The 72,089-nt window shown below is 40.0% G+C and overlaps 1 pseudogene; it reads right to left on the bottom strand.

The window, feature by feature from the left end:
• Nucleotides 1-43,202: 43,202 nt before the first annotated feature.
• Nucleotides 43,203-59,469, bottom strand: LOC101920101 (taste receptor type 2 member 40-like; annotated as a pseudogene).
• Nucleotides 59,470-72,089: the final 12,620 nt, after the last annotated feature.

The following is a 72,089-nucleotide window of genomic DNA, read 5'->3' as shown; positions in this document are numbered from 1 at the left end:
TGCCTATATTTTTCCAGGCAAGTATTGCCCCTAAAGTTTTCCCTAAGGCATAACCACATTACCGTTTTGGATACAATGCAAGTTGTAACAAGCCATAATGTTCATCAGCATATGTCAGACAAAGATTCCTGCTTCCACATCCAAACTGCATGCATGGGTTCCTGAAGGTACCATTCAATCTGTCCTGGTCCGAGTCCAGCTACTGCCAACTACCTTCAAAGTGGTGGAAATTGTAGTATAGAAGCAGACTTAAGAGTATTTGTGTTGTCCACTGCTGCAGTTTGGCTGGAAAGACTGTAAAGTATAAACTTGTTCAGCCAAATGCATGAAGCAGCATCAAGCTGCCCGTTTAACCAGTTAAATGCAGAAAGAAGGCTTTCATATGACTTCATAGCCACTAACTTTCATTAATTTAAGGAATGAAAGCTAGCAATTTACACTACCAGACATTAGGACAGGGACGATGAATAATCTGACTGCAGTTCTAAGGGGGATATCTCCATTCAGAAAAGGAAAAAAATATTCACACCAGAATCTGGCAGGACATTAAAGTTAATCACCACTATTCTTCATATAGTCTTTAATGATTGCAAACAGTCAGGACCTCCAATTTACATCTCATTTACAAGATGGCATCTTTTAGCAGCATGGGACTGCCTAACACACTCCCAACTACTAAATGATTAAAGACTTATTCTTGCAGTACCTAGATTTTTCTCAATCTAACCTTACTTACATCTGCTGCCATTACAACACGAAGACACTTAGCCTGTACTAACTGAAAAACAAGGATGTGTTTACACTTCATGAGGTTTTTCCTTCAAGAGGCTAAAATTGAACCTTATGAGGGAGAACAGCATCCTCTGCTTTCTTTCTGGTAAAATATGACAAAACCCACTGTGCTGGTCTCTGCCTACGAAGCAGTCTCCAAAGAAGCAGACGAACAGACCAGATGTACACAGCTTGTCTGATACCTTGCTGCTTCAATAATTTTCATTACAGTAATTGTTGCTTAATGCTGGTATAATTTGTTGCTCAAAGGAAACAATTTTTGTTTCCTTTAATGCCGTTACAACGATGCCTGCTCTTTTCCTGAAAGACCCAGGACCTCTCCTACCCGCTGAGCAGCTTGGAGGTGAAGCTGACTTTACAACCCTGAAAGAAAGCAGAAGGCCAGGGACGTCTGAGCATGGGGTCACTGGAAAGCCGTAAAAGCATGGATAGCTGCAAGCCTGCCCAGCTCGTGCTGTGCATCAGCAGACACCAGCAACTGGCAACCATCAGAATGGCAGTCGCATATTTACATGGCATGTGACTCCTTTACACTGACAGCTCAATTTGATTAATGGTAGCAAGTGGTTGAAATGCTATTTGCATAAAATACACTTTGCACTAAAAGTAATTTTATGTACAAGAAGAGATGCACGTGCCTTGGGAATATTGATTGTAAGGCTGTTAGTCCTAGAAAAAAAATACACAAATAAAAGTAACAATATACATGTGTAGTGCATGTGTGTGTGTATATACCCCCTGCCTCAGTTTAAGGTCTTTTCAGATATTCAAAGGCCATCTTGTCACTACTGACACCTTCCATTTCATCTCATACCATGAGGCTTTTTAAGAAGATTCTAGTCTGAGTGGTTGTGTGATGTGAGTCTGGTTTGGACAACTCGCCTGCCAGGCCCAAGGCTTTGTCACTCCACAACATCCCCTAGAGTTTGTCTGTCACAGCACAGAACCAGGGCTTGTTGCAGACAAAGGCTTGGGAAACTAACCCCAAAATGAAAGAAGCCCTTAATATGCTCAAGGGACTTTTTTTTTCTAACAGCCTTCGCAGGCTGATATATCCATTATATCCTCTACCCAGCTGGAATGGAAGATCCTCTTTTGGGCAACAGATTCTCCCCTCAAAACTAAACCCATATCTTATACATATTTACTAAATATAAAAATACACTAAATTTATTAATATACATGTCTACTGAATATACTAAATCTGCACCTGATACCTATTTATAGCCTAGTACAACGGCTTTTCCCTCTCTTGTTGCTGTGCTCCTGTCATGCAGCATTGCAGGAAAGGTAAAGATAGATAAGCATGAGAGGAAACATATTTAGTTAGCAAGGGCATCATCTATTGGAAAGCTTCTTCGCTGCATGCTAGCGCAACAGCTCTCCCTCAACACTTATTTGCACCAACTAGACACTGGTCTATAAGGCAAAGGGAAATAGGAGTTTATCAGATGAAAAAATTGGGCACAGGACAAGATAAAAGCAAAAAAGGCAGGTGCTGAGAAGGAAGCGCTGTCTGACACGACTTCTGGGGACGGCACTGAGAAGCATGATGTGATTCCTGTTAATGGGCAGGTTTTGACTCTTTTTTTTTTTAAGTTCAGAAAGTTATTAAATGCTTTAGTGGCAGAAAGGTCCACCAGCAACTATTAAAGATGATGGGCAGGATACAGTTTCTAAAGTCTTGTTGTTCACTGCCAAAGATACAGTATGGGGACAAGACAGACCTTTGATCATTTTAGTGTACGACTGTGTAGTGATTTGTACGTTCTCGTGAGGAAAGGAAACTCACCCCAAAGTTGGGGATAAATGCATCGACACTTCATTTGATCTTCACTGAGAAATTGACCCTCAAAGCACCGATTTGACTGAGGTGCTTTGTAAAGCAGTCTTCTTGAACAATGTAAAAACCCCACAACTCCTCAAATGCAGTCAGAGCCTTTATGCCCTATCAGAATGTAGAACAAATGAAATCTAATAAAATACATAACACTGAATTAAACTATTGTTGCCACATGAATGAACACAGTCATATACACAAGCTCAAATGCTGTGGTTTGGGTCATTTGAGATCTCTCATATGAAATATTTTCTCTGCTGTTAAACAGATGTATGTTTACTTTAGTGCTTTCCTGTGCGCCAGATTAACTACATAAGAATGATAAATATGAATGTTATTTTAAAAGATTAATCTCTTCAACCTATAAAAGCCGTGAACTTCAAAGTTAATACAGGCTTGACAATCTGTCACTTACAGGCTTGCCCTTTCCCCCATTCCCAAAAGAAGAGCACTGTCTCATATTTAGATTTAGATTTAGCTGGCTTTCCTAAAGAGTTGGGAGAATATTTCCATTATATAAATAGCATTTTCCTATACAAATACTGGTCATTCCTTGGTTCAGTGCCCAGAAAAGATATCCCCTGTAGCTCTGTGATCTGCTTAACAGGTGCTTTTTTAAGCATACTGCCCTCTTTCATCACGCAGTAACCTTCAGTAAATCAGGATAATTTACAGTATAAGTTCTGCTCTCAGAAACCTGCTGCTGTAACAGAAAATTCCAACGCGATGTGGTGAAATTCTGTTAACTGCAGTGCAACAATGTGAATCGCCAAATTTGAAATGAATGAGCCTTGTAATGCCTCAGGCATAACATTTTAGTGGCTGAAGAATTTGACATTACATGCATTTTGAGTATCTATAATCCTGTAGTTATCCTGCCAGCAGAGAACCGCTGCTCAGTAACAGTATCTACACAGAGGAAATTATTAAATACACTACACATATACAGCAAGAAAAGTAAGCTTCACAACTGGAACTCTTACATACCTGTAACGTGTAATTGATTTAATCAGTTTTAAGGTGACGCATTTATTCTGTATTTTCCTGCTAGGATCCTCAACAGCTTTCATATTTAAGCAGCTCAGCTTTTCAAGAAATGAGAAGGGACTCCATGAGGTTGGGTTTGCTTTCAGACATGCAGATTCCTGGGAGGAACAGGTACACTGAAGAAATTGGAGTTGGAGCTGGCATAAATGAAAGCAGCATAAGGCAATTAAATGCCATGAAGAATGGAAATTATTTTCTGCACAGGACAGCTGGAAAATTTCCGTCAGTTCTGTAACCTAAACAAAGCTCAGCTCTTGCTTGCTCTCCCATGAAATAACTTCAGTCCACAATTTCTCTGGGAAATACCATTCCATTGACATGGAGTTTAAATTTAAGGAAAAAACCCAAGAATTGTACCACCTTAAAAGATGCCCAAGGCACAGTTAGATTTATTAACTTTTTTGGCCTTCAGAACAGGTATGGATTAACACAAATGCCTTTATCCACACACACAGTGTTTGGATTTAGAGTCCAATATCCAAATCTCAGCCAGATTCAAGGAACTGTCCAAAATACCTAAGGCTTCCCTGTAGCTGTACCAAGCTACAGTCATAGTAGAGATTCAGTCACAGTCAAAGGAGGATTCAGCCCATCTATTCTCTCTGCTAATTGCAGAGGGAGTCTCAAGTGACTGCATGCCATAGGAGGTATCCCAGGTTTTGTAGCTGGTGGTGTTTTCACCTTCAGAAAAAGCTCTTGGCTGTTAGAATTGAAGTTAAGCAGATATGGATTTCAAAGCTCCAAAACAGATCAGAAATGCACTATACAGTGGACATCTAATGATGGCAACACCTAGGATTGATGAGAAGCTTCCCTTACATCGAGTTTAGATTAATAGGTAAAAGGGAAGAAAGAGCAACTGCCCTCCAAGTTTTCATAATCTGCTTTTCCATTCTTCACAAATGTTCTGTATTACGTGAGCTTAAAAAAGCTAAAGCAAAGCATATGGCAAGCAGAAGTCTGTTTAGATTTGGTTTAGCTCTCAGCAGTATACTAAACCCACACCTCTTTTGCCTAACAGTACATAAATAAATAAGCACACCTCAACACAACCTTTTATTTCCCCAAATAAAAGTAATTCTGCATATTCTTCTTCCTAAAACAGAGCTGGGCCGAATGGACTATGCCAGAAATGAAAATGAGGGCATGCTGGACTTAGGGGTGTCCCTGCTGGTGTAAGAGGGATTTACTCCTTAATTCATTGCACTTTGTCACTGGTAGTTGCAAGATACCCTATGTTTAAAATTCTGAAAACTAAGTGGAAGATGACAAATATCAGATACAGTGCAATTAATGCACAAGACAAGAATTCCAGCACCAGAATTTAAAAAAAAAAAAAAAAAAAAAGTCTTGTGGCAGCTTCAGGGAAGAAGCCACAGCTACATGATAGGAATTGTCCCTCCTCACCTCCTCCATGAACGGGGACTCAACACAGCCACTGGCAGTGAGCAGATTACATGAGGCATGATAAGAAAGGGCTACTAAAATAACATTCAAACAAACAAACAAATAAAATAATCTTACCAAAGAAACCACAACAGAAACATTTCTCTTCAATAAAAGTGCAGGAACATAAAGAAGAAATATCAGTACGAAGAAAGACCATTGGGCTAATCCAAGGACGTTGTATTTTTACGGTGGGGTCTCCTGATGTTAGTTATGAAGGAAGGTGATGGCTACTCTTCCACTTACGTACTCTTGGTGGGTTTTGCCTGGTGATTCCCCTGCACAGGTGGCTCTGAGAGCTGTATAAACTGTTTCTGTGCTGAGCAGTACACCAGGAAGCCAGCTTTGATTAAAATCCTCCTTCGGTACTCCATTGCATCTCACCTACAGTTATTTTGCCCCCACATACTGCTAACAGTGTAATAACTAAGGACTAGTTTATAACTGCTATTTCATAGAACCAGTATTTGGGGGTGGGGGGGGTGGGGGGGGGTGGGGGGAAACAAAGCAAAAAAAAACATTAAAAAACAACCCAAAAGCAATTGCACATTTAACCAGTGTTAACAAATGTTCAAATGTCATATGTTTGAACTGAGTGACCTATTTTTCAGCTGCTCACAAATTCAGTTGTGTTTCAGATGCCTGAAGAGATTTCTCAAAGCTGTTTTGTAGCCAGGTCCCAGCACTAACCATGCAATTTCAATTATTAAATTAGAATAAGTGCTTAGGAAACAAGTGAATAAATGATGGAAGGCCCAGACCATCTGAGTCTCTGGAAGCTCTTGCTGTACACGGCGGGTGTTTGATCAGGACCCAGAACAATTAACATTGCCACTCCCAAATCAGCCGAGAAACTTCACAGAAGCAGATGCACAGCAGGTAATATTTGTGTCAGCCACCTCTATTCACCTGCTGGCTCTTCTTGTCTCTGCTATTTTCTATGGTTTTCATTTCTAGCATTTTTCATTTCTATGATTTTCATTGTCATATCAACGGAAGCTAAACATCTTGGTGTATTTTCACCTCAAATTCCCGCTTTCTTCCAAACCCCCTGAACACAAGGAACATCATAGGTAGCCTACTAGCCATCCCCGTGCCAGCAGTAAGAGATGGATGACCTTTACACTCCTGAACAGGGCAGGTCTCTGAACCAGGTGCCTGGTGCCACTGTCCTCAGTGTGGATAATTCCCGTTCCTCTGATGATTTCCCTGAAAGTGCTCTTTGATCTTGACTAAGCTCACAGGCACTGACCTTAAATGCTGCATCTGCTTGTTGGCAAACCTCAAACTCCATCGTTTCTAGATGTTACACTTACGGACGGTGACTTCTAGAAACACTGGTCCCCGCACAGCTCACTGCAATACGGTGGCAATGCTTCCCTCTTCCTCCCCACCCCACACTTGTGGGGCAGTTCAGTCAATGCAAAGTCACACCAAAGGATAGCAGTGAGTGAATTTGAGGAGCTTGCACAGGTCCGAGTGCGGGCTCCAAAAGCACCTGCCGACTTTGCTTGCTGAAACAACGTCACGGCTTGAGCTGCAGCACTGCTTTACGGTAAACATTTTTTCACTCACGTCTACTAAATCCTTACAACTACGAGAGGCAAGCTATTAACGCTCTGCCAGCCTTCACCTTAAGCCAAGACACAGACGATTTGAGGACTAATCCATTTTAACATTGGTCATTTGAAAATGCATAAATATGTATAGGTATTTCAATATTAACTTCTGCAACTAATTTGGAAAAAAAAAATGGTACAAAATTACATCGTGTTCTTTTAGGTTAGGATCAGATTTCATGAGTGTTACACAGCTAGTGACTTACCTAACAAGATAGCTAGATGGTGCTAAAACATACTTGTTGCAGTATAGTTTTCTGCTGGTTACATGTTTTGAAATAGGGTATTTTATCTCCATGATTGCCTGTAAGTACACAATTTATGCACACTTTCATCCAGGAACTTCCTGAAAAAATTCCTAGTGGATCTGGAAAACGCTTTTATTCCGCTACTAAAAACGAGATATTTGAGATGGAGAAATAAAGGGATCAATCAGAATATTTCTTGAGTCACAGATGATTATGATAGTCACAGGACTGTCTGGCCTTTCTGAAGTTTGCCCACCACTGAAATACAACTGCCTCTAGAGCAAAATCCATCAGTTTACCCATGAACCATGCCAAACAGAAATGTAGAGCTGAAGAAAATGGAAATTCAGGAATTAAATTGATTGCACACTATAAAAAATCTGGGCACCTGAAATATATAGTAACCAAGTTATTAGTATTTTAAAAATAATAACTAAATATTTATATTGCAACCAAGTTATTATTATTTTGTGAATAATAACGAAATATTAAAAAATAAAAATTAATAACAATAAATAAAAAATACAACCTCTCACCTTTTTTATCTCATATTTGTTTAAGGGAAAAGTGGAGAATCAGTAAAGAAACCCAGATTAATTACAGATAATATTCTCTTTCCTATACTAAACTTTCCTTGTTGAAATTTTATCAACTAAGTGAACAAGTTTAATTTTGTCCCCATTAAAGGCTTTCTCTGGGAAGGCTGCTTACAATGTAAATGAAATAATTAACCTGAAAGTAAGAAATTTTTAAAACAAACATATACGCTGCATTCATGCTTGTCAAGAATATTCTTTGCTAAACCCATAGTAATTTGCTCCTCGTGGCCACTAAACTCAGTCAGACTCATTCCTTACATCACCTCCTGCTGCAGAGCTGCTCTGTGTTAATGAATTAGGCTCTTCGGTATTTTCAAAGGTCTTTCATTACAAACAGGAACATAAAAATCTGGTATTTAGGCAAACTCAGTTCACTGTGAGAGCAACTCAAGCAAGCGACCAAATCTTCCAAAGCTCATCTAGGGTGGAAGCACGAGACGCAGCTCAGGCGACCTGCTCTGAGCAGGGATCTCCTCCACCCCCGAGTCCCCCCTGCAGCTGAATTCATGGCAGATTGTGCCTGGATGTGCATGTCCCACACTGCTGCTGCCTGCAGCCCGACCCGTTTCCAGAAACTGTTGGAGGTGTCAGGCGTGAGAGCAGCTGGTTGCTCCTTAGGAACCCACAGAGCCTGGGGGTGCGGAGTCCCACCCCACCGTCCCGGCTGCATGCCGTCCTCCATGGTCTGCAGGCAGCCAGTCATTTTGAGCAAGGCCTTTCTCACCTGGTTGTACTATTAATGTTTTCAGTAACAGGCAGGCTTTTATTTGTCTGATCGGTGAGGAAATCCCCCAGACCTGCACTACTACCTTGCCTGACCCCTAATTCTCGAAAGAAGTATCTGTTTTCAGAAGGAATATGCTTCTGCTGAGTTTATTTCTGTACCAATCTACCAAGGTGGAGCTGGAGCAGATGGCTCCCAGAAGACCAGCTAAGGAATTTACGTATTTCTCTTATTCACATAGGCATTTTTATAGCTATCTACCCAATTTTGGGGGCAGAACACCTCTCACAGATAGTATTCTTTCCCTGTAATTTGTGTTTTCAGACTTCTACTTGCCTAAAGCGCAGGGATTGTGCACTTCATCACAACAACACTCTTGAATCCACTCTTCTGCTTTCCTTTGTGGTTGTGAGGATCTGCCAGGCTTCTTGTACATCTCATTCAGTACAAGCACTACAGTGACCAGTGACCTGGACCACTTGCTCAGTGTCAGCGCGGAGGCAGAGAGGAAGAAAAGCACACAGGTCAAAAAACTGCTGAGGAGGGATTTGCTATTGCTCTCTCTCTCTGTTAATAAGATGTGAAATTCCCTTTCTATTTATCTTCTTCACACACACGGGTACCTGTGAAGATGAAAGAGCTTACAACCAACAGAGAAGGGGACACAGCAATTTCTAAACCACCTGGTGAAGTATTTTTCTTTTGACAGTGGATAACAGTAGATGCTTCAGGGGAAGATACTAGTGTAGTACGAAATTATTAAACCTGTCCCATTAGGAAGAGCCTGTGTTATGTTTCAGATTTTCTTGTTTTATCTTCCCCTCCCATCCCCCTAGTTTTTAAGTATTTGTTTCACATTCCCATAAAAATGTCTAAATCTTCATAGGAACCTGTTAAACTCTTCAGGTCTCTGGATATTTTCCTACAGCCAGGTACAGACAGCTGTTTCCCAGGTTCACTCGTGTTTCTTGCCAGAGATGTATGAACCAACTCCAACCCAGAGACCTTTCAAACATGCTTAATGACCTTGCTCTCTCAGCAGGGCTCATTAGTGTTGGTATAGCTCCGTTGCTGGACAAGAATGGCCTTGTGCCTGGCCAAGCTGGGTGACAGACAGAGTGTCTCAATTGGACCCAAACAGCAAAATTTCCTTTGATTTCCCCTATGGAGCAGAAATTTCTTTCATGGATGATAATAAATGCTACCTTCAGGGCAGAAAGCAAGGCTGGCTAACAAAACATAGGGAATTTTTCAACGAGAGTATCCACTCAGTCACCTGAATTTTGAACAGAAGGGACTGGAAATACAGATGGTGATTTCTCCTTTCAGTTCCTGTAGAGATTTGGGCACCAGGCTGCAAATTTCAGAAAGCAATTTCCACAGGTGATGAAATGCTCTCCTTGTCAAAACAAGACTTTATTTTTTTTTTTTTTCCACAGATGATTAGCTGGCAATTTGGCTAGCAGATGCTGAGTGATAGGATCTCACAAATCAGCAAATCCTGCCATTCCCCCCATCCACACCTGTTTTACTATCACCATGATGACTGCTGAACCTGAATGTGATTAAATTTAAATACCTCCCTCAGGTGCTTATAAAAAAAAAAAAAAAAAAAAAAAGAGAGCAAAACAACACAATTTCGGAGAAGTAATGTAATGTTCTGGCTCAGAAAGGGGCAAATTGAGCTGTAGGAAAACAGCATCTTGGCTTTTTAAAAGTTCATTTGCTCCTGCTGTTTATACCCTACCTGAAGCCACAACACCCTAGGTTTCTGACATCTCGGTTGATGATTTTTTAAAAGATTATGATATTGGATGGATTATAAATCTCAATTTTTGTGTTTTCATATAAGCTTGCCCCTGGCAAGAAAGGAAGGACACAAGCCCTTTGCCCTTTAGAAAATAAGCAGCAAATAGGACTCCTGTTTTCCCAACATTTACATAGCTATCAAGTTGTTTTCCTATTAAAGGCTTATTTTGGAAGGAATCAAATTCAGATTTTTTTCCCCTACAGATACTGACATTTTATTCCAAATTCTGAATTGCAGCTGAGCTTAAAAAATGCCTGTTTTCAACAGCATACAAATTTTAACTTATCAGCATGGCTTTCCCTACAGCTATTTCAGAAAAGCATATGGACTTGGAAGCCACATCTTAGCTCCCAAATCCTAGCAACATACTGAGCAAAAGTATATTAGTTCCTTCACATGTTCCTAATACAGTATCATTTGTTACTAAAGTAACTTCAAGCTACTTTATATTTATTATCAACAATGAACATGTGGTTACCATATTTCACTCTGGATTAATTTTATTTACCTGGAAAGTTTATGTTTATGAAAAGAAGAGGATTAGGAAAAATTACAAAATTTTGAGTTAAAGAGCTCAAAAATACACTCTTTTTTTTTTTCCCCCTCCTCCTAAGCAAATATAACAAGTCTGTTAGCCTCTGCTCTCCTGATTTCATTACAGAGATATCAGTGGAGTTACAGTGGTATTAGATTGGAGTAACCAAGTGGTGAATTAGGTCCTGTACATTTCATTATCGCAGCATCAAGCACATGCAATGTTCATATGGATCTCTGATAACATGATCACTGAAAGAGAAAATATATTCATCCCAGTAGTTCAAAAATATCTAACTAGAGGAAGCAGTGCCATACTTATTTCCTATCAGTGGCATCTATATACACTTCATATTTGAGAAATAAAAAATACAGTTTGTAAAACTGCCATCACAGTGACATCACTCTTCTGCATGATTTATATCACGGTATTTTCATATGACACTGGGCTGCATTAGGTTAGGGCACACCATGAAAACATGCTTCAAATGGAATAATTTGCTCAGCTTTTAGGTCAGCTCAGTTTTGGACTCATGTGCAAATGGACTCATGTTGGACTTATGTGCAAATTCATTTGCACCTTCAAATTTGTCCATACCTGCAGATGAACTCTTCCCTGGCTTTATCAGGAATCACATATAAACTTGAGTGACAAACACTGGTGAAACCCCCTGTTTGGCAAATCTCAGGCCACATACGCAGGGCTTATCCTTCCTCTCTGCTAACTGCTTTTTCAGTCCTGTGTTGCAGTGTGTCTCCTGTCATTTTGTAAGCATGCCAGAGCTTACATGGTTCTGGTCATCTCCTGCCTTTACATTCTTCATCACTAGTTTCTCCTCTTGTGTTCGAAGGCTTTTTCTCCTACCCTCTCCTGTATTTTGCAATTTTGATTATATTTTTTATTTTCATAATTTTAATTAGTATTTTTATGCCAAGGTCTCACTAATTTACTCCCGTATTGCTGGCTGGAGGCATATATGTGAGCTCCATAAGGCAAGTGGCTGCCTTTTCTCTATCTGAAATTCCTGCAAGCTGCATGGCATCTCTTTTGTGACTCCAGGCACAAGAGAACGTCAAGATAAACAACAGTGTCTAAGAAGAAAAGTTTGATTCTTTATGCAAGAGTTATTCAGCTGGAGAATGGCAGGTAAGTAAAAACTTTTCATGGTTAAAGAATGATTAAAACTGTTCTAGTAGTATTGTGTTTATAAATCTCTACCTAAATATTTGTAAAATGCCCAGTAAACAAATTGTCTGATAGAAATGAATAAGCAAATAACAGAGCTGCTTGGAAATTCTCCATCAGTGAAAAATGCAGCTTCTGTACAATAACCATTTTCTGTGGAAAAATGCCTGTGAAACTGGCATTTTCCATTAGGAATGAATCTAAAGTTCTGTTTATTAAACCGACTGAAGTATTTTTGAATCAGTAAATAAATGGATTAAGTAGATATTTACTGTATCATAGCCTACCAATCTGATGTTCAAGATGATGTAATCAGTAAATAAAATGTTTTTTTCTTTCTTTCTTTTTTTTTTTCATCTAACACCTAAAATAGGTGAAGAGTGAAGTATATATAATATCATTGAATGAATTACTGGGCTGAGCTGTCTGATCAAGGCACAACAACTGGGTCTGTATTTTCCTGTTGCTTCTTTTTCTTCTTTCTACATTGAAAAAAAGCCTTGTAACCTACAAAGAACATCACACCTGGAAACCCTTACCTAGGCTTTTCTGCAATCCCTAACAACTATGTGTTGCCCATTCTTTTTCACAATGTCACATTGAGGCATAAAAAGAAATTAAGGAAACTCTTTATGGAGTAGTTAGGGAGATTTGCAAATCCATTGTGGACAGACTCAGGCTCTTCCTCTCATTGTCCCAAGCCAGGTGGGTGGCAGCCAGATCTAGAAACCACACCTGCAAGAGTGTGACACTGTGCTTGAGGTAATTAACATTCTCAGCAAGATAAATTAGCTCAAACACAGTTCTCTACTAAGACATCTGTACAACATCTAGGTGGCTGAACCAGAGTCATCTGCAGGGATAAACTGGCCCTTGGGTAAGCATGGCTTAAAACATAACTAATTTTGGATTCCCCCATCTTAAACCATTGATCTCTGGTAAGAGAAGCCTGAAAACAAAGACAGCTTTCACCATGGAGACAGTGGTATCCATACGCACCACAAATTTAACACACAGACATCTGGGGAAATCTTTCCAAACATTATTTCTCCCTGGCACAAAGCACCCACAGTGCCCACGCCACCACCAAGCCCAGCTGCCCAGCACACTGCAGTGGGAGGCACACACAAGAACTCGGTATCTACTGCGCCCGTCCTTGGACCTCACACCAGGTGAAAAAGTATCACAGCTGTCAGTGGCTGGCAGATATACAAAGCCTTCTTCATCCCTGCTCTAACGCTTCTTAAAGATTCTTTGTATTTATAAACTCCCAGTTCAAGGTTATTGTTAGTTGCCATGCAATTAACACGATAGCTACTGGTTATCTTGAAACACAGGCAGAAAGAGATCACATCTGCCTGCTGTTAAGTCTGTAGGCACCACCTCAAAGTTGCTGCACACAAACATACCTAAGAAGCTTAAAAGAGTGAGGAAAGGAAGCTGTCCTAGGTGTCCTACAGTCAATGCCATCCATGTATTCTCCCATCAGCACACAACTCCAGCACCCCGTGGAGCACACATAACTGCTTTTACTCTTTTCTTCCCAGCCCACCCCTCTTCCTGCACTCCTTTACCAAACAGACTTCCCCCTACAGCAGACAGTAATGAGCAGTATTTAATGACCTGCGTGGTAATCATCAGGAGAGGAGATGATAGTGGCCTCTCATGTCCAGAGGCCACAGCTGAAAAATATTCGATTAAGAAAACACAGAGATGTGGGAGGGGAAAGTGTCTTCCTCTACCCCATAACACGTTTGGTCATCTTTGAACAATAGAAGACTAAAGCATTGCTGACAGCTCAGCAGCCTGCTCTTTTCTTAGCATTCTGTTTTAGTAAACCAGTTATTTACAGTGTTTGTTCAGACAGAACAGGTTTTTTTTTTTTCCCTTGATAATAAATACACAAAATAACACTCTGTCATCAATCTGGCTAAGTCTGCTCATCCTGCTTTCAGCTGTACAATGACCTTTTCATGCTGACTGAGTAATGTGTCCCTTACATGGTTTGTAACAGATATAGATTGCTTACCTTCTCTTTCTGCTTGATGACATACTGATTAATAGCACCACGAGAACTAGCTTCTTGTGGTCAATTAATCATCTGTCATAATTGTTCAGCAGCTAAATAATTATTAATTTTGGGTGCCTGTGATATTGAAGGTTGACAATGTTAGAAAGGAGAACATGTTCCCTTTGCTTCGCTGGAGACATGGGTCTAAAAACCTCATAGAAATAGATACGTGTCAAGGCATTTTATCCTCCTGTAATTTGGATTCTAATAACTCCTTTCAGGGAATATATCACACTATTCATTAGATGTCAGTTGCTGGGGGACATAGATAATGGGAATGCCTTTCTTGGGAACACTGATGGTTTGAAGGCTGTCCCAAAGCAGCTCGAGCTCTGCTGCCCTACTTCAATGGTAGGATTCATGAGTAAAATTATTTATCTTCACTCAGTATTCAATGACCTATGTGCAAAGAATTAATCAGATTTATTATCTCCTGCTAGTTATCAGTGAACACAGATCAGTATTTGAAAACAACCGACTCATCAGAGATAACAAAGGTGAATTAGGTCTTGACATAGCCCCCTACTCCAACACCAAGCTCCTCTTGGCCTAGATGGAGTCTCATTTGGGAGTGTGGGAGAACTCAGTGACTGCCTTTACCCTATAGATCTATAATTTGACCTGTCACTGGATAGAATGTTAGGGAGTTCATAACAAAGGAGAATTCTGGTTCAGCATCGTTGTACACCTAAGTGCTCAGAAGAGCCAAACACAGTATGAATTACTGGAGAGGTATGCCATAGGAAAACTGACTTTTACCACATTTTGCTGACTCTTAGAATCCAGACCTATCTAAAAGTGTAATAGTGCTATGTAAATATAATGATATCTGAAACAGTGACACTACACCTTCAAGTTTAAAACCCCCTACAATTATTTGCATATTTTTTTGTTCTCAATGACATCCTCTCAATGCCAATGAGAGGTTTTACATTTCAAGAATTTCCTTGCAAGAATTTGCAAAAGCCAAGACTACTTTTCTGTTCTTCCTACTCATTAAAAAAAACCCAACCTCAAACAAACCCAGACATAAACCCTGAAATTTACTTACTAGGAAAAGGCATTACACCACTAGTTCTTCACTTCGTGTTTGAATATATATCCTCAGTGCAAGGTTTGCAAGCAGAGGCAAGTAGGGTTTCCAAAGAAGTAAGCATCGTGGTGATGTAGATTCTGAAGATGACATTCTTAGTCCTGACTCCTAATGCTCTCCCCAAGGACTGCTAATACTTTGAATGTTATGTACAGCAATATCAGATTTTGGAGGTGTTGTACTGCCGTTTTCCTCTACTCTGCATTCCCAACAAGGTAAGATTCATGACACACAACCTAGAGCTTCAGAACAGAGTTGCTAGCTAACCCATTCAGAAGGGAAAAAATGTTCAGCTGGTAGTTTTATGATATGAAAGAAGTGTTTCATAAAATGAAGGTATATGTGATCTGTGATCAAGAGATCAGTATTTCTGATTCACAAGACCTCTACTTTTGTCAGAGTTCTCCTATTGCTGGAGAAAAATATCTGTGATGAAACATGAATATTTGGGGTTTGGTTTGGGCATTGACATTGGACTAAACAGTCTTGAGAGTATATCAGGGAAACGATATTTTCTTTCTTTCCCCCCCCAGTAAAAGGAAGTGCTAAATACATCTGTAAAACATAAGCAAAACCACATAAGAGGAGAGGTAAAGCAAATATTGTAATATTCATGAATGTTGTCCCTAAACTTTAGAAGGACAGTGAAACATTCTTGGGCACATATAGCAACATTCCATTGCTTCCCAAATTCTCAAGATTAATTTTCAGCTGCTGCAATTTCAAATAAGGATTTAGTCATCCTAAGGATAACCGTTTCTTTATATCTTCCTGCATTTGCTGAATTTTTCATATGAAAACTCAGAGGCCTGCAGTGGTGTTTAAAATGAAACCATGATTGCACAGTTTCATGAGCAATACTGAAAAAGAATCAAATTATGGAGCTTTTTGAATGACCAGTCCATTTAGGTAGGCATCTGGTTACACAAAACAGGGTCTCAGAAGGTGCAGTGATTTCCATTCTCTTGAATGAGAACCTTTGGCTCGCAAGATCTTGGAAATGCGGTGTTAATGAATGCTACCGCAGAACAAATCCGCTCTTTTCTGAAAAGCTAACAGAATATTATTAGTCGATATAGCATGACCTCTATATGATTTCTTTAGCAAATGATGTGAGTTAGAAAATAGCTGCTTTATGAGAAATGAGTAATGCTTTTGTTAAACTACCCTCTTAAATGATAGTGGTTAATTTTGTATTTAATAATAACACTTGAATATAAAAGCAACGTGGAAGCCAAATATTTATGTTAGGTTGTGTTGCCTCTTGAATAAATGACTGTTCTTAAAGATCAGCTTGAGGATTACACATGTGGAGATGCCAAGCTTTACCCAAAATAATTCGGCATGATTAATGGTCTTTGACCGAAGAAGTCAATGATATGCTTTCATAAAATGTTAACTCTCAGGAACCATGGATCTAGCTATCTGAGATTCATTTTTTTTCTGTATATTTATCTCTAATAGCTGACATCTCTATTACTGCAAAATACTACAGAATGGATTCCCTTGCAAAATATGAAACTGGAGTCAAAATCCTATCTTAAATTCCTCTGCATTTTGGACAGTCTCCAGTTTCATTCAGGTTTAGACCAATCTCTGGATTTTATTACATCAGCTTCTTCCTTTTCCCTCTGAATTCCTTTCTTCTTTTTCTCCCAATTATTTTGACCTATGAATTTATAGGCAGATGTCAGTGTTATGCTGAAACTACGTAAAGGAATTAGTAAATTAGGCCGCATTTGCTAAGACTACATAAGCTGACACAACAAAGTTTTCCTACTGGTCTGCAGAATTTACAGAAGGGAAAAAAAAAAACAAAACCAAAACCCACAACCACCAAAACCTTCTACAGAAACTCTATAAAACCCTAAATAAATGGATTGTAAGTCATGCTGTCCCTCTTTATCTTCAGAATTTTCTTCACTTCATTAAAAAGTAAATGAATGCCTCAGGATTTGAGGGGGTTGGGACCTGGCAGAACATTGTATCTCCTAGACTGGTAATGTGTTTATAAGCAAGATTTGCAGTTTCCCATTTCTGATCTTACCTTTGACCTGTGTAGCTTGGAAGAATTCCTGGGAAGGGAAGGAAGATACTTAGAACAGTTACATGATTCATCTCATCTACTCTTATAGATGCAGAAGCATCTTAAATATCACTTAGAAGAAAGAGTGAAGAGCTGAATTGTACCCTGGAAATGCTCCATTTTGACCACTTTACTTGAGACTTGCATATATGTATTGGGTGATTTGACTCCACTTCATTACAATGTCATTCTCTCCCAACATTTGGGATAATAGTTAACTGCTCAGAAGCATGGAGAAGTGTGCTTAAGTACAGGGAGCATCTTTACATGTTCGACCCAAGTAGCTCCAGTGCATGTCCTTTTTTTCTCTATTATAATTTAATGGATAATGCCAGATAAATTAAATTTCACCTCTTTACACTGTTTATATATGTGTGTATATATATATATATATATGTTATTAATAGAGTTGATACTGACTGTAAATTATATTGATTTTCTCAAGGGAAAATTGAAAATTTTCCTGGGAAACATTTGCTTTTTTCCAGGAAAATGAAGGTATTATTCACTACAAGTTTCACATCACTCTTTCTTACCAAACTGGTGTTCAGTGACATACTGGTGACATAGTGCTGTGTGGTATCCTGAGGTGCTGAAGTATGGGAATAACAAGGTCCACCTAATCTCAAACTCAGTAATTCGATACAAAATTGTTTTATTGTATTTGCCATAATGGACCATCAATCACTTAAACATTCCCATCAGTCGTTCCCATCAGTCACTTAAACATTCCCATAGCCTAGTCTTCATAGACTGTTGGGGTTCCATTTCAAGGTAGAATTATGCTAGATCACTTGTGCCGTAGAGATAAAATATTTTTAAACCTTCTCCAATGCTTGATGCAGTAGATTATTTATTTATTTATTTATTGTTCAGTTAGGATCTTTTCAGGCTTACTTGTTTGGGCAATTTACCCATCTATATGAATGCTGATACTTTAGCATTACCTTAGTATCTGATGGTCACAATTAGTATTCTTACTATGTATTTTTATAGCTAATCCTAAAACCTGTTCGTGCGAACTGTCGCAACAGAGAAATATCAAAGGTTTCTCATTTCTCAAGGTCAGAACTCAAACTACATTGTGTCTGCAGGGTAAGATTTACAGTTCGGGGTAATATGTTTTAGTAGGGTAATAGATATACCTGGAAGAGACAGACTAGAACTTGGACACACAAATCATTCCTCAGAGAACTGTGACTGTCACAACGCTATGTTCCAGTTTCAAAAAATTCACAATTGTTCAGCAAAATGTATTATGCAGATATGTACATTAAGTTTTCAGTATAGTCAGGGCAGTATTCCCAGAGTTAATTCTCTCAGGAAAACTTGTTCCCATTGTTATTTACAGAGCTCGAGCTTTCTGCAGATCTTTTTGCCAATAAAAACATTTTCACCGGAAAGCTAGCATAATGACAATAAACAAGGTTGGAAAGTACATTAAAAAAACAGCTCAAACTTCTGTTTACCCAGAATTAATAAATGCCCAGGTGGTTTGGATCCCCTTTGCATTGCTAAATCAGTGCAGCAAATGACAGAGGACAAGAGGGAAAAAATGAAAGACACTTCTACAGAAGTAAAAGAGGACACAAGACTTCATTATCTCCCAACAAGAATAAGTAGACATGACAAGATAGCAATATTCTGTGTTGTTACAGCTTTGCAATGCTGTCAAGACTAATTCCACATTTTACTCTTTATGGAGTAATATTTTAAGCCTCTGTGGAAGTAGAAAGTAAGTGGTCCTACTTAAGAACTTCATCAATAAAGAGATAAGTCAAGACACAAAAACAGTCTTGGACATCTCTTTGGAACTTAGGTAGGTTGTAGCCCCTTATGTTTAAATCTACAGTCCCAAGCGCTTTGAAGAGGTGTTGCCCAACCCTGGAGATCCCCACATTTCACAGCCCCATAGTCACCCGCTCTTTAAGCATACGCAAAAATACCATGCTTTTTACGGGACTGACTCCTTTTGCATCAGTTTTGTGATCAATTATAAAAAATGTAGTGGATTACAAAAAAAAAAAAACAAACCCACACAAAATATGTTATTACCAAAGCTCAGAAAAGGCACGAGTGTGAAATAGTATTTAATAGTTTAAACTAACAGGGGTTTTTTTGGTTGTTGGGGTTTTTTTTAAACCTTACATTCATAGATCTTAATTCATGAAGAATACAAGTGTTCTGATTTTGCTCAAACAATTTAAACATAAAACAGGTCTTCCTGGATGAGAACATAATAACTATCTGTTAAAATCTCCATTCTAATTATCTCATTTGTGCTAGTGTTATTGTCAACAACAATATTCAATATTCTGTACTACTGCTGTCATGAGCTACTTCTGACAATCTGAACTATCTGAAGGAAAAACTACAAAATAAAAACCTTTCAAACTTGGCTGTAAAGAATGTTGTATAATAACAGGTGGACTGTACTATCACTTTTGATTAGTTTACCTTGATCATTGCCTCCTCAAGTCAGTCAACTAGAAGTCAATATTAACATTTCAGAAATAATAAATGAACTGATGACAAAATATGGAAGTAAAGCAGACTCCAGCTGAGTTGTACACAAAAGGCTGACAAGCTGACAAGCTTTCAGAATCTGTCAGATGTAGACTTGTAACAAATAAGGAGCATTTCTAAATAGCTTTATAAGGCTTTAGTTCATCTTAAAAGGAATGGATGGCATCACAACTGCTCTGAGAATTCACCATGAATCCATGCACCAAACAGGTGCATATGAAGCTTTATCATAGATGACCGTTCTGGTGCAGTTGATTAAATTACTCAGACTACATAGGCTTTGGGTTTGAATGAGGGCTAGTTGGCTGCAAACCAATCTAGATAAGCATTAAGTATAGATAGAGCTATAGGATGCAGTTGCTGGCTGGGGAGGAGGCAGTAGGAGAGCAGCTGATCACCATATTCTCACTCAACTGAAAGCCTGTGACAATCATTTAGGAAATAAAGGGCTAACCCCAAGGTCATGGACATCAATGGAAACTTTTCGTTGTCTTTTTTAGGGATTTAGGCCAACTCCAAACTCACAGTCTTATCCATTAATATTTTATTTTATCTAAAACCAGTTTTGACAAGAGTAAAAAAGTTGTACAAAAGCCAGTGACTTTTACTTCACAAAATATTGTGTGATATCACAAGTCCAGAGATATAACCTTACAGAAAAAGTGATCACCCCTTGGTGTCCTATCCTATTGAGTGTGGTTATTTTAAGATTTCTAGGGTACTGAAAATAAAATGTGTTTTCCATCGTCCTTATTAATTGTGTACTTATTGGGTTGATATGGTTCATTCATTTGGTTGCTGTCACAAAGATAATTGAGCTGAAGGAATGGCTCTTTGTTAAGGATGATCATCTTGGGATTGATATTACTAAATATATTCTTGTGTCCATGACACAATTAGTTCTCTTGTGGGTCTTTACTAATGAAAAGATAAAAATGGAAATCCACTGTCGGTTCAGTAGAATACATCAGCTAGGAGGAACGGGATGATCACAGAGCCCTCTCAGTGGTGCCCAGTGACAGGACTAGAGGCAATGGACACGAAGTATGGGAAATTCAATATAAGGATAAAATTTATAACTTTTTTTCTATCAGGGCTTTTCAGGCTGAATATTCTCAGCTCTCTCAGCCTAACTTCATATGGAAGATGCTCTCAATCCCTGAATCACCTCTCCTCCCTTTGGTGGACTCATTCCAGTAAGTTAGTATCTTTTTTGTACAGAGGAGCCCAGAAAGGGACACAGCAATTGAGTTGTGTCTCACCAGGGCTGAGCAGAGGGGAAGGATCACCTCCTTTGACATGCTGGCAATGCTCTTCCTGGTGCAGACCAAGAAGCTGATGACTCTTTTTGCTGCAAGGGCACATTGCTAGCTAATAGTCAACTTGGTGTCCACCAGGACCCCCAATTCCTTTACTGCCAAACTGCTTTCCAGATTGTCAGCCTCCAGTCTGTGGGGGTGGCTAGGGTTATTCCTTCCAAGAGGCAAGACCTGGCATTTCCCTTTGTTGAACTCCTGAGTTTTCTGCCAGCCGATTTCTCCAGCCTGTGCTGGTCCCTCCGCATGGCAGCACAACATTCTGGTGTATCAGCTGCTCTTCTCAGTTTTCTATCACCTGAAAATTTGCAGAAGGTGCATTCTGTCCCGTTGTCCAGGTCACAATTTCAGGATTAGATTGATAACAATGGTAAAACTTGGTCATGAAATTTCAGAGGATGGTCAGTTAATGAGAAATAATGTCTTATTTTGTTTGTTTGTTTCTCTATTTGCTCACTAGGTGCAAAGGAGAAATAAATGGTCATGCTAACCAGTAAGAGGAAGTTTAAAGACTGTCAATGAAACAAGGTTAGGAAAAGGCAGATATAACTGAACATAGATCAAACAAGGTGATTCTCATGGCTATTCTCCTTATACGTAAGACCCTGATCTTCATCTTACAGAATAAAATGTGAAAGAGAGAAGTCGTATAGGCCAGGTTGGGAATCCTCTTGTGGATTACTAAAAGCGATTGGTTTTTTTAGCAAACAAAAGGCCAAGTGGAGCTATAATTCTTCTCTGTGGATTTATCAATGGGATAAACAACAGGGAGGGAGAGGAGTCATGTGAGATGAAAAAGAAAAGCTGATGTAAGAACAAATCACTATAAAATGACTTTAAATTAATATACGTTGAAAAGTACATAGTCTAAGCATTCGGAGACAGTTATTTTAGAACAAGCTTCCAATCATGCTATTAGAAGTAAAAATAAAATTAGCAGGGCTTAAAATGGAGCTCGGTTAGTTTGTATGGAGTGTGGTACAGTCTGAGGTGGCAAGGAATAGGACCCTGACCTATGAATTTGTTGTCATCCCTATGTTTCTAAATTATAACCTCTTAAAACTTAAAGGGTTGAGAAAAACACTCCCTTCCTGTCCATCCCATTATTTGATTGGAAATGTCTCCTACACACTGAGATGGGAGAGAAAGCTACTTCCTATAGGTATCTCCTGAGAGATCCCAAAACAATGGTCCCACCAGTCCTTGTGGACAGAAGTTAGAAAGTCATCTAAAAGAAAACCAACAGAATTAAAGCTCAAAGTCCCAAATATGACTGAAGTTACAAAGGCCTTTTATCGTTTTGTGGTTTTTTGGTTTAGGTTGGGGGTGGTGGTGGTGGTCCCAGTCTGAAGTGCATATACTCTAGAGAAAGAGGGAGGAGTAGAAAGGAGGAAAGGGAAGAAGGTAAGAGAATAGGCACTGCTTGTAACATTAGAGACATTTTTATGGTAACAGCTTGCAGGCTATAAATCTGAAGCATTATGTAGAAAAGGACAGACTATATGTAATCTGCACATACAGATGCTGTACAATTACTAAATTTGTTCTATTGTTAGATTGGAAGAAGTGCCAATAGGTTCCTTCTGCTTTCCCTACCACTGAACACCTTTCCTAGTCATGCCACCTTGCAGCAGGGTTTGGTTGTTGTTGTGCATACCCTCTTGCGTATACGTGAAGGATATATGCAAGTAACTAGGAAAGGCTTTTATCCGTTGCTTTAAGGTATTTTTTTTTTTTTTTTGTCACAATGACAAGATTAAAGAGAGCATGGGTACAAAACATGGCTACAAAACATACTGACCCTTCACTGGCAGCTACAATTGCTGCCCCTGGACAAACAAAGCATAGTAACTTTTACTTACCATAATAACAAGGAAAATAACAGCTCCCCAAACAGCTGCAACAACAAAAAGGAAGGAAGTTGCAGCTAATGAAGCTTGCTTATGCTCCTGGCTTGGGGTGCTGTCCCATGGTTTATAATGTGCCCCCCAGATGAGCTGATGATTGCAAGGGTATTCCTACGTGACCTGTGCCTCTCACACCACACAGCTCTTGTCACTGCCCTGGAAAAGCCAGACCCCCAGCCCTTGCAGGAGCACTACCTCCCACAGATCAAAACTTAACCCTCTCCTGACTGATTTTCCTGAAAAATTTAAGGTAATAGGCAGGTACCTGGCAGCTGCCATGGCAGTCTGCATACAGCTTCTTGCTCCAAACTTTAGGAAGGAAGCAAACCTTGGTGAAACAAGTAAAAAAAAAATTCAAGTAAAGGTTTGCCTTGCCATGATCACATTGGATTCAATCACTTCATTTAATACAATCACATGGGTTTTGCGTTTAAAACCATGGTGGTTACATCTCACACATGTACATACAAAAAATGTCAGTTTTAAAACAAACCAAAAGAAAAGAAAATATATCTAATAATATTTTATAGGCTGCCAGGTGAATATATGATGTTACTGAGAGGTGTTTAGTTGATGTTGATGGACTAAGAAGGAAAATACAGCTATCTGTTCTTCCCCTGCCTTGCTTTGCCTTGCCTTGTCTTTCTTTCTCTTTATAATATGATTTCAGGAAACATTTTCATTTTAAAATCTGCCTCACTTTTAAGACTTAGAGAAACATTTACGGAAATTACTATCTACTAGGGAGGATGAAATGGCAGAATAAACTAGGGGCAAATGAAAATTAGTGGGTTTATTGGCAGTCAGGTTTCAGGTCCTGGGTAAGCCCTGTTTAGGTATTTACATGTAGGATAGGTTTCAATGTTCCTTTTACAATTAATGGAAATCAAGAATATATTCTGTATTCAGATAACCAGACACTAAGTGTCAACTTGGAGTGAACAGAATTACTTTCCAAGGTTCCTTTTATTTATTGACTAGATCCCTGTAACTCACATGAAATTATCTAATTGTACATGTTTTAGCCTGAACCTGAATCACACCCAAAGTTCCTTCTGGAAAATTATTTGTCCATAATTAATCCAAATTCACGGGCATTCACAACAGAAGTTAGGAAGACCTGAAGATCTGGTCACATGCTGCTTCACTTCCTCCTCAGGCTGCCCCTCAAGACTGTTGAGATTTCTGGGAGAAGTGAGGTATACCTCCAGCCAGGTGGAAAAGAGATGGTGGGTCAGCAGCCACTAAATGAACTTGGATAAGGAAGAAATATCCAACTCTGAAAGAGATCTCAATGGAAGAATGTTTGGAAATGGTTGAGCTCAAACCTATGGTATTTCCCAATATAATCATCTTAGGATCAAGGGGACCTTTCCAGATTTTGGATATTAGGCACTGTTTCAGTAGTGTGGGGAAACAAGTTGGATGGTGCAGCTGTCTATAAGGAGACACTGCAGGTCTGAGTAGAGTGGAAGAAAAGCTCTTCCAGAGGATAAAGTGAGTGGATTCATTCATGTGCTTCCTCTTGCTGCATTAGCAGACCAGAACCCCCCACAGTGGCTTACCCAGTGAAAGTTCTTCCTTCACTGGTTACGTGAGAGCTTTCCTAGCAGTGTCAAACCATGTACTGTGTACTACGTCCTTCACCACTACCAAGTAATGTAACTCCTTGTTTTGCTCTTGGGTCATTGTCCACATTGCCTTATTTCAGTTCCAGGCTCTCTTTTGGGGTGATCTGACCAGTTCCTTCTGGGATAACACCTGGATGAGATTCTAGAAATCATTTTTCCAAAGACTACCCTTAATAGACAATGCAAATGAGACCCCATCCTATCCAGACTTATCCATCCCGAAACAATGCCAGCCAGTTTTGGAGTCTTAAACATCCCTACATAGCTTTATATCATGCAACAGATATCTTCAGCGTCATGCTAGGTGGCAGCACAGCCCTCACTTTATTTCAAGTACTTTCAGATATAAATATGCACAAAAGTAGACACAAAATGAGCTTTGAAGGCTGGACATTGCCTTCTGTGGCAGTGTGCTCCCTGCCCATCCTGACCTTTCTTTCCATGGCAATGCTCAAGTGATAACCACCTGGAGCGGTCAAAATGGATGTGTCTGGTCGTGACAGCTCTATCTGACTCAGAGTGGGCTGAGGGGAGACTGGTAACGACACGATAGCCAAGGGCTAATTTGAGCGATGCACCCACCTAACAGTGGTGGTCAAGGTCCAACTCAAGCCAGGTTTGACAGAAACAAACCTCCGTAGTCACTGTGCAAATACGACGGGGGGTCAGTTATCTTACTCCATAACCGGTGGGCAGCCCAGGGCCCACGGAGCTCTCCTGCACGGCAGCGGGCTGCACCCTGGGATCTCCCCTTGGGCAGGGATGCCTCTCGAGGTTATGCCTTGAGGCTGAGATTCCTTGCCGCAACAGATTATCAGCAAGTGATTAATAGCATGCTAAAGCTTTGGAAATCTTAGCTAAGTGGTATAAAGGATTGATTGTGCACGTGTAATTCTTTAGATATATATCACCGATCAAGTCTGAGACTAAGCTGGATCCAGCTGCACCTAAACTGCCCTCTGAGAGGAGTTTTTAGAACACAAGAGCATCCTCTCTGAACCCCACCGCCCAATGGGAGGGTCTCCCTGATCGTTTTGTCTGACCGTGTCCTTTGTGCATTAAATACTCAAGTGTACCTGGCCGTCAAATCCTGTTAAACCAGTCACCCTTACTACCAACCCTTGTTAAAACTCTGTTTTATACCAATAAACATATCACTGCTTCTCTTTTAAGAGTGAAGTGCATCACTCTATCCTGCTTTATAAGAATATATTCCTGAGTGGTGTCAATACAAGCTACTCTCCACTTTGGTTTTAGCAGCACTACTTCATGGAGTGGGTTATCTATTTTAGGTTGGGCAGCACGTTGTGAGCCTCCAAAGTCCTTTTTTTCATTGTTGTTTAGCAGTGCTCTGCAGCAAAATCTTAGTCCAAGACCTTGACATGACCCATGATGAACAATGAGGTGTGTGATTTTTTGGACTACCCTCAGGGCTGAGCTGCATGGCTTTTAATTGGGTCGAGGCAGACTTAAATAGACTTTAATGTCTTTTCTATTTTGTTCTTATTGCCATGATAGTAGCTCAGTTTGATAACGCAATTTCAGAACATTATCATATAAGTAGCTTTCATATTGAATTAGCAAACTATATGACAACAGGGTAAGAAAACTAATGCAGCCAGACATCTCTTACAATAAGCTTCTGCATCTTTTTCACCACAAAATGACATCTGTGACCTTTCTCTTCCCTTTTCAGTACAATCAGTCAGTATGAAAAGCTCTGCTCTACTGTTAAAAATAGATCAACACACCTATTAAATGTTGTTCAGCAGAACGTGCATGTTGGCCTTGCAGAAAAAAAAAAAGAAGGTAATAGTAGTCCTTTATCTTGCATTTCTTTTTTCTTCAAAATATGTACAGAATTATACAGGCAAATGTATTTCTGTGTTCATGTTGTCTGCATTAGCTTGATACTGGGGATCCATAATGATTAATAGCAGGTCTGTGAAGTGCTGTAGTACACGCAGCAGCACTAACTCCCAATCTGAACCACACACTTGACTGCCTTTGTCAAATTAGAACCTGATGCAGGATTTATTTATGTCCCCTTTATGTTGGCTGAAAGACAACAGGGAATATCCAATCCGGTAAGAAGTTTCATGGTTAAAGTTATCCTGCAGGTATTATTTTAAGAGGCAGATGGAGTTTACTCCAGAGGTGCACTAGATGCTAAATGCAGGGCTGCTTGTAAGTGTGTACTAATGCCAAGTTTCCTGTACTGTTCAGTGAGCAACCAGAGCACTCCTTCATCCTGAACTGAGCTTTAAAGATGCTTTTGACAACTTGGCCTATCAGCTAGGTCATCCGCAATCCCTTAAAAATCTTCCTCAAAATTAATCTGTGGCAAGGACCAGAAAACAGCTAGCAATGATACTCAGGTGCCCGGAGCATCTTCCTCTCTGTCCAGAGAAACAAACCCCAATGTACACTGAACATGCAGGTATTGAAGCCTAGAGTTAGAGCCAAGTTGACCTGAAAATTAACCTCTACGGGGAAGAGTCAAATAAGTGAGCTATCTCAAAATGTATTCAAGCTTTTCCATTTGTCTCTGAGTACATACACATTTATTTTAAGATTGCCATGCTATTTTATTTAATCAGTTAATAAGCCATTTGATAACTATATCTGCACATTTCTTCATACTCCATATCTCTCAACCAAACATTTTGTAGTTATTATTTTTTTTCACATACAGGTATGAAAATTTCTTAAGGAGGGGCACCTCTTCAGGTGCCTATTAACAAAAAAAAATACTGTTTTATTAGTTATTTTATTAGATTAATTACTAAATTAATCATTTACGACAGTACTCACTGAATACTTTTGACCACTGGGCATCTTTCAAGGATTTGTCTATGTGTTTAAGTTCTGATTCAGTGTGATGCCTGTCGTGGATGTCACATAGCTTGGCTAAAGATTATTGACAGCCTGTTGGCTACTGTGACTCATCACAGCTCCAGTAGTTTGCATAGGGTTGCTTGCACAGAATATAAGTGACACTCATTGAGCTTATGTGATATGCTCACAAGTGTAAAAGTAATGGCATTTTATAAAGAAAAATGTGATTTTGTTGGTAACGGTCACACAATGTAGAGTAATGTCTTGGCTTCTCTAAAGTGTATGGTGAAAATATCACTTCCTTCCCCAATGTCAGGACTTTTGTCAAGCTATTTTTCTCTGTGTTGAATCTGTTAGAGTAGTAAATGATCTTATTATAGTGTTGCTCGCCAAGATGTGGGTCACATTGTACAAAAAAATGGAAAAGGAACAGTGACTGTTAAATATAGATGTAAGCCACGTGACAAGTACAGCAAGGAAAAAAAAAAACCAGAAAAAAAAGAAAGAAAAAAAAGAAAAAAGCTAACTGTCTGGTATGCACCAGAAGAAGGAAAAAGAAGGAATCTGATACTTTTCATAAATCATTGTTAACTCATAAAGAAAAGACCATTTTTATACTTCACCCACCATCACTGGCTTTTCTTTTCCTTCAGCTTTGACATCTTGTGCCCGGTGCTGCTGTGCAGCTGTGGGGCAGGGCAGTGTTACCACAGCTCGTTGTGCTTCAGGTTCATTTTCCAAACAAATCAAACAAGGGCAGCAACACCACATGGCTTTGATCGGCCTGGGCAAATCTAGAAAAAATTACCCTGAGATCAAGAAACTTGAAAGTAGTTGCTTTTTGTCTCTGCAGGATCTGACTGTACCCTGACAACTCCATTCCAAGGCAGAGAAGTATGATACTTGCCTTCTACAGACAAGAAAAAAAAATGAGGGAAAAGGTTTCCAAGTTCTTCCACTGCCAAGATAACACCGGATGGTAAATTGTTTATAGCTAACCATCAAAAAGGATTGTGCACAGCTCACTGAAACACGCGAAGTCTGTGACAAAGGCACACTAAAACTCAGTGCCTTAACACAGACATCTTTCCTCTCTGGAAGTATCAGGCTCATTTTCAAACCATAGGTGCAACCACCAAACCTCTGGCACTAGTCTCCACGGCGGGCAGAGCTGCAGACCTTAAACCCTCTGAATGGTACAGAAAGCACAAGTTTCATCCTTGGAGGGCAGGGTTTCTCCACATAGATATTATTTACATTTGGTTCTCAAAGATGGGGAATGAAGGAATTAACTTGGGCAATAGCACGCAAATACGTTGGATGCCTCGATCCCCAAATCTTGAGCTATATCCACAGGGAATGAACTACAGTGACAGTCTGCCTGTGATGCTGTTGAGAAAACCTGAATTTCTGAAGACATAACCTGACTGTTACTTATTTTTCTTGCTCTGTTTTCACTGAACTAAAAGCAGGTTAAATACAGATCAGGAATGGGGTTTGTAATAAGCTTTTACCAACAGAGCTAGTTCTTTGCATTTCCTCCTTGGAGAACCTGGCAAATGAAGATGGGTATTGTGAAATAGTAAACTGATTTAAGTAGCTTCTGAACCTAAGCAGTAGAGTTTTGCCTTGTGAATCTGCTGAACAGGCAGAGCGCTGTAATTTAATGGCTTAAACCCGAGCCTAAGAGACTGCAGGCTCCGGCTTGCCGAGGGAACCTGCCCTTGGGCAATTATGGGAGTTTGTGCTGGAGGCTGGATCCTCTTGGAACTGCACTGACCTGGCTTAGCGGTACAACGTGGGAAGCAAAGCTGCTGCCTAAAAGCTCAACAGGTGTACAAGGCAATAGGAAATCTAAATTGTTAACAAAACCGGATTTGGTCAGAGATTTTTCCTTATCACACCTCTCTTTCCCCTCCTGTATTTGAATACATGATAGTTATAATTAAGGGGTGGGGGCGGGGTGGGGGGACGACACCACCAAAAAACACAGATTTGTTGTTTGAAGATTCTTGGGGGTTTAATAATTCTTTTGTTTTAGCCTGAAAGAAAAACAGGACTTCAGGACTTCCCCAGGGAGCTGCTGCTTAGGTTTGTTTGAATTTTGTTTTTACAGTAGTCAGCATTTCACTTATAATCCCTACTTTCCCACTCAATTTTTAGGCTGCCTGTTAAAACGCCAGGTTTTAAAAGAACCTTCTGCTTCCCAAAATTCTCTTTTGGTTTTTACATTTGTACATAACAACAAAAGAGAGACTGTGCTTGTAGGTCAATTATAATTACACAATAACAGCAATATGGGAGATTCTCATTTGCCCTATGGTACTAAGCCTCAACAGACTTCATGTATATCTAGTATAGTGCTTTTCTTCAAGGCTTCAACACCCACATTTTTTTGCAGGTTCATTGAAAATTTTACTTTGTCTTAGCTGACCTGAAGACTATGGCTTCTCGACTTCTCTTTTAATTTCATATTATTACATAATGGCAAATAACTTCTGTGGATTAACTGAAAATACACTCCAGTTTATTTTTTACAGAACCACCAGAGCAAACTGAACCACCAAAAATAAAAAAAGCTATTCAGATGGAAAGAATATCCTTTTGTTGTGTCCTTTAATCTCTAATCTCCCACAAATCCGTTGGTCTCACAGTCACTTTCTCACCCTGTAAAACCATCTTCTTGCAAAACTGCCCATAACATCATTGACTAAAAACAAAACCAAAAAAAAAGCCACACCAGAGTACAAGAGGAATGGATGTTGCTCCCCAGGAAAGAAATTAGCTGTGTGCATTACTAATCTTGTGACTATGTAGGATCCTACTGTGCATGTTGAGGTTGACTCTGTGGAACTAGGACTTAACTTCTCTGAGAGCTGGAAGGGTGAGTGGAGTTCCCATCAGTATATCTGGCTATAATGAGAAATCAGTCTGTTCCTCTGCATATTACTTGGAGCAGAATTTCACTAAAGAACACTTTATCCAAAACTCAACCTCATGTTGAGCTATAGCATAGCTTAAAAGACTTCAGATGGCAGTTAATCCATCACAACTTAATGTACTTTGCTCTAGGGGGGTAGTTACACTTGCAGATAAAATAAGGACCTTGCTCCTAGCCTAATTTTGTCTTTCTTCACCTCCCAGCTACTGTATCTTACTGCACTTGTCTCTACTAGTTTAAAAAGCCTTTTCTTACCTGCAGGAGCGGGCTGGAAACTAGGACCATGCGTGGCAATCAGTTAGCTGAGGGGAATGTGCTCGAGCTCGTCTAGACAACAATTAACATGATGAGGCATGTTTGCAGAGCGCAGGGGAGTGGGAGACGGATGGCGCCAAGGAAAGGCAACACCTTGCTGTTAATTGCTGGTAGTTAACCACCAATCAGGGATTGCCTAGGATGCAATGCTTAGCTTCAAGAACCAATTAGTTTAAAACGCGCAGCTTCTGAAAGTGTATAAAAACTCGTGCTTCTCTACAATAAATTGACATTTGCTTGCATCAAGCTGCGTCCCGTCTCTTCATTCGCTGCAGATTGGTGACCCCGACGCGATGCGTTTAAGGACCTAACGTGAAGGGCTCTCGAATCGCCTATCTGAGCGACATGCAGCGAATCCCGCAGAACTTTGAATGATCTGCTGAAAGGAAGCAGGAGCCGGCCTGAAATCCCTCCGGAGGTGAGAGGTGAGCTGTGGGAAATCCGTAACGGGGAATCAGGCTTCGTCCCCAGAAAGAGACGTATATGGACTCATGAAGGGTCTTCTAGTCAGATCAGGGAGCCCGTGCCTCAGTCTCCTCAAATGGTGACCCCTATGGTGGTGTTCCGAAGCCTTGGAAGAATAAGGACGGAACTGATCGGTAAAAAAAGACAGCTCGTGGAAGAGGGCTGCGTTCCGGAGGAGACGGCTTGGCTGAACGATCGTCTTGCTGTCTGGACCAGGCGGACAACCTAAACCCCGAGGATAACGCCTGTATGCATCGAGACAGGTGAGCAGCCAAGAAACTTTAGAGACTTTGAAAGAATGAAAGTGTGTACAGACAGCAGCCAATCGTATGATGCTGCCGTGGAGGGGAGCTCCGTGTCGGGAATGCATTTAACATCTTGGTGGCAAATTCTGACTACTCTTTGCCAAGTGTGGACTAATTCTACTAACGGTGCTAAACCAGAGGAAGCTGTAAATTCCACCGACAGCGCGACTCTTCTCAAGACACCGTCAGCGATGGCGATTCTGTCCACACCTCCTCTGCCCCCAAAGCTTCTGTCACTGATTGCAGCGACCCTCACAGCACAGGACCAAGCACGGGAACAGGACAACTCGGACAATGATTTTATTGACACTGATAAACCTTTTGATCCAGGTCCTATAGATCTGGAAAAGGAGCTAGACCTTTCCCTCATCCCCTTGTCTCTCCTGATGCATTGATTGTATTTTTGGGGAGGGTGAAAGGGGGTCTGAGGGATTGGTGGCAGGAATGCAAGTGGGAAACACTTAAGTGATGGGTTTTGGGAGTCGCTAGGGCATGTTCAGTATTTTGTCAGACAAATCAACCTGCAGAGTGGCAGCCTGTGCAATACGAGGCTGTTAAAGGGTTAAGCAAAGCAGTGCGGGAAGGGAGGATTCATAATGCATTTGCTATGTCCCTTCTTGAAGTGATGGCAGAGCCTTATACACTCACACTGCATGATTGGAAGTTACTGCTTTGTATGGTACTAACTGATACAGTATATGATGTGGTTATCTGATTTTTGTGAGCTATGTGTAGTGGCCTTGACTGAAAACCTTAATCGGGGAATTGCTGTTAACTATGAGCAGTTAGCTGGAGCAATTAACTGTGCCGATTCTGTGACTCAGGCAAGGTATCCCAGGGACAACCGTTTGCAAATGAATGAGATGGCTATCAAAGCAGTCAGGATGCGGGAGTCTTGCCACAGTCTTGCAGGGTCCTAGAGAGTCACTAACTTTAATAATAACTTTATTGATTGGCTTCAGAATATTTTGCAACAAGTCGAACATCAGGAAGCTCAAGGGTTGCTTTTAAAACAACTAGCTGTGATAATGCCAATGAAAATTGTAAACGGGCAACTTTCACAATCGCAACCCCAACATGTGTCAAATGATTGTAACGCAGAACTCAACAGCAGACTGTAATTCTCAGGCTGAGTTCTGGAATGCAGCGTAACACATTTTTGCTTCTCTGATCTCTTCTGTAAGAATAGTACACGCTTTTAACTTGCTTAGTAAATTAGGCTGCTAGCTTGCTAAACAAAGTAATACTACAAATACTAATTTTTTTTTCTGGCTTATTAACAGATGTTGATTCTGTCCATCATATGTTGCTACAGAACCGAGTTGCTATTGATTTTTATTATTAGCACAGGGACACAAGTGTGAAGACTTTGATAGGATGTGTTACGTGAATCTGAGTGACCACTGTGAATTAATTTACAAAAGTATACAAAACTCAAAAGCCTTAAAACAAAGATCTGCAACAGAGCCAGGGGCGGGATGCCTTTGGTCTCTTCTCACGGCTGGGAAACTTTGGGCCATGACTCAAAAGTATTACAGGATTTATTATAATTATCTTTAACCACCTTATTGATGTTTGCCTTATGTCTCCCATACCTTTTTTTTTTTTCCTGTATTCAGTGTTTAGTTGATTGTAACATAAATCAGGTCATGGTCACCCAGCTACACACAACCTTTGCCTTGTCGCAATTAACAAGCAAAAAAGAGGAGGATAGAGAATGTCTGAAGAGAGATGTAGGAGAGGAAGCTGGAGAGTATTAGACCTAACAAGAGATGAGAGAACAGCTGGGTATTGTGAAGGAGACTAGGAAAGATAAACATGGTTATCTAGTGTTTAATAGGTGTCTGCACGCTTGTAGAGATACATAGCTACGTAACTACATGAATGATTCCTGCCCTGAGCCTGGTGGAGCGTACAGCTGCGGCTTGTGTCCGGGCTCAGAGATGGAAATAGGGGCTTCTCTGTTATGGTAAAAGTGTTTCTCTTTGCATAAAAGAGAGGGAATGAGGGGAATGACCCCAGAGGTATGTTCAGAGAAGGCATGCGATGTTTCGAACTTTTTGACTGAACCAGTTCTTGTTTGGTGTGCCCTTCCACCTATGTATAATGTTAATCCAAAAGAAGCTGATATTGTTTACACTTTGTCGATAATTGTCTTTCTGTAGATGCTAATGTAGTAGGAGGCTATGATGGGAACGTGTCGCAGCGGTTCTTCTCTTATCCAGAGTTACAGCAGGGAAAGCATTAAAGAGTTAAATCACCTTGTTTGGTAGGCAGTTAAGAATGTGAGTCAATTGCCACTGCTTTTTGTTGTTGGTTCAGGGGCATGGCTGTGAGGATTTTGATGGTATGTGCTGCGTAGATTTTAGGTGCCCCATTGCAGCAACATGTTATCAAAATCTGAGAAAATTTCAGCCTTTTTTTGGCATCCATTCACTCAATTGGCAGTATTGTTTGTTTGCTATTGCCTTGGTTGCTGTCATGTTTGCAAGGGCCCTGCAGAACATGGCAAACCTGGTACCAGCTGTTCAAAAACAAAAAGGGGAAATTGTAAAATTGTACGGAACAAAGACAGTGGGTTATTTTGACATTGATAATATGTCTTAGTTGGTTTTTTATTTGTTCTATTACTTGTGCCTTGTTTTTGCTCGGTTTCAGGGGTTCTTTTGTGCGACAGGAAGGGGGAGATGCAGGAGCGGGCTGGAAACTAGGACCATGCATGGCAATCAGTTAGCTGAGGGGAATGTGCTCGAGCTCGTCTAGACAACAATTAACATGATGAGGCATGTTTGCAGAGCACAGGGGAGTGGGAGACGGATGGCGCCAAGGAAAGGCAACACCTTGCTGTTAATTGCTGGTAGTTAACCACCAATCAGGGATTGCCTAGGATGCAATGCTTAGCTTCAAGAACCAATTAGTTGCAGCTTCTGAAAGTGTATAAAAACTCGTGCTTCTCTACAATAAATTGACATTTGCTTGCATCAAGCTGCGTCCCGTCTCTTCATTCGCCGCACTTACCAGAGAACTTTTCCCTGTGCAGGGGCTCCTCTTGACTTTCTTTTTGATAAGACTCATAGTCTGAGTTACTTCAGTCTTTCAGTCTTCTATGGAAATGTTTTAGTGATATATTCCTGATGACTAGTCAGCCTCCTTTTTGGACCTTTCTTTTCTTTCCCTGATCCTTCCACCCCAAAATAATTCCACACACAGTCAAACGTCATCAGAGAACCATGGGGAACAGGAATTAACCACTACCAGCTTAGGTACCATCCGCCCATCTGTTTACCTCATTCTCATCTCAGTTTCCCTGTCTTTGGACATCCAAAATTTTGCAGATGGAAAAGAGCTGATTGAAAGGAAACCTCACAAACTTTTCACATTTTATTTTAAAATCTGAATTTTCTTGATGAAAACATGCACAAGAAGTTGACATGTAAAAGTATACAGCACATTCCAGGCTGAGATATATAGCTGAAGAGTACAGCGTTTATTTATTTGTTGAGGTTTTTTTAAGCTGCCTGACATATAGAAAATACTCAAAAGAAGTTTCTCTCTCAAGGCTCTTTGGGGACTTTGTTGAAAGGCAAGAAAATCAATTGTTTATATAGCAACATCACTTCATTCCAGGCATGGGCTGAAGCACACACTTATTTAACAATAACTCTGCTTCTATGAAATGTAGGTGAAGAAAATAAAAATAAGCAGTAAAATATTCTGCATCTATACAGCAAATTCTATGCACTGCTCTCAAACAGCTTTAGAGTGGTGGACAAAAAGCTTTTTATTACTGCAAGACAATGAAGCACAGAGATGGTTAATGAATTATCAGAAGCCCCACAAATGAAAGATCTAAACAGAGATGAACCTAAGGTATGAGTCCCTCTTGCCCTATTTACAGTCCTTTTTCACAGAACCTACTAAATGTTGTAAGGATCAGAGTTACTTTAATTCCTCTTAAATTGTATCTGGAAAGAAGTAATTCCAAAACAAAGTTGAATAATATGTTTGGATGAAGACTGCTCAACCAGCGCTATGAAGGTACAATGTTAGAAACTGCATGTGAATATACACTGTAAGCATCTTAAGTACTGGAAGCAATTAACGGACTGTTCACAGCAAGCAATCATTTACCAAGCCACATGACAGCAAGGTATATGATTCCAACACCACACATTCAATGCAAAAAAATGAATTTCTAAAGAAATCATGAAAGTTGGTTTAAAGATAACTATACTGCTTTGGCTGTCAACTTTTAAATAATGAGCTATCATACCAAAACCACCCCAAAGCTCTGGTGGGACAAAGCGCCTTGAGCGACCTATTTGGCTCCTAATATTTTGAGGTTTAACTCTTGAAAGCTCAAGATCTTTCAGCCTGCTCAGCTGAAATCTTAAAGGATGCAGTGGACTTCATCACCAAACTAAAATATAGAATTATATTTAGTTAATGCATCAGAATTAAATTAAAATATGCTGCACATTCACTAATTTAAAATTATTTTTACTTTGTGCCACTAACTTTTCCCTCAAAGGATGGATGTATAAGGTCAGCACCAGAGGCTTTCCTACTCTTGGTGTTTACACTCATTTGTATCACATTCTTAGAATTCACCCCTCAAAACGAGGAAGGCACTGGGTAGGATTTCCCTCACTATGGTGACTTAAAGGAAGACATGCAACATTGAATCAATGATTTGGTTTAGGTTTGTTGTAAGTATTCAGACAAGAAGCAGTGATTCCTACAGACAACACAGGTAATTTTGGTGATCTAACTGCCACAGCTAAATAACAACAGTGTGATCTCAAATAGGAAACTAAGAACATACAAGGAAAGTAAAAAATGAGAGACTGGATGGTATTTACACGCACATGGGTCCTGGAATTGCTCGAGTTGAAGGCTTTCTCTCTCCTCCTTCTGGCAAGTTTGAGGTCAGAGGTAATTGAGTAGATTAGAACAAAATGGAATGATGAAAGGGAAGAATGTCCCAATGGTATTCAGCAGAATGATATGGAGAGCTGAGAAACCTCAGCATCTGCCACCCGGAAGTCTATGAGAAGATTCATTGCTGAAGTACAAAAGTAAAAGCTAAAATAAACCGAAGTATGATGAGAAGAAATGACCGAAGAGACCAGCAATGCTTGCAGGGGTCATCTGAGAATCGCCCAAAGGTTCTCAGTTTTGCTCAGAACAGCAATTTGGAGCTAGAGATGTTCACACAGATGAAGATGTACAAACAGAAGGTGAACCAAAGACTGTAAAGCATCTTGTCCCTTAACCTGGTAATGCATGTAGGCTTTTTCCTATAGTCAGCAAGAAAAGCAAGGTATTTCTGAAAACTTCCAGAACCAGCCTGAGATTTTAACCTTTTCCCACTGACTTTGGCAAGCAAATCAAGTCAAATCCATGTCAATGAGATGCAATAGGCCAAGGGACTAGGAAGAAGGAGAAGTTTGGGTCAACCCACCACAGACATCTATTGAAACCTTTCCTACTTCCCAGTCCCCTGGCCTACTGCCTACATACATTATGAACTTTTATATAGGTGTACAACCAACGGCAAACCAAATACAATGTCTGAGTTGTCATTCGTTTTCAAAAAGCTGAACTCTCTTTTGACAGAATGTGATTCAGAGCTGACTTTTGGCACAATCACGGACTGGCTGTAGTAAGTGCCAGGAAGCCGAGGACCTATGAACTTAGCTCTTCAGAGAACTTGAGCCAAGAGATATTATAACTCAGCATAATCTCTTGCAGGGGATACTTTTGGGAAAATTTCTCTCTATTCCTCTGGCTTGAGCAGAGACATGGCTCAAGAAAAATGCTCAAGCTCATGGAATTATTTTTTTTAAAAAAAAAAAGATTGGAAAAGGAGGTTGGCTGCGGCTGTGTTCCAAACATGACTTAAGAATGAGAAAGAATTTCTTTTAGATCACATCTTTTCGCCATTCTTACTGAATTTAGCTGAGACATAGGTACATAGTTATTCAGCAGGGACAGGCATGTTGCTCTACACATTCAATAGCAATACTTCAGATTCCCAGAGAAAGCCCAGGGTATCTCAGGCAGGAGAAACATGTTTTATTTGTCCATTGACACTCAAATTATACCTATATGCATGTTAGAGGACTGAACCTCTATTAGTTGAACACGTTTATAAAAGTTCATAGTCTATTTCTTATGATTTATCAAATGAGGTCAACAAATGCCTATTCACAATTCCTGTTATATATCTTTATTGGGGGATTCAGAAATTCCTCAGGAAAAAATTGATTTCCTTCTGTTCTGATGGTGAGAGTCAATTAGAATAGCTAGACTTCTGTTGTCTTATTTAACAAAGCATGCAAGTCTATAGGTACCTGATTCTTTTTCGATGTTTCTCAGGTTGCAAATAATTAAAATAATTTATTCTTAATCATACATCGAGTGTTTGAATAAACTTCCACATTGCTCTTTGCATATGTGCAGCTACATTTTATTTCCTCTTTTTATTTCTTATCTTAATCCTAGGCAATGGAAATATTTGGATGGTCATCTCCACTCTGGAAGGGAAACAAACTGTGTAAATATAAAACCCAACAAGAATGTTTGAGGAACTAACAGGTGAGGATTAAAACTCAAGAGATGAAGGAGAAAGAAAAGGGAATTTAAGAACAATCTTAAAGAGACAGGAAAAAAAGCAAGAAAGAAAATAGAAACACAGCAGTCTGTAAAAGAAAAATAGATCGGCATTGGGGTAAGAGAAAGCAAGTGGATGGGAAAGGACAAGAAAGCAGAACTGACTGAAGTGGGATTTGAAAGGGAAACTTCAAATATCTCAAGTTCTTAGCATGTGGGATTTTTTTTTAAGACCTTCACAAAGAAAGGGAGTAACTTTCTTTGCAATGTTGTCACAACAGAAAAAATAGAAATCTGCCAAAACCAATAAGCTGTATTTTATTGTGTGCTTATTAGAGTAAAGTAAATATGGGAATGAACTCAGTTTGATTTCATTAGTATGCATTTGCAATAACAGCAACAACAGCAGTAAAAACAACCAAGATTTTTAGAGGAATTGGTAAGAAAGATGGGTAATAAATGAAAAATTAAAGATCTTTTTTTCTAGAAAGGAAAAAAGACTCCAGTAGAGAGGGGAATAATAATAATAATAATAAAAAAATAATACTAGGAAAAAATGAAATGCAAATATGACATGGGGGAAAGAGGAGGGAGGGGGTGGAAGAAAATAAAAAATCTAGTCTAATCACCTACCAATCAATTTTTTAATTTATGAATTCACTCATCCATCTTAATCTCATCACAATATCACATCTGAGAGCCTAAAGGGCAGAAAGGGTTTAATTTCACCCCTCCTCCCCAAGAGGTAACTGAGGGATAATGATATCATGTTGTTAGTCCTCTTTAGCAGTTTGCCTCCGCTTTTTCTATGCTAGCAAAAAACCTGATTTGCAGTGGAGCATTGGGTGCGGGGGTCCCAGTTCAGCAATGTCTGCTTGGGGGAGGGTGCACCGTTGCCCTGGGTTGTTCACCTGCACTGTGAAAAGAGACCAGCCAAAGTGAAGGGCATGGATCTGTGCAACTTCTCCTTCATTCTCTCCCTTCTCAAAAGCCCACACAAATCACTGTAGCCACCATCCATGCTACCGCTATGTTTTCCGATGGCAAAAGTTGTCCCTGTCCTCTCACACACAGATAGGCTCGACACTGGAGAAGGGATATGGGCCTCCCAGGGTGGGAACAAGCAAAGTTTTAGGAATGAGACAAAATCCTCCGAGCTCTGAATTGCTTGTAAGTGTCCGGAACTCTGGCTGTAAAATTCTCCGTGCTCTTTTCCATTGTAGCTTGCCCAGTAAGTGATAAAATTATGATTATTTTGACCAATTTAAAGTTCTTTTTGTGTCATTGCAAAAGCATATGTATTAGGAAGGCAAAATGGCAGACTGAAAATAATGAAGCATTCAGCTAAAAAGTGATATTAACATGAAGTTAATTTGTGTTTTTTAATGTTCATAGATAGTCAAAACCAGTTGCACGTTCATTCAGGAGCCAAACTTTTTTTTTCCATTTCTTTTTCCTTTCCCCCCCTTTTTTCTTTTTTCTTTTTGTTTTTTCTTTATTCATTTTTCTTTCATTTGTTTCTTTTTTTCTTTGTTTTTTTTCTTTTCTTCCCTTTTTTGTTTTTCTCATAACCCTTAAAACCCATGTTTGTATGAAGTATTTTCTGACAGATTCATGAACAGCATTATTTATACACCTAACTAAGCTCCAATGACCTCCCATACAGGTGTCCTCAAATGAGAAACAAATAGGATAAGAAATATTGAGGGGAAGAGGGATTAGCTTTGAGAAGTATTTTGTAACATTGAAGAAATTGTCCTTGTGATATTAATGAAATGAAGGCTGAGCATTAAGATAGGGAAGACAATAAATAAATAGAGATAAAATCCCAGGTTATAATCCTATTATAAAATCTTCCAAAAGGCAGAACTTCTCTCCAGACCTTGCAGGAAGGTGGGAAGTCAGATTTCAAGAAAAGATCGGTACAATGTGGCATCTTCACTGAACCTTATTTTGCTATTGAAAGTAACCAAAATTAATCAGAATAAATTAGCACCATGATGCTGTCAGATTCAAAGAAGGTCGAAGGCTTCATGGTCACTGTTAGAAAACTGGCGATAGAGAAAATCAGAGCTTCAGTGACATTTCTGAGAACATCTGTTCTGGGAACCCTGGAGCTGACAGTGCTGCCTTGTGTACCTCTGCAGGGAGGCGATTAGCAACATGGAGAACACCAACAAATCAGAAAGAAAGAGGAAGACTCCATGGTTAGCAGAAGTGAGATATTAATATTAGAGACATCAGAGTTCATACCTGCCACCCAGCTGATGATTTGCTCGGGCACAGCCTGTGATCGATCCAGGCAAAAGGAAAGATGTAACAAAGCAGACCAGCAGCTGAAACCCAGAATGTCGGTAGTAGCTCTCCTTTCTGATTCACAAGTTGGAAGACTGGTAGGGAGAAATTTGCAAGCCTCATGAAGATGCTACTGAGATTACAATCCCTTAATTTCTGCACAACAAAACACTGCTTTTTCTGGAAAGAATATTGTGATGAATCCTGACCTACAAAAGCAAGCACCATGGTGCTGAAAACTAAAAAAGCTGAGGAGAAAAGTTTGGGTTTCATGTAGTTCAGTACGAACAACTGCACTAACCATCTTTTTCATCATCCTTACAATGATCTTGGTGCTGCCATAGCTACTGGCCTGACACGAACTGCAGGCAGTGTTTTCCTATTCATGTTGTCTAAATTTCATGCAACTTGCAAACTTCCAGAGGAAATATACTGGTAAACTAAGCCTTATTTTCAATCACCATATAAACAATTCTTAGACAATGAAATCTCAACAAAGTTCTTTTTGTATCTTTTTTTTGTGAAAAAACAGTAATTGCCAAAACATTCAACAGATTTATTTATCTGCTTTTTGGGATAAACTAGTTATAAAAACAAGCCTGCTATAATTTGGTGCATGACATTTTCTTGTGAAATAATAATCAGAAAGCTTTTTTGAAATGTACCAGAAAAAGAAGGCTAGATCTGCAGAGAATACAGATAATGATTTTAGGAAGGGAAAGGTTGAAATCCAAAGAGCAGGGTAAGATCAGAAAATAAATGGAAAACTGCATCCACTGTGGAAGAAGACATGAAAATAAATTGAAGCTTGGGGGAAGGATAGAATAGTAAAGGACAAAACTAATTATTTACCAATTCAGTCATTTAAAATTCTAATTTATGTAGCCACCTATTTCACTCTATGCTGTGTATAAAAAAACTTTCATCAACACAATATAAAGACATCAAGTGCTTGAGCTTTGTCCACTTCTCCCCTGGAAGCACTGAAGGATATTTTATTAATCATTGCTCCTACTTCACATCTCCCCCTCCTGAAGGTGAGGAAGCAGTGAAAAAGCTGAGCAGGAGTTGTTATTTTCATACTTGACTCTGCTCCCTTTCCTTGAGGCTGCCACCAGAAATGGGTTTTATGAATACCTAGAGGTAAATTAATTCATTGGGGAAATGAATTTTACCCAAGCTTCCTGATCCGGTTCAAAAAACTCAAAACCCATTACTAGTACCACCCCAAAAAGCAGAAAAAGACACAAATCAAAAAAAAAAAAAGAAAAGAAAAAACCAAAAAAACCAACCCAACCATCCAAAACAAAAAAAATCAACCAACCAAAAACCAAATACTGCAACACCAAAGAACCCCTCACTTCTTTCAGGAGGCTTTCTTTTTATGATGTTGCCAGCTGGAAAAAAAGACCAAAAAAGTTATCACTGTGTGACTTTTCTCATCTGGGTCCATGTTGGCAGGGCATGCAGCTGTAGCGCAGGGTGGTGGCTTGGCAGGGCTCTCGAGGGGCTGTGGGTTTCTCTCCATGCAGCACGCAAAGCACTGGACATTATGTTAATCTTAGTTTTACGACATGTTGTACTGCACCTCCAAACGTGTTTATGAGTTTAATCAACCTTCCTCCCTGGTATGCAGTTTGACCCCACTGTTTACACATACTAATAATCATATCACTTCGTATTACACAGTGCATTGATTTATGTCTCCTATTAACATACGTTTTGTTGTAAAAAATACTTTAAAGTATCAATTAAAATTATTATGTTCACCCTTTATCTAATATTGCTAAATACTGATTTCAAAGCATTTTATAAAGCATAGTATCCAACGTTTCAAAAATCGAAGCCGATACACTCCAACAACTGAGTGAATTACCCTGCTCATTACTTTTATAGATGGGACTGAAACTCTCACGATTGTGATTTATAATCTAGCATTATCTAAATTCCTGCAGAGAGGATATACAGCATGAAAATACCTGAGGTAAGCTAAGAGTTTCAGACTAGAATCATCTAACACATTATTTGATAAAACACGACAGGATTTCTGGAACATATTTCATCAACCTCATGTGAAACTTCATAGTAACATAAAATATTAAGAGAGAACAGCCTTAGAAAGAACTCGCAACTACTCAAAGCAACAGCAAATCACCTAAAAAGGCAAATTTGTGATCAGAACAGTCAACAAGAAGGAGGTTTTCTACAGTGGACAGGTAGATCTATGTACTTGCATCTATCTACATTTTAATCACCACCTTATAATACACTTTCAAGAAAACAAAATGAAATAACATAAAATATGTTTTGAACATAAGTATCCATTTTAAAGGGGTTTTTAACCACTAAACTGCTATATACTTACTGGAATCCTAACAAAAATAAACCTGATTTAAAATATAATTTGATTATATTAATTGGCTGTATGTTTCCGAATCTTAATCTTCCCTTAGGTTACATTTTAGCTGATTTTTCATGTTTAGAAGCATATTCTGTTTGCATGTCACACTAACCAAGGCTTGTACAACATGTCTTTAATCCAATTTTAATCTTCTCAGGTGAAAGATCCTTTAGCAGAGAACTGATACTGGTGAGCTCTGTAAATTTTGTCTCTGTTTTAGCCCCATTTTCTTCAATTCAAATGTATCATTCAGTGTCAGTCTTAAACTGAGAATCTGAAATCACAAAGCATGCTGTACTTGCTTTCTTATTCAAGTGCATTGCTGTCTTTCAGTGCATTTTTATTCTCAGTCTGTTAAGTAAGATTGAAGGAGCAAGAGTGGTGTAGGAGAGGCAAAAATGCATGTTATTTCAGATGTTTCAAAATGTTAAGGAGGTTTAATCACAGAAACCTCTGGAAGAAGAGTTACTGACTAAGAAAAAAGATGGTGAAACAATACATAAATTAAAAGTCTTGATTTCAAGTCTGTTACCAGAGAGTGTTTTTCTCAAGTTATAATATGGAGCTTAGAGTCATATTTTCCAAATGGCACTTCAAATGCTGGCAAAGGATCCCAAATGCCAATTTCAGTTCTGAATTGAGTATAATAAGGATAACAGAGTGTATGGAAGGATATGCACCAGTTACAGCTAAGGATACTGCAACTTTCACAACATCTTTCCTTTGAGAAGTTGACAGTATTAACAGAATTTGAGCTACAAAACTGGAAAGATACAGGATCAAGAAAGAAATAATGGATTTATTGGCAGCTAGGTGCACATTTATCAAAGGATTCCTGAAAATATCTACATAAAATTGCATCTTCTTTGTGTGTTTCCACAGAGAAGTAATTAATAGAGCTGAGGTTACCACAGATAGTACTAGAAGAAAAAAACAGTCTGCAAGGTAAAGAAGCAGCAGGCAGAGATGTGAACTACCCCAGTCAGTATATACATGCTGTGCTATTTTCTCTACAGTTCCCTGTTGAGCTGCAGCAGTAAGCGCTGGGTGTAATCCATAGTAGAAGAGAAGTCACAGAAGAGATCACCAGATCATCACTGGAAGAATCCATGAGACCATCCCAGCTGTTCTGAGCTCGATTCGCAGCAGCAGCCATTAGATGACATTATTTTCACACAGCAGAGTACACAGAGCCAGGTACTGAACCATGAACTAGTATGGTTTACAAACATTTATACAGTGCCAAAAGCTTGTACATGAAAGCCAACTTAAACTCATGTACAAAGTAGAAACTATGAACGTGCGTCAGTATGGTCACCTGCAAGATGAATCTTGACGTGCTCAGAAAGATCAGGATCCTACCAGCAGAAGACATCTTTTTTGCTTTTGATCCACTTAATGATATTAACAGTTGTAATAAATCTATTTCCAATAAAACCAACAACAACTTCAATAGCTACAATACTTATTGAAATTATAAGAACTGGTGGCAACACCTTGCTGGTTTGGTCACCTCTGCCTGATTAGCCTGTGGAGCTGTGCAGGATGTTGAGCAGACCTGATGGTATCTGACTAACCCCAGCTCCAGACATCTGGAGGAAAGACATCTGGAAATGGCAGTGGAAAATAATTGTTGGTGTCCTTGCTGAACATGCAAATCAAAGAAGGATTTAATAATTTATTCTAACCTTTTACACGCATAAGATTTGCCTACACTTTTCCTAAGGGATGTGGAATAGCCAGTGTATTAACCTCCCCATTTTTTGGTTTGTTTGTTTGTTTGGGTTTTTTTTTTAAGACTTTGACAACAGGGTAAGAGGCAGCTGAGGTCATTTGGCCACTGGAAAAAGTCTGAAAGTTCTTTGACAGTAAAGTATTAATTGTTTTTCTGGAAAGTGGACATATACTTCTGGCATCCATTTCTTGACAGAGTAAAATGACTCACAATAAAAGGGAGATCAAGCTTCTAGTCTGAATGTGGTAAAAACTTCAAGTTTTTGTTGAACTGTTCAGAAGAGAAATAGCTAACTTAGATTGGTATAAGTACATTTCTTCATTAACTTATTGAAATGAAAAAATGGATTTAAAATCTCTATAGCTTTTGCTTCTTGTCAATACTTCATTATTATTAAACATACATTGCAGTTTAGGTCCCTGTAATTTCAAAGACTAGGAGGGTTTTTTTCTTAAAAGGTAAGCATACTTTCTTCATCACAACAATTCAATTTAAAAAAAATAAATAAAAGAGAGAGACACATATACAAAATATTGTCTATCAATTTGAGATTTTAAAAAGCCCAAGGGAAAAAGCAAGCCAACAAATCTAAACTAAGAATACATTGGTATGTTTACTTTTTCTATCATGTTCTTCACCGAAAGTATTCAAAATAGTGGAAATGTCACATCTTACTAAAATATATATATATATATATATATATATATAAAGAAGTGTAACTCAATGACTACCATATATTTTAAAGTTATATGCATAAAGCTGCCTGTATGCTGTATACGCGTTACATAATTACAATAGTCAGTTACCCCAAAAATGTAGCCAGTAATTTACTCAAGGGAACATGACAATAACACTTTATTTTTATGCACTTACAAAAAACAGCACTGCAATTATAAAGTAGAAGAAACTACAAGGGAGGATACAATCTAAAAAAATAAATGACTAAATTGGATTCCCAGCTGCTTTAACAGCTACAAAATTCTATTCTATCTTCATATTCACTATCAAAAATAAGATTTTTAAAGAAAATCTTATCTAATCTTTACCTACCCATTTCATTTTCCTCTAAGCAAGGCCAAAAATGGGAATAATGACTTGAGACACGAAGGAACATTCATTCCTTGAGGAGTTCCACCAGCTCCTCCAGAAAGAAGCCACCACACAAACTATGCACCCTGGTAATATTTAAGGTTTTATAGATTCAGGTAAAGGAAAGATCCTGTCCCTCAGTGCTCTGTCAGTGGCCTTTGACTAATGTGCTCTGCTCCCAAGAATGGCTTCTAAATAAATATTTTCTTTTCCTTTATCTCCTTAAGAGCTTCCTGATGGACTATACTAGTGCTATCACCTTCGGGGATTCTCTGAAGGATGAGTCCACTGATGGATGCTGGTGACACATACCTGCAAGCACCAAGATACAAAAGCCCAGTTTATGGATGACAGCAACCAGGACTTGATCATACCTGATGCTGGATCATCATAGTCTCCCTTCCTGGTATGCAGTTCCTGGAATTCTTCTGTTCACCTTCTTGCCCTTTCTTAACTTCACAGAAAGGGTTGCCACATTACTGCTCTTTAGTAGACTTCCTTATGAGCTACATAGTTAATAGTCATGCTCAGACCAGGTTTAACTGGCAAAGGAGACACAAAAGACCCTAGAATATGTCACAGTGCCTTGAATTTATCCTCCAGGAGAGCGTTTGGGTGAATTTATAAAAGCAGTTGAGCCACAAAGTAAAGCAGAGACTAACAATTTTTAAAACCAATCTTAGGACAATGTTAGTGTGACACAAATAGTAAATACTGAAGAGAAGCATCTGAATTTATGTTTTCCCTTGAAGATAAATCTCACTGTACTCAGAGAAGTCAGGTTCAGCTTACAGGATAACAGCTTTCCTCTTTTGATTCATGGATTCCAATTAACAACGGTAATTAATACACTTTGCACAATCACTACAATGATTTTAATTGTTGAAGTAGTTAGAGACATTATTGTCTCTAGTGGAGGAAACAGTTTCCGATTCTTGTAAAACACTGCCTGTTCAGCTCATTCAGAGATCCATGAAGCATTAACTGGTATCTGGTTAATCTTTTGGCATTTTACTGTGATCAAGAAGCATATGAATATGATACTGGAAGATTTATTTCTGTTATTGTTCAGGAAGATGCATATCTTGGAAATGTCACTGATGAATCATCCCCAACTACAGTCACTGTTTCATAATTTTTAGTGAAAAGTAATTGTCTATGGCTGGATTGGGGATAGGAAAAATTTTAACACATTCCATAGGACTGGCTTTTTCTTCTCATAAAGTTGATGCTACTATTTTTTAAAGCAAGAGCTTTAATTTTGGTGTGAGATGACAGGTACTTAGACTGCCATCACCCTGTATTGTCATCCTCGAATCCTGGAATCCTAGAATGGTTTGTGTTGATAGGGACCTCAAAGATCATGTAGTCCCAACCCCCTGCCATGGTTGCTCAGAGCCCCGTCCAGCCTGGCCTTGAGCCCTGCCAGGGATGGGGCACCCACAGCTGCTCTGGGCAGCCTGGGCCAGCGCCTCGCTGCCCTCACAGGGAAGGGTTTCTTCCTCATATCTAATCTAAATCTCCCCTCTTTCAGTTTATAGCCATTCCCCATTGTCCTGTCACTGCCTGCCCTTGTAAAAAGCCCCTCTCCAGTGTCCTTGTCGGCCCCTTTAGGCACTGGCAGCTGCTATAAGGTCTCCCTGGAGCCTTCTTTTCTCCAGGATGAAGAACCCCAACTCTCTCAGCCTGTCTCCATAGGAGAGGTGCTCCAGCCCTCTGGTCACCTCTGTGGCCTCCACTGGACTCACTCCAGCAGGTCCATGTCCTTCTCATGTTGGGGGCTCCAGAGCTGAGCACAGCACTGCAGGTGGGGTCTCATGAGAGCAGAGTGGAGGGGGAAAATCACCTCCCTCAACCTGCTGGCCACACTGCTTTTGATGCAGCCCAGGATTTGGGTGGCTTTCTGGGCTACAAGCACACACTGCTGGACCATGTTGAGTTTCTCTTCCACCAACACTCCTAAGCCCTTCTCCTCAGGGCTGCTCTCAATCCATTCTCTGCCCAGCCAACTCACATGCATGACCTTGCAGTTGGCCTTGTTGAACTTCATGAGATTTGCATGAGCTCAACTCCCAATCCCATTAAAGTCCCTCTGGATGGCATCCCTTTCCTCCAGTGTGTCAACCACACCACACAGCTTGGTGTCATCAGCAGACTTGCTGAGCATGCACTCAATCTTATTTTGGTCGATGCTGCTGACAAAGATATTAAATAGTGCCAGTCCCAATATTGACCCCTGAAGAACGCCACCTGTCACTCGTTTCCATTTGGACATCAAGCCATTGACCACAACACTTTCAATGCAACGATCCACCCAATTCCTTATCCACCAAGTGGTCCATCCATCAGGTCCTTGTCTCTCCAATGTAGAGACAAGGATGTCATGTGGGACAGTGTCAAATGCTTTGCACAAGTACAAGTAGCTGACAGCAGTTGCTCTTCCCTTATCCACCAGTCCTGTAACACTCTTACAAAAGGTCATCAAACTTGTTAGGTACAATTTGACCTTAGTAAAACAATGCTGGGTATCACCAATCACCATATTTTCCACGTGCTTTAGCTTAGTTTCCAGAAGGATCTGCTGATCTTGCCAGGCACAGAGGTGAGACTGACTGGTCTGTATTTCCCTGGAACTTCATAATTTCCCTTTTTGAAAATCAGGGGTATGTTTCCCTTTTTCCAGTCAATGGGAACTTCACTGGACTGCCATGACCTCTCAAATATGATGGATAGTGGTTCAGCCACTTCATCTACCATTTCCCTCCTGACCCACAGATGCATCTCATCAGATCCCATGAAATGAATTCCCTTAGATGGTCTCAGACCTGATCTTCTCCTGCAGCAGGTGGTTCTTCATTCTCCCAGTCTCTGCCTTTACCTTCTGTGACTTGGGCAGTGTGGCTGCAGCTCTTGCCAGTGGAGACTGAGGTGAGAAAGTCATGGAGTATCTCATCTTCCTCCATACCCTGAATAACCAGGTCTCCTGTTTCCTTCCAGAGAGGACCCACATTATCCCTAGTTTCCCTTTTATCAAAAATATACCTATAGAAGCCTTTCTTGTTGCTCTTGATGTCTCTGCCCAGATGGTATTCTATCAGGGCTTTAGCTTTCCTAACCTGATTCCTGGCTGCTCAGACAATTTCTCTGTATTCCTCCCAGGCTACCTGTCCACCCCTGTCCACCCCCTTCCATGCCTGTAGGCTTCCTTTTTGTGTCTGAGTTTGCCCAGGAGCTCCTTGTTCATCCATGCAGCCTCCTGGCATTTTTGCCTGACTTCCTCTTTGTTGGGACGCGTCGCTCCTGAGTTTGAAGGAGACATTCTTGAATATGAAGCAGCTTTCTTGGGCCCCTCATCCCTCCGGGGCTCTAACCCATGCTACTCCACCAAGCAGATCCCTGAAGAGGCCAAAGCCTGCTCTCCTCAGGTCCTGTATAGAGAGCTTGCTGTGCACCCTCCTCACTGCCCTAAGGATCTTCAGCTCCACCATTTCATGGTCACTGCAGCCAAGGCTGCCCCTGAGCTTCCCATTCCCCACCAGCCCCTCCTTGTTGCTGAGAACAAGGTCCAGCATGGCACCTCTCCTCTGGCACTTGGAGAAGGAAGTTACCATCAATGCATTCCAGGAACCTCCTGGATTACTCATGCCTTGCTGTGTTTTCCCTCCAACAGATATTGGGGTGGCTGAAGTCCCCCATGAGGACCAGGGCTTGTGACCATGAGGCTGCTCCTATCTGTCTATAGAGGGCCTCATCCACCTGGTCTTCCTAGTTGGACAGCCTGTAGCAGACCCTCACTGTGAAGTCACCTGTTCCTCCCCTCCCTTTAATCCTGACTCATAAACTCTTGGTTGCATCCTTAGGTGGAGCCCCATGCACTCCAGCTGATCATTGACATAGAGGGCGACACCCCCTCCTTGTCTCCCCTAAGCATCCTTCCTGAAGAGCCTGTATTCTTCCATTACAACACTCCAGTCAGGAGCCATCCTACCATGTCTCCGTGATGCCAATAAGATCACAGCCCTGGAGGTGTGTGCATGTCTCTAACTCCTCTTGTTTATTCCCCATGCTACGTGCATTTGCATAGTGGCATTTAAGTTGGGCCCCTGATGGAGCTGACTTACTGGCTGGGTGGCAGAATTCCTCTGTGCTGCTCTTCAGGTGCTCTCCTGCTGACCTGTGATTCCTCTCCAGGCCCTGGGCATCTCTTGCTGGCACTGGCATCAAACTGGTAGGAGTGGGATGGATTGAGGTTCCCCTCCCCCAGCAACTTTAGTTTAAAGCCCTCTTCTCCAGCTTGGCAAGCCTATGACTGAAGATGCTCTTCCCCTTCTCTGACAGATGGACCCCATCAGCCCCCAGCAGACCAGGTTCCTCAAAGTGGGTCCCATGGTCTAAGCAGCCGAACCCCTGGCTTTGGCACCAGTCCTGGGACCGTTTGTTGATTTGCCAGATTCAACTGGCCCTTTCAAAGCCCTGTTATCCTCATTCATCTCTCTGCATGCTGAAATGTGTCTTTTGGTGCCCTCATCAACACCAGTTCAAATGTGGATCAAATTCCAAAATGTGAAGCTTTGTAATGTGATAACTTCATCATATTCAGAGGAAAAAAAAAAACCAAACCAAACACATTCCAAACAAAATCCAACATGTTAGAGATGGACATCTAGAATGTCTGTGCAGCTGAACTCTATTTCAACCTGAGAGCCAGGGTTCCCATCTCATGGAGACATGAAATGTGTAAAGGCTAGTCCGTGACTTAGAAGTGAGGATGAGGTTAGGTTGCTTATCTTACATGAGCATGGGGAAGCACTCCCAACCCTGGCAATTTACATTTAACTTTAATAGTCAGTTCTTGGAACAGCAGAGCTGGCAATATTCTGCATTGTAACAGGGTTTGGATGACTAGCGTAGGTATTGATAGTGTATCATCTGAAGTGTGGATCTTGTACATCGTAAGTCACAAGCCAGCAGTGCTCTAGATCAACCTAACTGCAGTGCCAGGATCCTGCAGTCTCCCTCCTGTCTCCTGCCTAAAAGCAAAATACCCAGCTGTAATCCTGGAATCTCATTTGGGATTATACCTGGAGAGAAAAACGTTGGAACAACTTCAAATTTTTACCCATATTCTACTGATATTGTAAGGTTTTTTGTTTGACTAGTGTCAGCCATTTGCTAACTGCTAGTATGTTGCTCTACCACAACTAAATTAGAAGACTTGCAAAACAGTCCAAGAGCTGAAGAATTAATGTTACGTTAATGGTAAACATTCAAATCCCTAATAGAAATGACAAGGAGATGAGAATAACTTAGGTTTTGCTCATACTGTGAGATTAAAAAAATAAAGAAAAATGTTTTATTTTGAGTTGGAGTAAGGACGCTGCTTTCCAGGCAATTGTAGTAAATTTAATTCCAGTGGAGAAAGCAGCTACAAGAGCCTCACAACATTTGTTCACCTCTACATCATTAACTCCTTAGTAAATGAGGTTTTTGCAGCCCATAGGAAATTGCACACAGCGATTATAATGCATTGTGTCATGAAGTCTATCGCTCATTGAAATCTCTGAGCACTGGCATAAGACAGTGAACTACTACTACAACTAATATACTTCTAGTAAAATAATTGAAAGAAACAAAACATGGGGAATACTTCTTGTACAAGACGCAGAAACAGGCAAAAGAAAACTTGCAAAGAAAATTATATGGAACACCCATCAACATCTGGGTTTAAGGAAGTGCCCAGAAGCAGCATTCTTGGCTCTATTATCAGCTGTTTGCATCCATGACACTTTCCAAAACGGTTTACCTGGTGTTCCTCACATATTTGGCAAGACATAGAAGTCTTGTAAACCTTAATAATATATACTGTGCTAAACAACAATAAATTATACTGCCATTTATCACATTCCTGACTTTATATTACAGAAAGAAATAATGTTGCAAAATATCTAAAAAATGTGTGTGAAAGGGTGATAATCTATTTTACCATTTATTTGCAAGTTTTCATGCTGCTCTCATTATTGTACTGGAGATAATGTACTGTAATTTTCAGTACAACACAATTATATTTTTAAAAGATTTTTTTTTCAGGAAGATGTTGCCCACATCAGACACAACTAATGGAAAGAGTCCTCTGAAATACTTGCAAGAGGTCGAGAGGATCGAATAATGTACCACAGATGACAAGGAAGATGTAACTGCAATTTTAAGGAAATAAGAATGTATGTACACCCCAAAAAGAAGGTTCAGGTGATAGCAACAAACTAATGATGATTATCAGTTGCTACTTGCCATGAACAAAGAGTTTAATACACACCTTCATTAATTCAAGACAGTATTTGTACAGATAAGTATATGGTTCATGCCATACAAAGTATGAAAGGAAACGCTCACTTCCCAAGCAATAGCTGGATACTATCTGCACCACATCCTCTTGTCTCCTCCTCTCATCCCCCTCTATGTGCTCTAGTGCTTAAGAGGACCACCTCCAATACGTTGGAGATTCATGTAATTCCCTCCCATATCCACTTTTCCACAGACTCTTACCAAAACCTTGTCCCATACCAGTTTAACAGACCAGAAGATTACTCATCTTTTCCCTACCTAAATTCAATCCATGAAGGAACTAGCTTCTCACCTCTGCTTATGCCTTCCTCAGTCCCAGATAAAGGGCTACTCAAAGCTTTCTCTGCTGTACCTAGGGATGAGTATTGTGTTGGCTGGGTCAACAATAAAGCCTTTTGTTTTCATCTCCACGTTAACATTGTGAATTATCACTGTCTGCAGCCATAGTTACATCCTTATCTGATCTTTGTTCCCGTGACTGGAAGAGATCCTCTGGGCTGATTTTCTTTCATTGTGTGTTGCACAGCATCAGTCAGAAAGCTTAATAAGTTATAAGTTATAATAAACATTGCTTTTCAGGGAAAGCTTTTCAATGAAAGCGTATTGACCCTCAGTTTTCAGTTTCAACAGAACATGTATTTTTCTTGCCCTTGTTAAAACAAAACTTTTTAGCATGACTGAATAATTTAAACTTCTTAGTTTGCCATGTTCATGGAAGTTTCCCTTGCATTCAGCTGGATACTTGCAAAAATTTCAATGATCATACACAAGATCTAGGGAAAAGGTCTTTAATTACATCAGTCACAGCAAGAGACCTTGGTAAGCTGCATTGTCATGATGCCATTTTATGCTTTGAAAAACCCAGTGTTGAATCACAAGAAGGATTGCAACTTAAATGTTTTTTCTTGTTAAGAAAGGGAGGAAAGGTTGGGGAAAACCCAGTGATGTCAGAAAGTTGATAGAAAATGCAAATCATAAGGTAGACAAGGTGTGCTCAATATTCCCCTTTTTAGGCTACCAGCACTTAAGTTAAAATGTCTGGATCACAGGATACAGCAAAAAAAAGGAGCATGTGCAGAAATAGGCAAGTCCCAAGCTGTTTTTTAAAGATGTGGTAAACCAAATTTTAGCCCAGGAATTCTGGGAAGTTCAGACATCTTGAGAAACAGCTTTACAGTCCCTTCAGGGACTTGCAGAGCTGCAACTGCTCCTTGTCTCACATGCACCAATAGTCTTTCACAACATCAGAAGTCGCCTTGCCACCACTCTTACCGCTCCTCTCAAACGCTTTGGAAGACCTCTTCTCCATATCCTAGCACTATTACTCTGTGAAATAACTACTGACCAGTATCTACTTTCCAGGAATCTACTACTGATGTTGGCTGGTAGATCTTCCCTGATCATTCCATTTCCTGCTACCCAGACTCACTATGCTCAAAGGAGTGGAGCTCTTTGCTGAGACAGATTACTCAATGACCAGACTTTCCATAAAACAAAATTGAAGAAAGACAATGCATTTGGTTTACTCTATTAAGGAAAAGGTTAAAATATTACATTAAATGAGATACAGAGTTGCAAAATTATAGAATAATTATCAAGCTTGTGTTTGATACTATAATCTCCTTGATAGGTCCAGCTTCTCATTGGATTTAGGAGATTTTACTTTCTTTTTTCTCCTTCTCCAGGAATGCTTTATCCTAAAGTCCATCTGGCTACTCTGCTGTTAAAATTGGAATTGCATTTCATGTGTTTCTTAACAAGCCTGAAGGGTTAGAAAACTGCTTCTCAGTTCTCTTTCCCCAAACCATGGATGCAAGAACAGCTCTTTTATTTTCCATGTCGATTACATTTTATGGTTAGTGTATTCCTTTCCACCCAGCTGGATTTTCCTGTTCACATAGCTGTCAAAGATTACAGTGAAACCTCATGCAAAGTGGTCATTGCACTAGGCTCAGCACTTAAAATTTGCACTTAGCTTCACCCAAAGAATAAATACACGTTTCTAACACAGATGCCAGACTTGTGCATTGGAGCATGTTTTCTGAGTCAACTTCCCTTATTCTATCTTCTGTTACATTTCAGATGTCCTGCTATCACTAGCAGTTATCCATTTCATGATGCTAGTTTGGAAATACCATTGTTAAAAGTTGTCCTTATTCATGACAGCCTTTTTAGCATACCCCTGATGTTAAGATTGCTTATAGACTACAAAGACATAAAGATAAGCACAACCCTTATGATGTGTTTTTACTACAAGTTGAGTTATTTTACTTAATCACAGCCCATGTATATAAAGTGCATGAAGCAGAACCGACCTCTCCACCTTCCCCACCACTCCAACTTTCTTCCTTCACTACCTATTCCAAAATCATGAAAAAAGCACTCAGGAGTGGTTGCAATAAAAATAACATCACTTATAAAAAGATACATCTGTAGTGCTAAAAAATACTTTCAGCTTTACACAGTGCAGTGGTTGACTGAACAAAGGAGACATGCTGAAGAGTTAAATCACCCTCAAAAATGCACCCCCCCACGCATCCACACACCCTGTCCTGAAAAATACTATTCAATAACATAGTTTTCTTGAGTGTGCTCTTTATGCTCTTTATCAATGAGCACTGAATCGAGTGAGTAACTACCATCTAGGGTAGGACTGACTTTCAGTATGGATGTTTACATATGCCTAAATGCCTAAAGTGCCTAAATCATAGAATCATTTAGGTTGGAAAAGACCTTTAAGACCATCCAGTTCAACCGTAAACCTAACACTGCTAAGTCTCACTAAATGTCAATGTCTACATCTGTGCTGTTGTGCACTGTCTCACAGCAAACAAAGAGCTGGCCAGCATAGTCACTGGAGCCTGTGGAGAGACTCGCTTCACCTAAAGTAGGCACTCAAAGGCAGATCAGCAGGGACCACCTGTGCAGTCCATTTACCTGTTATGCCTAAAGGCAGGAGAGATGCCTACTACCACCAACGGTGCCCAGAGATATCCAGGACATCTGTACAGTGCAGGCAGATGTGCCACAGGCCTTCACAAAGATCCACCTCTTCTTGCTGCAGCAGCTGGAAGCAATGCAGGATGCTTCCATACGTAGGCATTCAAATTGACTCCTACCCTGAGACTTAAGGCCACTGGCTGAGGTGACCTCCAGTAGCTGCCAGGTCTCTGCCCAGTTCTAAGGCATATCTGCCAGCTCTCTACCAACGGCTAGAAATACCCATGGCTGATGGCACCGGATCACTACATTTGGCTAGTGAAGGAAGCCCCAGTGCCCAGAAATAAATCACTTCCATTTTGTCATTGGCTATATATGAACCCCAGATGGACTCGGGAACCAAGAATTAGAAAAGCTACCAAAATAAAAAAAAATGGAATCCACTTTTATATAAACTATGTTAAATAATATGTCTAAGAGACAAAGCCTATCCATAAACTGGGGCTAGTTTGGGGTTTTTTTTTTCCTCCCTTTCTATTTCATATTACTGGATTTTTTTATGTTTAAAATGCACATGTTGATATTAGAAAGTTGTTCTCCATTTCCAAACGCATCTGACAGGAAAATTTACCTCATGACAATACATTTTGATGTTTAGATGAAGTAGTTTCATTTAAATTGCTTTATACATAATTTTCCATTTTAACAATTTTTTTTCAATCCTTTTAAAAATGCTACTGTACTTTTCATAAGCAACAGTTGAAATTCAGAAAATAGAAATATCTGTGTTTGCTGTTCAAATGCATCTATCAGATAGAAGCATTTAGTGAAAAAAACTTAATGTAGTGACATCATTATGGATTATAATATCAGGATGCTGCACCGGCAACCTTAAATAAATATTTTTTAATTATAAAATTTTAAGTGGTTATTTTTTCCAACTCTATACCTTTAATGTAAATGTGCACCTAAGTATTAAGCCCACAACAGCATTTGCAGGCCATCAGCACTTCAGCACCATTAGCAAACAGCCTCACACTGGTATGATTCTGGATTCACTTGTGTTTGTATAACCGCTGTGCCATTTTGACAGCCAACCGCAGTTCAAATCCCTTTGTCAATACTGTACACCACCTGTGATGCAAATTTAAATTAATCCCGATTTTCATTGCTTGCTTACACTTTTTGAGTAATGTAAGTGACACATGTCACAGCAAATCCTACTCACCCTGGAAGTCAGCAATATTTCTGGCACTGCCTCTAGGAGAAAGCAAATGTCATCTGTTCAGAAAGATTCACATGGGAGACTCTCCTTGTACTTCTTCGTAGCTAGTATGAAGGAAGCAAAAGTCTGTATCCTGATAATCTTTTTTTTGATGCACACCATTTAAGGTCCACCTTCTGTACAACGTTGGAGTTGGGTTCATTTGGTGTTTTTAGTCCAAGTTCTGAGCCATAAACAAAATTAATAAATTATATCCAGTTCAATCTCTTATTTATGTTGCAGTAAGTACATTTCTACAGTGGTGTAAGCATCACTCGGTGTACCACAATACCATGAAATTCATTACCAATGTGCCTGGGTCCAGATATTATTTTTCAATATCCTATCAGCTTTTTAACTTTGAATTAATGAAATGTTACTTTGTGTGCTTACTATAGCAAGGGGTGAATGATGCATGAAATAAAAAGCTGTCGAATCTTGAGAAAGTGCTTAGAACAATGACACCTGTCTGCTTACTATATTCAAAGAGTTCAAATTATATTATTCTCAAGTAAGAAGCACGGAAACAAAATGATGGTCACTTCACAGGATTGACTTGGAACATATTCAAAATCACAAAAACCCTGTGTAGTTTTTTCTTATGTTTTAGGTTAAAATGAAACAAACACAAGGTCATTTTATCCCTTTATGAGTTGATTTCTGCATATGGATGTTTTGTGGGATGGTTGTAGTCAGGCTTCCATAAAATGAAGGATTAACATTCTTCAGTGTGGGAAAACAGACAATTCTGGAGGGTATGACGTGTAGGTACATAAAAATCTCTTACATGAAGAAGGTGAACAGGGTTCATCATTTACTGTCTTTTCCAGTACAGGAAACAGGCGGTATCAAATGAAAGAGGAGTTAAAAGCAAACAAAAAAAGGTGTTCCTCCAGATAACACATAGGGAAGATGTGAGACTCTATCAGAAGATACTACCAGTGCTAAAATTCTGCACGGATTCAAAGGATGAATGGGCAAGCCCATACAAATGAAATCTGTTGGGTGTTACTTAGAAACATAAAAACCATTTCTGGTTCACATAGTCCCTGTAAAAGTTTAATGGCTGGGAAAGTATCAAGAGAAAATAGAATTTATGTTTGCCCAGTCTGTGCCATCTTCCCTAAGCACCTCTCTGGTGCCTTCAAAGGGAGGTCACCAGGCAGAGGGACCTTTTGTCCCAACCAGGAAGACTGAATTAATGTTACTGAGTTGTGCTGCCTCTTTTCACTGAACTTTTTTATGAATTATGGTAATTATTTCATGGGTTTGATTATGTCTTACTACAAAATATAGCTACCATGCCACAGCTATAATTATGTGTTTTAGTGAAGTACCTGGATCCCAGAAAATAACTGAATCCCTTTGTGCCAAAGGCTGTAAACACACGCACAGCACTAAAAGCAGTTTTGTCCCACATAGCATAAGGACAAAATGAGCTCCAACCACAATTTTATTGGATCCAGAATGGTTTCTTAAATGAAACAATTTTGCCTGTTCAGAAGGATTCATACTGCTGTTTCAACTCATAACTCTTCATACCCAGCAATAAAGCAAAGAACAGATTCTGATCCAGTTCTATCACTTTCACACGACTAACGCAGTAAAACACAGTGGAATTATTCTTGGTTTACAGTGTAGTAAATGAGAATACAGCTCATTTCGGAAATGTCAATTAGTTATTCACTTCATTCCCACTTAGAAATAACTGTGCTTTTATTGCAAAACACCTCATTTTGACTATTATTTCCAATGATGTTCAACTATTTTGCATTTAGCTTTACTATGCAGATTTGACTAAATCCGAGAAGGTGAAGTTTGGCTTTCCCTGGGAAAAGCAGAACACTTCAAAATCTCTCCAGCATCTTTGCTACAGCTTTCCTTTTACCTGACTTCAACTTTTCAAAATTCTTATTTTTGGGGATGAGGAGAAGGGAGGAACACCCAAAAATTACTGAAAGTTTTTGTTACATTCTGAGTATCAAAAGCAGTAATTGGCTTTAATGAATGGATAGGTCTGATTGTCAAGATCTTCTCAGTGTACAGAAGTTACATATCAATAATTTATTAATTTAAAGTGGAATAAGGGCACATTTCAGTGGTCCAGCTGAGACAGTGCAATCTGTCCCTGTGGCACAGAATAGGTCATCCTGCTCCTACCAGCTGCTGCTGGTTTGCTTGTACCAGATCTGGTGCCCAGTTGGTCTCCACCATGGGTTTTCTTCTTTCACTGAACTGACAAAAAATTAACATACCAAAACAAGCAAACTTAGCAAATTAAATTAGCTCAGTGAAAGCATGAAGATGAGTGCCAGAGGCAGCTCCTACGTGGGACAGGCAGGAGAAGAGTTGGGAGAGTCTGGGAGGAGAAGGTAAAACAGGGCTGCTTTTTACATTCATAGCAAATTATTAGGTGGACACAACTGTACCACACAAATATAAAAAACACAGTTCTGGCAGGTTGCAACACAATCCTCACAGTATTTCGTAAACAATTTCATGCACTAATTAACTATTTTATCTGAAGTTCCCATGGGACTCAGAGGAGAAAGATGCTCTGTGGTGTAGATCCAGCCAGTCTGCTCTGGATGAAGACACCAGGTCGTTTTGGTGGTTTTGCCATAGGGCCAGGGATCCATCTGTGCGTACTGAGCAGCTTAGGCCAGTATATTCACATTCTGGATGGACTAAAAATGACTTCCTCTGTAAAGAAGCTTTTAAATGCTGTTTTAAGCATAACCTTCAGCAGTCTGTTAGTCTAGATTCATCTTCCACCTATTGTATGATCAAAGTTGGTCAAATACAGGGTCCAAATCTAAAAACTTATTTATACAGGTTTAAAAACAGTGTTATTTCACCAATTATGTAGTTTAATATTGGCTTCTGTTAGCAAATTATGTATCAGGAGTTACCAAAATGCTCTTTCGCCCTTTCTTTCTGTCACACTTAGACAGACGTGGAGCGGTTTAAGAGGTAACTCTTCTATGTATATTGTGCCGAGACTTGAATCAACTCAGAATTTATGGGCCAAAAGCTTCTACAGTTGTTTTGCAAGAGACTAACAGCATTTCTGATGTAAAGCTATAGAGGTCACAAATCCAGAGGTTGGTTTGAAACACGGGCAGCCAGGAGATTATGTTTATTTCCCCCCATTTTCTGCACCTAGATGATGAATACGATTCTGTCACGTCCCCTCCATTCAGGAAAAGCTTGTGTCTGACTGTTGTAGTTGGCCTGGCTGATCGAACCCCAGCAGGTACACTCTCCTCTTCAGCTCCCACTCCCCTCTCGGGCTGAGCCACAGAGTCAATATGATGACTAAGGGCAGTAAAACTCAATTTCTCATTCCGCTGTGCTTCACCAGGCTGCCTTGTTATTTTTAAGTCTCTCCTCCGTCTGGTGGCATGCTCTTGTCCCCATATTTCACTGTCTTCCAGGGAAGCATCCATCCATTTATCTGATACCACGTTGCCCCCTAGTGCCAAACGCTTCCCTTCTTTCACGCTTCACTCCATTCCATCCACTCCTGCAGCCCGGACTCCTTTTCCTGCAACATTCCCAGTTGTTGGTTAAGGGTCTTTTTGTTTTGTTTCGGTTTGGATTTAGAATCTTTTCTATGCTGGAAAAAAGTTTCTTCATACTATTATATTAGTTGAGCCAGGATTATTTTGACTCCAGTTTGCAAGAAGAGCCCCAGTTTCTGCCCTGCTCTCAACCACAGCTATTTATATACAATGGGCTGGTTCACCCCAGCAGGATTTATGCCACGGGGCTTAGCTGTTCCAGAAATCAGCAGTGACTTTGCCTCCATCAGCACGACAGCAGGTGGCCAGTGATACCTGATACGTATAAAATTCATTGGAAAATGGGAAGCACAGCAAGAGTTTGGGGTAAAGATGTTAATCTAATCCCATTCTCTAAACAGCCCCTCCGCCTTGCTTTCCTAACAGAGGTTATTTGCAAGACATTCTTCCACACACTAAGGGTCTGGCAATGTGAACCAAGCCATTCTCCCAAGGCTTTGGGGAGAGGAGCTCTCACCCTAAAAGCTTGGTTGGTGTCTGATGCTGCAAAGTTTGAACAACTCTGGAGTCTCCTGAGCAGAAGAAAGGGAGCAGATGAGCAATTTTATTCAGGCAAGCAAAAGGATTTTTAGTCCTGGACTTACAGCACTAAGCCTGCAAGGGAGGAGGCAGCTGCAAACTCCCTACCTCTTGCCTTGCAAGTAAAGCAGGACCATGCCCCATGAGCTCCTCATTGCTTCAGTACATCTGACTTCCAGTGTCATTCTCATCTGGGCTCTGGAAGGAGGAGGGAAAGCCCCAGCATGCAACCATGGTGCCTAAAAACTCTTTGTGTGTTTGAAAGCCATATATAAACTAGCAGATACTGGAGGTAGAGAGTGTCACCTGTGGCTCCTTGACAAACTTAACTGGGATGGGTTAGACTCTGACTTGGGCTTTAACTGAGTTCATCCAGGTGCTTTCCCCTTAATATCCATATAACAAACTTCCACAAGAACAGCACGGAGATCAGTGTTCATGAGAAATGATGTGGCAGGAGCTGATCACTGTTCCTTCCACATAAAGAAATAATTCTGATTTTACACTAAGGCCCACATTTGAACTGCTTCTTTCACTCAGGGCTCTAATCCAGCATAATTGTGCACATTAAGATAATTATCTTAGCTTTGTTTCTGCTTAAATTAGTTTTCAAAGGCACTAACTTCTAGTGAGATCTCCAGAAGCCATGCCACTAGTACATGCAATCTGTCTGGACTACACAATTCCTCAAAAAAATGGTTATATGGGCTCTGAGCAGGTTCAGATTTGCCAAAGTTAAGGGGAAAACCCAGATGACAGAGAAGGTCATTGACTAAAATGTTTTTATCACGATAACTGATTATTAAGCATCCTCAAACCAGCAGCAATATTACAAAAGCCATTACACTGTCTTTGATTAATACCAACACTACAAATATAGCAACATTAGATATTTATTTCAAGCTGTTCCATTCAGTTAATGAAACAGTATTTGCTTTTGCTTGGCTTAAGACTCCCCGTTTTCCTTCTGTTCTGTAATCACCTTTCAGACCCCCTGTGATATGAAAGTGCTTCACAAGTTGCAAGGCGAGTGGTGAGCATTACCAGAAATCAGTATATACATTAACACACCAGACCCAAACTAGTGAGGAATCAGCACAACACACAGCACATGAATTTCCAAATGCTGAGCACGATGATGGGCAAGTTATCCCCAGATTTTCAGGAACAGGTTCTTGAGCTTTCCATATGACCCAACACAGAATCATCTCAGTGATCCGTACCAAGATAGTCTTCGCTAACAGCTACTAGGTTTGGGGGGTTGTTGTCTCGTTGTTTTGTTTTGTTTTTCAAAAAATAGATTTCTTAGTGTGCAATTGGTTTGTTATTGGCTTATTCTGAAGGAAAATGACAAATGTATGGACCAGCTAAGACTTTCTAGGACTTAAATGCACTAATAATCTGAAGTCACCACCTGATGCAAATGGACAGTATCCTTTCCTGTCACTAGAGGACAAGGAACATCTGCCCTTCAGACGTTGTTTTGAAATCCATATACAGCATATATGTTAAGCAGAGTTTGCGTACAGTATAGAATGACTTTATACACAGCCTCTCTGCTCCTTGTTACTTTTCTTCATTACAACATTAACGTCACCTTCTCCCTGTAATCTGGGCAGCCTTCTGTTTCAGAAATGTAATATATGACTGCATTGTCTCCAAGACAAAAGGTACTAATAGCAGCCCTGATAAAGATATGCAGCAGAAAACAACGTAAGCTGTTGCCAATTTCTAAACCTCTCTGCTGGTTCACTGCATACCATTATTCTCTGTGCCATGACATTTACTGCTGCTCCTGAAGGAGATGCTGCATGGTGTTGCCAAAGATGCTATCAGAGAACAGCACCATTAGCAACTCTGCATGGATGTGACCAGACAAGTAATTCAACATTTTGCAGTCACCAGACCATACTTCTTGGAGGAAAATGGGATGGTGGCAACAGCCAAGAAACAAACAAAACCCCAGACCTCTGCCTGGAAGGAGACAAACATTTTCACAAACACAGGAATTAATATGGAAGTTTTGCAGAACTGTGGCTTAGGCAGATTTGTTTTCCCAAACAGATTCATCCATCCTTAATCAGCAGCCCCAGCTGTCCCTGCTGGGAAAGTCTGCGTCTCCTTTTCAGCTTGTCCCTGGCTGTGCTGAACTGGCATTTCCAAAAGTAATTACCTCACAAAGTGTAGTTGAACACCCACAACCACTAAGAATTACTAATTCAGTGCCAGCTATGCTGATTCACCAAGCTGAAAGTGCTGGTTCAGCTCAGCAAGAGTTCTGGGGCAACGAGGCAAGCCAGGACTTCACCAACAGGGACAGGGTACTCAACAGCTGGGTGAGGAAAGGGTGGCTGGCTGCTTACCAAGTGCAGACCCAAGAAAATATATCAACCTACACACTGGAGGAGTGCAATATAAAAGAAAGCAAACTCTGTGTGTGTGTGTGTGTGTGTGCACGCATGGGCAGTGATGGCTACAGACACACCTGATCACGTAACACAGCGCTAGGCAGCTGAACAATTAGTGCTTTTATTTACTGCAAATTATTTTTAGTGGCAATACTCTTCCTTGAAGCTGATTTGCTATCAGCAGGCTTGGTTGAATTTTACCTATAGTTCAGAGGCAGTGATATATTAGAGTAAAAACATAGTTTACAATGCTCTAATCAAATTATGTTACGACCAAGGGGTCTGTAATTATGACATTGAAATATTGCCTCCGTTCCACAGTGTTTCACCATTACAAGAAGTCACCTCTACCCTTTGCTATAAGCTAAGGCATTTCAAGGTGGCCCATTGCATCTGATAAACATACAAGTTCTCTCACAGTGACTTTGTAGCTGTTCTTCTATTGTTGCTTCCCATATATTAAAACCAAAATATTCCATAGATGAAGTACTATAATGTCTAGTCTTTGCCTAACATTATGCACAACACTAAGATACGTTATCTTTCATCTTGAAGGATCTCGAAGTGTAGTACTGTCTGCTGTTGAAATTGCTTATTCTCCACTGAAACTTAGCTGTCATCCAGGGAAAAAGATGACACTTGTTAATCCATTCTGCTCATACCTCTGTGTGAGCTACAGGGAACTTTTCTAATTTTGTGCTTTTATCAATGCTGTCTATGCATTATTATTTTACTAAGATTGAACTCGGTAAGCACTGATACCTTCCACAAAAATCTGATATCCTTTTATTCATTAAGAGTGAGTCATTTTACATTTCCTATTAACATCTTTCCACCACTTAAATGTGACTAACAACTGCAAAGTGTGGTCTTCACAGTGCATCTAACGTGATGAGAAGGCAGTAGAACAGTAGCAGTTACCTCTGACATTGACAGCATTTCTACAGTTTTGCCTCACATAGCCGTGTATTAGATCCAGTCCCACAAGCAGACTACATTAATTTTGTCTGGTAAATTAATACACACATCACTTAAGCTGAGCTTCTCCTCTTTTCTGCTCAAGGGGCTCCTGGGAGCAGTCCTACAGTGAAAGCAGGCTGGGAGAGCCATCCCAGCAATACAATAGCTGATATCGTGGCACACAGCCAACTTACCCACTCCTTTGCATCTGCGCGGTGGGATTTACGTGTCTGTAAAGTGGGCATAAACCACTGCAAAATCATTTTGCTTAGGTGAAACGACTAAATAAAGTACAAGAATACAGCCTACTCACTATGCCAGCTGATTGTAGTTAATACATGCAAGGCAGTTTTGCCTTCATCTGCATCCACTGATTATCGCGAATCTCAAGGGGAAATGGGCAGTATCGCCTGTGAGGTTTATAGGGCCACAGTAGGCAAATACTTTTAAATCAAATTGCAGCTCAGAAATATGATGGTATCATCTGCTCTTATCTCTATTGTTTAAGCGTAATCTGCACAGTTATTATCACCTCACAGAGACTCACACACCACATCATGAAATTTGCATGAAAACAACAGCTGTCAAACAACAGTAATTGCAAGAAAGTACCAGGGTGAAAAGAGGCAGCTATGAATTCTCTATGGCAAAATTAGCAAATTCATCAGAATTAGCTTCTAGATGACCAAATGGGATAGAATCACATCTACAAGCATGTGGGTCCCCCAAGTACATAAAGTTAGCATTAATTAAAATGCTTATTTTCCATCTGTACTTTGCAATCCATTTCTACTCAGTCTGCTCTATGTGTGCGCTCCAGCAGAAACTTTGCAAACCAGGCATTTCCATTAAGATCCTCTTTTTCAATGACAAAATGTGGCACACAAAGAACAGTCACAGCTGGGAGCGGGGGAGAGCATCACTGAGGTGCAAGTAGCCATTTGCATACCTCTAAGCCAGTTATGTGGAGAATCAGCTAAAATTTCTCAAGGACCACGGAACTCTTGGCAGTGGCCATTGGGGATGTTTGTGGACATATGATCAGGCACGGAAGAAGCCATCCTTGGTGCCCCCAGAAAAGCAGAGGTTGTGACAGAGCAAACAAAGTATGCAAAGATGGACCCTTGAAGCCATTCCTTGCTGTTCTGCGCTTGTGCTGGGAACAAGAGAAACAACGCATGTGGCTGGCTGGGCATGGTTTTCTTTCGTCACACCTTTAGCACATAACCATTTATTTATTTATTTACAATTTCAGTACCTCTACAATTCAACAGTGAGATCAGGCCTCACTGGATAATATCAAGCTGGTTTTGAGATTGTGTTTCTTCTTCATTTGTGGCTTGAGATTCAAGCACAACATTTAAATAAAACATGAGGATGGTGGAGGAGGTAAAAGGCAACAACTTAAAATGGACATCTAACAGCAGCTACAAAAACATGGAATATCTTTGATAATCTTTTTATATTAAATGCTACATCTGTTATTGTTTCATTATGTTGCTTGAATATCCTTTTATTCCTATTTATTTTCTCTTTATAATTTTAGTTTATTGAATGTATTACATTTATTATCTTCTAATACTATAGAATCATATATGTAAGAATTTCCTAACAGTTCAGAAGTCCAAACTACCCTGGGGACCAGCACCTGAAGTCCCTACTTAAGCCTAACTTCAGGCTGCCATCTTCTGGCTGGAAAAATCTGAGTCCTCAAAGGAAAGACAATGGATAATCAAATCTTCCTGGTGTGACTGCCAGAGAGGTGGGATGGATGGAGGTGACAAGTGGTAAGCTCTTCCATTTAGCAGAGAAGCTCATCTGAAGGTTACTCTCGAGGAGAGTTTGCCATCCAGACTTGCAGCAGTTGTGCCCCAGACCCAGCTACAGGTATTGCTTGCGGTATGACAGATAAGACATCAAGAAAATTCCAGATAAACTATGCATAGTAACTGAGATACAGCAATAAATCTGGAAGTGTTGCACAAAAATAGCCCCCTCACTGTATTTAGAGGACTGAGAGACAAGACTGAAGTACGGTGCACTTATTGACTACCCACATCAGCTAAAGCATGGTAGCTGAGCCGGTGCATAGTACTAAACTTCTGTTTTGCACAGTAAAACACAGGCTCAAAAATCTGTCACTGGCAGAGCAGTACCGTCAGACCAGGGTGAACTCCGAGGACATGCTCAAGTAGTTTCTGCTGTGGTGTATTGCTCATCCAGCACCTGATGACCCACCAGGTTTCCCTAACCTGATCACATCAGAGCCTTATGTCAATTCACAATTTTTATTATTTTTTTTTTCCCCAGGACACAATCTTTATCTCAATGTAAAGCCTATATGCACTAAAAGGTGGCATTTTCATTGCCAGTGGGCAGTTTTGTGTGTCTGTCAACAGTGCGTGTCCCTGGCTGTACATGCACATATAGCCTCCTCAGCCGACAACTGTAGCAGATCCTTACTCTCTTTCCATGACCCTCAGATGTTGCTACTCTGTCCTTCAATCATTTTCCAGATTCCTGCTATCAACTGAATTTAACTCCACAGATTTTTTAAGCTTAATAAAGTTTGCTTTTGCTAGACAAACAGGTCTCGGACCCAGAATTTGGTCAGGACCTAAAGGGTAACACAAGCTTTCGTTCCTCAAAAGGCTGGTGTCCTTCTAGAATGGCAAAGCTTATTCCCACCTTAGCAAAATCCCATAAAACTGACCTTATGGTTTTCACCTGAATAGTGTCACATGAAGCAGTTTGCACCAAACAACTGAACTTCCCTGACCACATGTGGTCAATGTATTGTTTCAAGTAAAATTAATATATATATATATATAGGGGGAAAAAAAAAAGGCATTAGAAAACTGCATTTTAAGACTTAGTACTTAAGGTGTACTTAAGACTACTACACCCAAAAGTTCTTCCTCAATTCCCTACAAAGAGCAGCAGTTGTTTCCATGCCTGAAATTTAATGCACTAGATTTGTTTAAAAACCCTCCCAATTTAAATCCTTTTACTTTACTATATTCTAGTCTTGCTTGTTCTATACACTCCTGCTTTCTTTTATGTTTTAATTGCTCCTCTTCTGTGCAATAAAACCCATGATTGTTAAACTCTCATGTCTACCTCTGCTAATCCAGCAGCCAGCCTGTAATTTCAGCAAGCCTTACACACCTGTCTCCTCTGGCTCAAATTAATTTCTCTTTCAATTAGCACCAAGGGGAAAAAAACCACAGTCCTCATGCCTAGGTTAAGCTGGCACAATCCATCCCAAGAAAACTCATATTATCTTTATTGCTGTTTACTTCAGCCAGCAAGCACTTGAACCACAGAAATGATCCTTGATGCCAAAGGCTGAAACACAACTCTAGCAAGCACTGAGATGCTTAGTATCTGTGCCAGCGATGAATGATACACAGGTGAGGAGTGAGGTTGTTCCGTGAGCAACGTTAAAGCAGGTTTTGATCAACTGATCAGAGTGCTTTAAATCAACATAGGCTTTAATGTAGCGAGTATGAAGTTTTGTTCCTTCACAAATGGAAGCGACTTGCTGTATGTAGGGCAGGGCTGTTTATAACATACAGTGCACTTTTTGAATTGTCATTTTGTACTCTGTGCTGGGATGCTTCGAAACAGTGAAAAAGCAAATAAATTTCAAAATATCCTTTCAACCACGAGGGAGCCGTCTGGTTTAGGTGCTTAGGCAGGAGTAGGAAGTCTTTGTTGCTACAACTAAAACATCAAGCTTCAATTTTAATAGGATATAGTTTTTCACTGACCTCAGTCACTACAATTAAGGGACCCTCATGATAGATGAGGTCCATTTAGGCACCTAAAGACTTCTAAGAAGAGGCTAAATGATCTCTGCTGATCATACAGGCAAAGAGTTTGCTGTTTTCTGTAGCAGACCTCTGAAATATGTCACAGGAACTGGACACTACAAATGCCTTCCTCTCCCTCTTGATTAAAGGAGAAAGTTACTGTGACCAATGCAGATGGATAGAGCTGCTATGTCCAGCCACATCTGACCTCCCCAGAGCGCAGGAGCCTGGCTGCTGACATAGCCAGGAGAGATGGATATCAAAGAGGGAGAGGTGTGAGTCCCTGGGTCTACTGCGCCATGTCGGGGTGTCCCAGAGCTGGCTGCCAGAGCCTCACTGAGATTCAGAGCAGGGTTTGGCACGGGGCAATGTGCCTACGCACATGCAGAGACCCTTAACCAGCAGAAGAACCATGCACCCAAATTTCTTACATGGGATGTAATAACAGGTTACATAAACCCTTAACGTGATGCGCCATGCTCACATGCACTGTGCCTTTCTCACTCCACTTGAAACCTGCAATACAAAACAAAATGCAATCAGGCTCCATGAATGAAAACCATGTTTAGGGTCCTCATACAGACCTTCACTTTGGTTCACAGCATGACAGTTGTGCATGCAGCACAATGAGCTAGGGGTCTAATTCACGGGTTTATGACCAATGTCTCTCTCAGTGCATGCACAAATTAATCAGAGCATTTCTGCTGCCTTACTACTGTTCTACCACTGTTAATGCCTGCAGAGCATAAAAAACATTTTTTGTTTTTAACGTAGCAAAAAAAAATAATTCTAAAATGTGAATGACACAAACGGTGTAGTTTGTATAGTACATTTAGTTCACCATAGAGAGGTGGACTATCAAGCAAAATTAAGAGAATTATTTGGACATTAAGATTCAAACAAAACCAGCAAACCCCTACACTGAACGTAAGCTGTTTTATGGTAGCAGTTTACTTTGGTATTAAACTGTCTTCAGGTCATGCATATGTGAATGAAATGAAACAGAAAAAAGCCTACTCCAAAACAAAACACAGCTTAATATCTGTTCTTGGAATGAAGTTCTCAAATGTCCTTATGCTATTTCCACTTCTAAAAGGCCAGAAGAACACAAGTCATTTTACAAATCTCCTATTTTTATTATATATATATAACCAAATAGAAACGAAGATTAAGACACACACAAAAAAGGTTCTACATTTTACTTTGTATCACTACAGCTTAATTTTACAACTCTAATTTTGATGGTCTCACTAAGATTTATGATTTATATTTTATATAGAAAATCCATGGTCATGCTTTTTACCAATTGGCTAGTAATTTGAGGTGTTCAGAAAGGACTAGCAACAAAGCACCCCTTTATTGAAAAGCAGGCATGTCACATGAGAAGAATCTGCTCAGTTGTGTGAATCCAGCCTGTATATTTTCATCTGCAGCCTCTAAGCCCCACCAGCTTTCAATGCATTTACCTCTAACGTGCCAGACAGTAAGGAAATTGAATCATTTTCACTTTAAGGGTGCAAAAGTGAGTTCTGAATAATACGCCTGAGCGGAACAAAAAATATGTGCCGAGTTAGGAATGAATGCCAGTTCCTTAAATATTGACTCTAGCTTTAAACATCTGCTGATGTGCATGTAACTGCGATTTCTCAGAAGCCAAAGCCTTCTGATTTAGTTTGAAGGTCCAGTCACTTTATCTAATGCACAAATAAACCAAATCTTAATGATCTATTACTGACTGCGTACTTAGCCTGGATCAGCTCCAGAATTTGCTTATCTAATTATTGTGGCCAAAATAAAGTGTGAATACAAGCCTTACAATAATTCATTATGGATGCATTCCAGCTTCTCCTGAAGTCAGTGACTCTCTTCTAGACGGACTTTTCTCTACTCCTAAATTAGCATGTAGGACAAATACAGTAAGAACAAAAGAGGAGAAACACATTTCTAGTGTTTGCAAACACTTTTGGCAAGTCGTTATTTTTCAGTGAAAACTTTTTCATTAAAAGTATTGCTGACCACTCCTTTTGGCGTGGAGCTGAAGTTATAAATGAGATACAAGATTGAAATTCAAGTTAGTCCTATAGTTATAACTGTGGTGTAACTGTGTATGGGGGCTGTGCCTGTGCAAAGAACCAATTATCTCACTGGTGGCACAAAGAGCCATTTAGATGCTGGACCACCTTGAGACAAAGGGATGGACCAAACATTTAGCCACTGTCTTCACAGAGCATGTGACTAACTGTTCCAGGAGCTCTCACAGTGGCAACTTTGGGCAGTTACAACAAATCCTCTTGGCAGCTCATAGAATCAAAATTACATAGGTTGGAAAAAGGCCTTTAAGATCATCAATCATGTCTGTGCCTCAACCAGTTTTCTTCCCAGTGTGTTGTTTCATACACCAGGTGAAGAAGCTGCCATCCCAGAGACTCCCCAGGGTCTTCCTACTCCAGAGCTAACTAACCAGTACTTAGACAAGATGCGTGTAAATACTCAGTAGGAACTTGTAAAATGTGCAGAAATCATCCTGCAGGAAAGTCTCTTGTGCATAGTTAAGATGATTAGGACGCGGTTGGTAGACAGGTTAACCAGCAGCAATGGATTGGGCATGCAATGAAATGATCGCACAGGACCTCAGGCCAGTTGGGTACAGGAATTCAGCAGAACAACTGGGGTCTTGTCCAACCCTGCTGGAGATACCATCACAAAGACATTTGCAACATAGACTCATATCACCACCCAGATAGTGACTGACCACCCTCTTGAAGAGGTATTATTCCTCATGCAGGCACTATCCTGTGCAAAAATCCCAACAAATTAGGGTTTTTTTAAAGCAATATTCTCTCCATGAGTGTCTGTGCAGCACCTGAACAGAGTTACTGTTGTCTTGAGGTGCATGCCTTCAACGTTTCATGTACAGACACATCAGCCTGTGTTCAGCCACGTGGGAAGTTACATTTTGCTTGCTCGACAGTGTTTATTTTACAGAAATCCATACAAAAGCTCAGGTGAAGTGCAACAATCTCAGCCAGCCTTGCTGTGAAATCAAAAGCTGAGGCACAGAAGAGCTTGTGAACAATTTTCATTCCCTCTGTTTTCAAATACGTATGGAGTTTTTTTTTATTATTTACTCACCAATTCCTTTAAGTATTTTACCACACTTAAAAATATTTAAATCCAATATTGCTATAGATTACTGGAATGAAGAGCATTTTTGTCTATTGTTGTCTTACAGTTTCAAGGATGCACACAATAAGAAATATTAGCAGAATCAAGGTGGGAGAAGTTGCCCGAGTGACAGCCTTTCCAGGTGGCATTAGCAAGCTTCCAGATCTGGTCTGTTCTACCCTTCCATTTCTGAAGAAAACTGGGAGCTTTTTATCAGTTTCATTTAGTTAATTTTATATTAGAGTGATTTATCTGATTTAATATGAATCTGTTGTATTCTTTATTAACTGATTTTTTTAGTAGTTTCGTTCATGAGCAACATTTTAATGAGGTTTAGCATAAGTTGCATTAGGTTCATAATGACTACATAGTATAGACTCAGTGCAAAGTATTACAAAGCGTTAAGTGACCATGTGCGAGACCTACAGTGAGTAAAAGCCTCTAATCCTTGCAAGATTGATCCAAATTGTTCTTCTGTATTCAATATTAATTGGGATTTTTTCCTGATGTTTAGCTAGCTGGCCAATATCATTAACAAATATTTTCCCGTGGAGCCTACTTACTGTTCAGTATTGTGTGTTTTACAGAATCATATAAAACATGTCAAAGTTGTCCTGTAAGGGAAATGGACATTATTAATACAACAGACATCCACAGAATACTGTTCACAGAAGATGTACAAATTAAATGCCGTAAATGTTAAATAATTAACAAGAGGGAGAACAACGGCTTCTTTTTTTTCCTCAGCCTTCTATCAGGTGCTGATAAGAGGCAGGCAATGAATTCAAAGAACAAAAGACCCATTTAGAAAATGTCCTGGCACCCACCATCTTGAGATTATAAGTGGGATGAAATGATGCAGAGGTGCACAAAAGGACAATTAGCTAATGGCCAAGCAAACAGGGTGGGTTGGTTTTTTTTTTTTCTATAAATACAGAAAATGAGCTTATATTGGGACTATTAAGAACTTCTGAGAACAGTTAAAGCCTTGTTGCTTTCTGACACGTGGAACACCAGCTCCTTGTTTAATAAATAAAACTGCCTCCCCTAGTGTCTTGGAAGAAATTGCACAAAACATCTTCTATCTCATGCATGTCAGTAATACAAAACCTATCAGTCATTGCAGGCTTAACGATGACTTCCCCAACCCTTCTGCATGGCAGTGCTTCTTTGGTTATAGCTGTAACTACAGCAAAAAGCAAACTGAACCCTCCCCTGAAGAGAAGCGGGAAAGAAAAAAAGTCTACAGCACCATCTCCCCTGGGCTGGACAGTATGGATGGCTGGTTGGAAGGGAGGTTTGTATTTTCCCATGGCAATTCTTCTCCAGTTTGTCAACCACAATGTGGATGTCAAGACGATCTGTCCCTCTGAGATGCAGTATAATTTGATATTATTCCCAGGATAAAGCATCTTAACCTCACCCTTTTCTCTAGACATAAGGTATAAGGTAGCCCTCTGTAAAGATAGCACAATGTTCGTATTTAGGACTTCTAAAGCATACATTGCAAAGTGTAGCCCAGGTCCAGGACCAGCAGCAGCACAGCCATGCCAGTGGGATAGGACACCTGGGATATTAAATACGGCTCAAAGGCCAGAGTCCCTTGGTGCATGCTGCC

This window comes from Falco peregrinus, chromosome 4, assembly GCF_023634155.1.
Source record: "Falco peregrinus isolate bFalPer1 chromosome 4, bFalPer1.pri, whole genome shotgun sequence".
Lineage (NCBI taxonomy): Eukaryota > Metazoa > Chordata > Aves > Falconiformes > Falconidae > Falco > Falco peregrinus.
The sequence above is the reverse complement of the archived record's forward strand: the minus strand, read 5'-3'. Positions and strand labels throughout refer to the sequence as shown.